The sequence below is a fragment of the Poeciliopsis prolifica genome, unplaced genomic scaffold (genome assembly GCF_027474105.1).
Source record: "Poeciliopsis prolifica strain line A6 unplaced genomic scaffold, Auburn_PproV2 SCAFFOLD032, whole genome shotgun sequence".
NCBI classification, from domain to species: domain Eukaryota; kingdom Metazoa; phylum Chordata; class Actinopteri; order Cyprinodontiformes; family Poeciliidae; genus Poeciliopsis; species Poeciliopsis prolifica.
The window spans coordinates 472914-545002 of NW_026562407.1; the positions used below are offsets into that span (position 1 = coordinate 472914).

A 72089-nucleotide genomic window follows, 5' to 3' on the forward strand; every position below is an offset into this window, starting at 1 on the left:
GTTGTCATGTCGGGTTCTCTGCCTGAGACTCTGTGGGGCGCGGGTTCACTGTGGGGTTTGCTGACATCAAACCAATCACATTTGGTTTACAACCTGGTCCTCCCATTTGATTTACAGCAATCCTCTTTGTAGGGGGAAACAGGACAACTAGCAGGACACATGATTTGTAGAAGACTACTTTGACTTTGTTGACCTTGCTGTGCCGGTCATTACTTTTGGGTTCCTCTCTGACATTTTTATATTGATTTTGATAGCGCTTTATTTAGTATTTCTCTTGCTGGGTTGTAGAGATGTGTTTTCTTTCCCTTACACAATGTGAATGTCTGTGGTATGTACTTCTGCCACAGAGGTTTGTTTTTTATTTAGGAATGTTTAATCTGGTTTTGCAATGATACTGGGCTGGTTGTCTATTGTCAGTGGATGTGATTTTGATTTAGTATGTTGATAATCTCCTGCTCGCTGCTGCTGCACATTTGGCTCTACCTGATTATAATTAGTCGTTTTATTTGGATTTTTCTGTAACAGAACTAACGTTGTTTGCATTTCTGTTTCAGAAAAAATGGGGAGAGCAGAGAATTCTCCAGTAAAACATGAGACTGAAATGAAAGAGCTGGAGGAAGCATTGCTTCTGCAGTGATCAAATGCAGGGACTGTTGATGCTCAGCCGTAAGTTTGTAAATGGTAAGTATTGAAATTGAACAGGTGGAACAGAACCACTTGGTAAAATCATCCAACATCAACAGAGGTTTCGCCAGCAGAACTATATATTTGGAAGGCAAGAAGAGCCATTTGTTAAGGATGAGCCGTCATGAGCTGACATCTAATTAAAGAGTATGTGCCATCCAGCCCACACATATACAAAAATATGCACATCAATAACTTATTTTTTGTAGCTTAAACGGAGACGGTTCATTGTGGTGCACACGCGGGTTTCTCGTTTCGGTTGGCATGCATTCTAATCTGTTTTCAGTTAAACATTTTCCCGGTTTTCTTTTGGAGTGTATTTTAATTACAAATGTATTTATTTTATTCTTATTATTATACTTTAAGAGTTTATTGGAGTTAGAAGTAAGTGCTTACTTGCTTAATTATTTATTTTTGTTGTTTGCTTGATTGGACTTTCTGGGGGCAGAGCCTGTAGCGGTAAAAGCAGGGCTCTGTTCCACATGGGAGGAGTCTGCACCTAGACTCTGGAGGTGCCACACTGGAGGTGATACATTTGGAGTTTGAAGGTGCTGCTGTGCTCTTTTCATTTTCACCTGCTTTGGACATTTGTTGTCATGATTTTGCACCTGCCATTTTTGATACACTGCACTGAAAGAAAATAAATGTCACGATAGTAATCTCTGGCACACTCGTGAAAAATGTCCCACTTTACTACACTTGTTGCATGTCATTTTAGCAGCAGGGCATGTAGGTTTGTTAGCAAGGTGGTTGAAAGATCCACAGCAGAAGCAGGAACGGTTACCAGCAGCTCTAGCTGAGGCAGGAGCAGGATCCGGCGGCTTCTTCTTCGTGTCCCAGCGGCGGCTTGGCTTTGGTTGCTTTTGCACGGCCCTCACTAGAGCGGAAGCGCTAGCAGGGGTAGCATCAGAAAGGACGTTAGAATCTCTTAATCCAGTTTCAATTTGCAACGCCACTGTAGTAGCTTTAGCAAGTGTTAAGTCCGGTTCGAGTAATAATCTGTCTCTTATGCGAGTATTAGCAACACGCTCGATCAGTTGATCACGTAGCATTTGTTCCTCCATGTTCCCAAAGCCAACTGTAGAAGCCAACTCCCGTAATGACGCTAAGAATTGGTTTACCGTCTCATCCGGTCTTTGCGCTCGTTGTCGAAACTTGTGACGTTCAGCAATGACGTTCACCTTCGGCACAAAATGTTTTCTTAGGGCAGCAATAGCGGCAGCAAACGTGTCTCCGGTATTCGGCAGGGTGTAGAAAAGCCTTTGTCCCTCTGTACCCAGAGCATGGAGCAGAACCGCGCGCTTTCTGGCATCAGGCCAGTCATCCCCCGATGCAGCTATCACCAACATGTAGTTGTCGAACATTTTTAGCCATGTTGGAAATGGTATCGCAGGTTCCCCTGGGCATGGCAGGAATGGAGCAGGTAAAGGCACAGAAATAGACATCCTCGTTGCCAATGTTGTGGTGTTGCTATACTCAAATAGTAGAAATAAGCAGCATGAGACGTAGTTCAGCTTCAGTTCTCTCTTTACTCTTTTTTTTCTTCTCATACAGCATATCTTAGTCACATACTTATTAAGAGCTCCCCCTCTATCACCCCCATGCAACAGCAGAACACAACACCTAAGTAATCCAGTCTTTTGAAATTCTATCAACAATTGTTTTTTTATGAAGCTGCATATATTTTTTGAAACTATTCATGCATTTAGAATGAGGGAGTAAATATATATCTTATTATCTCATAGTGAGGAAATTATGGTGGAACAGCAGCATCAAGACATGTAAGTTCACACAAAAATAAAAACAAACTATGAGAAACTGTGTGTATTAAAAAAACCTGAAGATCTGACTGAAATTTGTACTGACCTGTTTCAATGTGTCCTGTCGTTGTCAACAGTTCTCTGACTTGGTCCTCTCCTCCATCTTTATTGTTGAAAAGATGGATTCTCCATGAAAAACGGTCAACAATTTTGGGAAGCGGACTGTTGGTAGAGCCTAAAATAAATTGCTCTAGTGATGTATTTAACCTATCTCCTCCTGTGAAGAGCAGAAAACAATTTTCCATCCTCTGAGGCCCGAGGACTTTCTCTACAGCCTCTACAGCCTTTTCATCCTCTTGAGTGAAACGACCAACTTTGATCACCAGCAGGTAAAGAGGGAGTGGAGTCCGGCAAAAGATTCAGAAGAACTTTTGCAATCTGCTCCTGTGATGTTAATATGTCTCCAGTGTCTATCACTGAAATTTGTCTCCCAAACAGAGTTACAGGTTCCACACAAATATATTTGGTCACTGACTCAAAGTCTGTTTCAGCCTTAAACACTTCTTGTCTTAGAATGGTGTTTGCTGAAGAACTTTTCCCAACTCCAGTTTTTCCCAGAAGAACAATGTTAAGATGCTGATCCATGACAGAACAGCGATCTGTTGAGAAAATGCAAAAACACTTTAGTTTCTGATTGTTGTCTTTGGAGTTTACAGAACAATTTAAATGTAATGATATTGCAAAGCTCAATGAAAAAATAAAGATGTCAGTTTTATGCACAATGTTAAGTGACTCAAGGTAGAAAAAAAAATAATTTCAATCAACATTTAACTAAACTGATGAACTATAACACATCATATGATGAATACATTTCTCATTAAGGGGTCCAAGTTACAAGACTACGGTTATTTCATCATGTTACTACATAGATATCGATAGATAGAAGTCGATAGAGAAGGATAGATTGATAGATAGAAAGATTTTTTTGATTTTTTAAAAACTCATTTATTCACTCAGTGATGATACATAGGAACATCATCACAACTTCAAATTAGTACTTTCATAAATGAGAGTTCAGAATTATTTAGAGTAAACAAAACACCTTCATAATCCAAATATTCTAAAAAATATTTAGTTCATCCACTTTTAAATAATATTATATTCTAACATCAATCTTGTTCTAACCATACTCATTCATTTTTTGGTTATTCATAACCATACTCATTTTTTTCTTTCACTAAAAAAATCCAGAATATTCAAGCTCTTTAAATTGTGGCTTAACACACAACTTAAATTTTAGAAATCTGCTTTGTCAGGCGTTAAAATTCCATCAAACCATGCTTTTGTGAGTCTTTTGTCGTCTTCTGATAACATCCGCTTAAAAGTTGCCAACATAATGCCTACAGTTCCTAAAGAGTAAATTTCCAATCGTCGAGCCAAAGAAACAGCATCATCCATTTCAGTTCCAACAAGTTTCATGCAGATGTTTCAGCATCATTCCCCCCCTTCCCCTCTCCCCCTTCATCAACAGTTCAGAAATTATAGCCATATTGTCCCAAGCTGAACCCAAACGAGATCCCTTGAGGACGGTTCAAGTGATAACCGGTGTAAAGATGCGGATGTTCCAACTTTCTTCGTTTCCAAGTTTTTAACACACTAACATAAAACGATGGCAAACACTTTACACTATATTTTGAAAGGTCAACAATAAACAATGTTTTACCAAAACCTAAATTACCCATTTTGAAAAAAAAATCTTACTTGTCTCCACAGAACATTTTGATCACCATACAAAAAACTCTGTAAAAACTGTAATCTGAAGGCTGCTTTCCGACTCTCTACATGAATCAAACCTTGCCCTCCTTCTTCCTTTGATAAAAACAAAACACTCTGAGGGACCCAATGTAATCTGTCCCAAATGAAACTTAAAATTATAGTCTGTAATTTTACCAAAAGACCTGGTGGGGGTTCTAGATGCCACAAAGTTGAAGTTACCAAATTATTAATAATTAGTGTACAACCTCTGTAAGAAACTCGTGGTAAAAGCCAGTGCCATTTCTTTAATTTACCCTCCATCAGTTCAAGAAAGCCTTCCATTACTTCTATTTGATCCCCCAGATAAACACCCAAATATTTAAAACCATTTTTTGACCACTTTAATTCATTAGGTAATTTAGGTTCTTGCTTTGTCCACTTACCAACTAACAAAGCGTTTCTCTTTTTCCAGTTAACTTTGGATGAAAAGTTTTACCAAAATTCTCAATAATTTTAATTAAAGTAAAAACATCTGACTCTTTTGTGATTGCCACAATAATATCATCTGCATATGCAGAAAGTTTAAAAGGTAAAGAAACTTCATTTAATTTCAACCCCTGCAGCTTTTTCCTGATTTGATAAAACAAGGGTTCAATGCTCAATGAATACAACATTCATTGGTGAATACCTCTCTTTACATTAAAAGGTGTACTTAAACCACCATTGACCTTCAATACACTTTCAATATCACAATAAAGGGTTTTAATCATGGCAATGAACCCAGAGGAGAAACCAAAAGCCTTCAAACTATTCCATAAATACTGGTGCTCCACTCGATCAATGTCTTTTCTTGGTCTATAGAAAGTAGACCAAACTTTAAATCCAATAAAATAGAGACGTCCAAATAATCTCGAATTAAAGTTATGTTGTCTCTTATTGATCTGCCAGGGATGCAATAGGACTGATCAATATGTATAACTTGATCAATCACTTTTCTCAATCTGCACGCCAGAACCTTTGAGAAGATCTTATAGTCAGTGCACAAAAGACTGACTGGTCTCCAGTTCCTTATTTCATAAAGATCACCCTTTTTAGGAAGAAGAGTGAGCACAGCTCTTTGACAACTAAGAAAATGCAACTTGAAGGGAGCATTTTCATTGCCGACACGATCTGACCTTGACGTGACAATTCCTTCACCAACACTTCATCACTAATGAAAGGTGGCAAATTAGACAAGATGATCTTTTTGCAGTGCTTATTAAAGGGAAAACAGTAGTTTGCGTATTTCTCAAAACAATTCCCCCTCAATTAAGCTGTTCACCTTTTCAATTGAGTCCAAAAACAGATCCACTGCATTGTTCATTCTGGACGCTGCTTTCACACTTTCACACGCGACAAGTTCCCCAACAGCCAAACCGCACTCCTCAACCGAGAAATCCACGCAAACCGGTACCTTAATACCATGTCGACGTGAAAGGCTCCAACAGCATGCAACCCCATAACTTTTTCTTGCCATTGGCGCAGCCGGAAAAAAAAACACTATTAAAACACCAGTGAAAACAGAATGTGTTAAAGTGCAAAACAAGTGAAACACCACTGTGAAAACTAAAGTTTAAGCCTTTAGAAAACCTCACACTCGTCCTCTTTCCACTCCACACATGCAGCAGACGCTCACGCATGTGCACTCGACAGAGAGAGCATGATAGTCTTGTAACTCAGACCCCTTAGCGAGAAATGTATTTTATCATATGATAATGTGTTTATAGTTGATCAGTTTAATCACGATCAATAGGAATGTATGTGTACTTGAACTGAAAAGATCTTTTTAGTAACTAAACATGACATTTGTTGTGATTTGATGCTATATGAAAAACTGAATTTAATTTAATATTTTTTCATTACAGTTAAAGATGGGTCTTTCAATGACTCCTTGGCATTTTCTCCTCCTGCCTTGCAATCTGTTGTTACAATTTCTATATTTTAGATCTCTTCCGTGATGTTACGACGACTGCAGAGCTTTATTACTTACTGATTTCCACCAAACGATTAAGGCTCAAGATGTCTCCTGTCTGGATCTGAGCTGAACACACCCCATCTCTCAGCTTTCGTTTTCTCCTCCGTCTTTTAACATGACATAAAAAAAACACACATGTGAATGTTGAGAATAAAAATCTCCCAGGTAGATTTCATCTCTTCTGTTGCGTCCTGCAAACGGTCCACTTACCTCTTTATAGGATGAGATTAACTGAAATCACTGAAACACAGAATGTCTCGACAACAACTCTGACCTTTTCCTCTTTACATTTATCACAACTTGGTGTTATAAAAGTGGACTTCGGTCGCCAGGTAACGTCACCTGACGTCTTTCAAAATAAAATTCCTTGTTCAACCGACTTAAACACTTCTTAAAACGGAAACATTTTATCGATTCAATTTGTTATTATCCAATGTAAGACTGATTTCAGAAAAATAAAAGCAAATGTTTATTACCTGCAAAAATACCAAATAGGTCACCCTTCTCCCTAACGGGGTCGGGAGGTGCTGGTGCCTATCTTCAGCTGTGTTCCGGGCAACAGGCGGGGTTCACCCTGGACAGGTCGCCAGTCTGGGCAACACAAGACAAAACAGGACAAACAACCATACACACCTAAAGAGAATTTGGAAAGACCAATTAACCTGACAGTCGTGTTTTTGGACCATGGGAGGAAGCCAGAGAACCCAGAGAGAACCCACGCACGCCCAGGGAGAACATGCAAACTCCGTGCAGAAAGACCCCGAAACGGGAATTGAACACATGACCTTCTTGCTGCAAGGCAATAGTGCTACCAACTGTGCCACTGTGCAGCCCTAAATATATTTGTAGTTAGTCCAATTAAAGAAAAACAAATAGAAATAGAGGTGAAAGAAACATTTTACATTGTTAGATATTTACAGTTTGTGTTATATGATTAGCTAAGTTTGTACTCATTTAAAAATTAAAATAGTTTTTTTTATTGTCATTCTTTTTTTCTTTTTAATCGCTTTGTCCTGGTAGGGATAAAATGATTCTGTGTCCTTCTTCTGTCTCTTTACATGCACGTCAGTATGCTGCTTACATAGACATGACACATAATACAGTCACACAAACAAAATGAAATGGATTAATACTATAGAGTACATAGAGTATGAGAAGAATAAAACACAACTTGTGCTACAGCATTTGCCTCACTGGTTGCATCCATAATGTGTGCTGAGCGCTGTGACAGTGAATGTCACTGCATTTTTTTCTATTGATTTTGTAACATTTGATTGCTTTTAACATTAAATTTTGTTTTGAACTTTACAATCTCATTATTTCAGGGAAAAACTTTCAGGACCATAAAACATTTTTTTGGGAAAAAAAAGGTTTGTTTTTACAACACTACTCCACCATACCCAGGATTACCTATTGCTGTATGGCTGAACACACTTCCTGCAAGTTTTCTTATAAGTTTTTTTTATGTATTTATTTTTTTATTGTAAAAAACATAGTTATTTGGATGTTTCATGATCCAACCTTCTTTTTTAGTTGAGATTTAAAGGAAGTCAGCGTTTCTGCTGTTTTACAGTTTTCTGGAAGTTTGTTCCAAATTTTTGGTGCATAGATGCTGAAAGCTGCTTCTCCTCTCTTGGTTCTGGTTCTGCAAAGCAGAGAGGTCTGGAAGGTTGATACAACAACAGCATATCTTTAATGTATTGTGGTACTAAACCGTTCAGTGATTTGTAAACTAACAGTATATTAAAATCTATTCTTTGAGCTACAGGCAGCCAGTGGAGAGACTTTAAAACTGGTGTTATGTGCTCTATCCTCCTGGTTTTAGTGAGAACGCGAGCAGCAGCGTTCTGGATCAACTGCAGCTGTTTGATTGATTTGTTGGACAGGCCTGGAGAAAGTTTTGGAACATCCACACATTTATCTGCTCTAAGCATTTATTCAGTGATTGGATAGGTTCAGAGTCACCTGGTGACATCGTAATGTAGAGCTGAGTATCATTCGCATAGTTATGGTAGCTAATATTATTTCCTGTAATAACCTGAGTTTCTGTTGAACTAATTACAATGAATTATCCAGTTTCAGAGCTTTCAGGGAGGAAACAAGGCAGTGGTCTTTTTGAGGTTGGGCAGTTCAACAGCTTTTAACACCTGGAAACAATTTTAGCTTTATATATATATATATATATATATATATATATATATATATATATATATATATATATAGGTTGCACCATTAGGTTGCACTGTTTAACATTAAGATAATAAATTCACTTAATGGAAACGCCAATTTTTAAAAAACATTTTTGATGAAAATCTTTGGCACTAGAATGATGTGTTGCTGTAGATTATATTTTTAAGCTAAATGAACTTATTATGCCTTTTATTGTTGCTTTATACATTTACTTCTTTTATTCATCTGTATGTATATATGTACATATATATATATATATATTATGTTACTCTGTGTCTCTTTACACGCACGTCAGTATATATATATATATATATATATATATATATATATATATATATATATATATATATAAAGCTAAAAATATATATATATAAATAAATATATATATATATATATATATATATATATATAAATAAAGATTATGTTACTATAGGTCAGTGCTACTCAATTATTTTCTGTCATCCCCCCCCAGGAAGAAGAAAATATCCCGCACCTCCCGCACGACTATAAATAATATCAGTTGTCTGTAAAATTATTATAAGCACACCTCTGCATAACACTGTATTCTTATTAACGTATAAGACAATAAAAAAGAAAAGAAATATGGACCAACTTAATGATTCTTTAAATCAGAAAAGATTTAAAGTGCATCTGAAATTCAAAAATAAAACTAAATCCTTAATTAAACTACAAACATTTTTTGACTGACAATGTCAAAACATATGATACTGAAAAATAAATGACATAAAATCAATAAATAATGCATTCAAACTGATCACCGACATTAACACAGGAGCACAATATTTAAAGAAGCTTTAACCTGCAAAACAAAAATATATAAAATAATTTCGTGCTGATTTTTTTTTTAATCAAAGATGATGTCTGTATTAATGGCTACAATGAGATCGTTTCGCAATGCACCGCTTTTCGAAGTGGTGTTTGATGGATGTGCCACCTATATGATGCCAACAACTTTCACTGGTTTAATGAAATAGTAGTCACATAGCAGGATGATTGTTGGCAACATTCGGCATGTTTTCGCTGAAAAAACTCAATCGGCTTATCAGCGTGATTGGGGAGTAATATCTTTAAGTGACTCCTTAATTTATTTGGCTTCATGCTGTCTGCTGCCAAAATTTTTGGACACAGTAAGCGGTCTTTCTTCGTCTCCCACCGTAGTCGCAGTGAAGCCAAGTGCTACATAAGAAGCGTATTTTCCTCGTCTTAGCTTTCGGGAGACTTTCAATTGTCTCTTTATCTCCGTCTCTCTCCGCCTGTCTTCTCATCCCTGTTAAATATGTTGTCATGGTGTCACGTGAGGGTCTGCTACACTTTGTGTCTACACTTCATACTCATATTCTGCGCTGTGTCCAAAGCGGGCATGCTCAGTGCAAACAAAACCCCTACACCACCGACCAAATGCTCCCTGCGCACACTCTGCCAATGAGAGCGCCACTGCACATAATGTAGTGGAGGTGCAATTGCACGTTATTTTCGCAGGAAATGCACATTTTCATGATTACAATGAATTATCCAGTTTCAGAGCTGTAAGGGAAGAAACAAGGCAGTGGCCATTTTGAGGTTGGGCAGTTAAACAGCTTTTGTGTTTAACACCTGGGGAAGAATGATTGGTTTCAAAGGACAATGTCATATAACTTTGCATACAGGCTGTATAGGCATTTTACATCCAGTAGATTATTGGTTGCAAATGAGCTATGGTTAGATGGTTTGTTAATATTAAGTTAGTAAGATAGCAGTTAAAGCAACAAATTATAAAACCCTGATAATATTTCAACTAATTTGAGCTTTTACATTGTTTTTTTTTTTTTGTATTGCAGTATGTTTTTTTAGTAGTCACTATGGTTGTGCTGGCCAAGATGCTATAATTAATATTTTAGCTAGCTTCAGGTTTTTCCCTAGTTTTAGCTAATACATGGAATTTTCACTCTACATGGAGCATGTACATAGAAATAACCTGCTCAAAAAAATAAAGGAACACTCAAATAACACATCCTAGATCTGAATGAATAAAATACATATGAAAATAATTTCCACCTGTTGTCTAATCCATTTGCACAACAGCAGGTGATATTGATTGTCAATCAGTGTTGCTTTCTAAGTGGACAGTTTGATTTCACAGACGTTTGATTTACTTGGAGTTATATTGTGTTGTTTGAGTGTTCAGTTTATTTTTTTGAGCAGTATATATAAAGAATAAACGCCTGCTTTTGTCTATTGTCGTCGACAAGCTTTAGGGCAGTCGACTTCACTCAGTGTTATATGTTTGCAGTTGCAATGATGTATCAGCGCATTTAATCAATAATAATTTGCTAAATACTAATCAAATTTTATGATTTTTAAATATTTTTTGGTCTAAACTTTATTCAAACAGCTACATTGCAACATTTACAAGGAAAGGAGTTTTTAAATATATCATTTAGCAATATCAATACATATGTATAGAAATATACAAATACAAAACAATACAATCATAGAGAAGCAAAGAGAATTAAATAATGATTAGTACTGAATTATATGTATTAGGCTACACATATTTATATGCACATGCATAAAATTATTAATGTCTCTGGCAGATTTGAGTTTTAGAATATTTTCATTCAATCAAGAAGTTTGCTTCTGATAAAAAATGAGATAAGAAAAAAATATTAAAACTAAATAAATACATATTAGTTAAAGAGCATTTCAAAATAGCAGTAGTGACATGGTTGTGGCCATTGCAGATTTTCAGCTTTGAATAAAATGCATCATCATAGCATGTTATTAAATGGTTTAATGCTTGAAAAATCACTGATTAGGAAAATGATCTGGTTAAAATGTGGATCTTTTTACTTCCATAAGAGTATTTAGTTCCCTTGCTTCTTCACTCGTTAAAAAACAAGACACTAATATGCTGATATGCTCATAATCAGGGGTGCCACCAGGAATCTTGGGTCCCATGAAATAAATTAAATTTGGCCCCATCCTGTTACAGTTTTTGGAGTCTATCTGACCTATCAAAAGCGTCACAATTTTAAAGGCTTGCACCTGCCTTGATGTCATTGGTCCAATACTGATAACTAGCACAATATTTACTGCTCATGAATTTTACATCCAACAGTCAACATACAGTATGCAAGTTGCTTAAATGTTTCTATTAGTTTTAGATTACTGAAATGTCTCTTCCCACGAGCAATAGTCAACATAAAAAATGTACATAAAGCAATCCAGACTTCTTCAAGATGCAGTATATAACTTTAATAAAAAATATGCTTTCTCCATATTTGTTAAACGTGTCACCATGTTGTGCCAGTTTGTTATGAGACTTATAATCTGTGAAAACAATCAATCTCCTCCACCTTCTCCCTGAGCTGCTATTGCTAGCTAAAGTAATGTTCCGGCCAAAACAACCAATCAGATTAGCACATTTACCAGATTACTGGTAAATGTGCTAATGATGGGAAAACAACTTATCATTACAGGAAAATGTTTATCTGCTGTCATTGGTAGAAATGCTAACTAGACTGAGCATTCATAGCAGGCTGTGTTAGCTGCAGCATAGGGATGAGCAGCCACATGAGATTGTGATTGACAGTACTAAAATTATCTTGTCTCTGATTGGTTGTTTCTAGAGAGAATGGGAGAAGGCAGAAGAAATACATTTTTCACAGATTATTTGTGTACCATACTCTCACAATATAATGGCAGTTTGAACAAATATGTAAAAAAAAGAAAAAGCATTTATAGAAGTTACATACTGCAGCTTTAATTTCACTCAGGAGAGGTCGGGTCAGGAGGGATGCGGGTTAAAGCTGCTGCTGACTCACTCAGTTGTTGTTAAGTGTGATAAGAGGTACGGGGGCAAGTTAAATATATGAATATCTTAGTAATTTATTTCCTTAATTAATCAAATGTTAGTGAAATGGAGGCAAACTGTAGACCATAGCTAAGCTAACTGTGCTGAATGGTTGATAATCTCACACCTCTCTGAGAAAAACTGGGTTACAAATTGACACATTTGCCTTTTTCTCTCTCTGTCTCTATTTATTGAAAACCTACTTTGTTATTTTTCTTGGCAGCATAGTACCTGCCACAGTCGTCCGAGTCTTTTACTGACTGCTAAATGCCGTCACCATCAAGCTCCAAGCAGGATTGAACCATTTCATGCAGATCCTGAGGTGTTCAGGGCAAATGTCTGCTTTTTGGTCTGGGAGTGGTAATATTTAATTTTTAGAAAACACAGTATGATTGATTTTGTAATTGACCTTGCCCCATTTCCTTAAAAATCTGTATGAACAAAAAAACTTAATAAATAAATAAAAAGAAAATTGTGCAGGGCCTCTGTTGGTCAGGGGCCCTTGATATTATCATAACTTTCCCCCCTTATATGGCACACTTGCTCATAGGTGTCAAATTTAAGTAAAAATACTCTAAAATAAAGTTTCCAATTTTCTGTATACTTCACATTTGAAGTAGAAACAGCCATGAGATGTCAGAGAAGCAAATCAGAGGATTTGTATTTGTATATATGAACATGTGAGCCCTGTAAAAAGGCAGTAGATTATTACAGAATTTAATTCGTAATAATCTACAAATTGTAGTAAAAAACTTAATAGATGGATAGAAAACTTTATAAACCCTTTTGGGATATTCTGTTAGGAAAAAGTTGACTTCTCCATCTCCCAATAGTTCAAATGTTAAAATAAATATAAAAATCTTAGACTTGTTGACCGGCCAATTGACTGGCCTGCAAACAATATCTAGCCTTGTTGCTGTAATATACTGCAAAAGTGCAAAAATTGTGTGCATGAATGGTGAATGACTGTTAAATTGAGTGCTTTGGGGTCCTTTGGACTTGATAAGGCGCGATGCAAGTATAAAGTCATCTGTTTGTTTATAAGTTTACAATGGTTTGAACCAGTTAAACATTGCACCTTCAAGGTTCTGGAAAACATATCAAATCAATAAAAATGGGTGTGGAGGTCCACAGGTCTCTTTTTGATAATGTTTCGAGCTTTTATATGAGGAAAATAACGCTGGAAATTTACAGTGTGCTATAAAAACAGGTGTGCCTCCATTTAATTCAAATGTTGAGATTAACTTGTTCTGAAATAACTTATAGGTATGGAAATCTTAAGGTATGTAAACTTCTTAGTTTGAAAATATTAGATTTTTCTGGTGTTTAGCCAATAGAAATAATTGTGGTTGTCCTAACTGACCGAAAATAGTAGCAGTGTACTCTGAAAACATAATTGTGAGGAGGAGGAGTTTGGAGAAATGTCAGTTTCTAGAGAATCTGCAACAGAGGGTCAGAGAGGGAAGCAGATGCTTGGTGGAAGTTTTGGCAGGAGAAAAGTTTGATTGGAAGCTTTTCCTTGTCCTTTTTTAAACATTTTGTCCTTGGCAATGGCCTATCTAGCCCAGATACCTAAAACTGTACCTCAGCGCCCCTGAATAGTGTTGCCACCCATCCCATAAAATACGGAGTCGTCCCATATTTGGCCGTTAAATGTGCGTCCCGTATTGAACAGATACATAACTGTCCGATAGACACGGAACACTTAGTTTGACAATAATGGCAAAAATAAAACACAGGCAATATTAAGGTCAGCTACACTGTCGTGGCGGGAGCTGAAGGACCCCTGAACTCTACGGACCAACGCTGAACGTCACGGTTGCCTAGAGACGGACACTGCGTAGCCGCGGTGAGCTGCTATCAAACCCGCGTCTTTTTGAAACGTCCTCTACCCTACCCGATTCCATCTCTAGAAGAAAAAACGCTTTAAAAAATACAGACGTGAGTGAAAGTATTATCAGCTGAAAAATTCATTGAGGATGGATACTGTGAACATAGGACGATAAACCAATGTGTCCGTCATGTCGCTGCTTTGTAATAGACAGAATGGATCAGGAGAGGAACCGCAGACCCGTCAGAACCTAAAGAACCAGAAATCAGCGTCTCTTCGTCCTCTGATATGGTACAGAACATTTTGCTATGATTGATTCAGTTTCTTACTGTGACTTTAGTTTGATTATTATTATTGTTTAGGATGTTGAGTTTGGATATTTAATAAATAATAGCATTAGCCAAAATAAGTGGCCACTTAAAGAACAAATCATACTAATAGATTAACACTAAATACGTCAATATTTTCTACATTACATTACTTTCCATGTGTTTTATTCACAAATGTTGATATATTTTATGAATAGTTAGTTGTTCAGTGGTCATTTAATGTATTACTTCATTAATATTTTATTCATATTGTTTACCAGTTTGGATAACCTGACTTGCATATATATATATACACTACCGTTCAAAAGTTTGGGATCACCCAAACAATTTTGTGTTTTCCCTGAAAAGTCACACTTATTCACCACCATATGTTGTGAAATGAATAAAAAATAGAGTCAAGACAAGGTTAGAAATAATGATTTGTATTTGAAATAAGGTTAGAAATAATGATTTGTATTTGACAAGGTTAGAAATAATGATTTGTATTTGAAATAAATTTTTTTTTTACATCAAACTTTGCTTTCGTCAAAGAATCCTCCATTTGCAGCAAATACAGCATTGCAGACCTTTGGCATTCTAGCTGTTAATTTGTTGAGGTAATCAGGAGAAATTGCACCCCACGCTTCTAGAAGCAGCTCCCACAAGATGGATTGGTTGGATGGGCACTTCTTGCGTACCATATGGTCAAGCTGCTCCCACAACAGCTCAATGGAGTTCAGATCTGGTGACTGTGCTGGCCACTCCATTACCGATAGAATACCAGCTGCATGCTTCTGCTCTAAATAGTTCTTGCACAATTTGGAGGTGTGTTTAGGGTCATTGTCCTGTTGTAGGATGAAATTGGCTCCAATCAAGCGCTGTCCACTGGGTATGGCATGGCGTTGCAAAATGGAGTGATAGCCTTCCTTATTCAGAATTCCTTTTACCCTGTAAAATCTCCCACTTTATCAGCACCAAAGCTACCCCAGACCATCACATTACCTCCACCATGCTTAACAGATGGCGTCAGGCATTCTTCCAGCATCTTTTCATTTGTTCTGCGTCTCACAAACATTCTTCTTTTTGATCCAAACACCTCAAACTTGGATTCATCCGTCCACAACACTTTTTTCCAGTCTTCCTCTGTCCAATGTCTGTGTTCTTTTGCCCATCTTAATCGTTTTCTTTTATTGGCCAGTCTCAGATATGGCTTTTTCTTTGCCACTCTGCCCTGGAGCCCAGAATCCCACAGCCGCCTCTTCACTGTAGATGTTGACACTGGTGTTTAATGAAGATGCCAGTTGGCGACCTGTGAGGCGTCTGTTTCTCAAACTAGAGACTCTAAGGTGCTTATCTTCTTTCTTAGTTGTGCAATGCGGCCTCCCACTTCTTTTCTTCTCTGGTTAGAGCCTGTTTGTGCTGTCCTCTGAAGGGAGTAGTACACACCATTGTAGAAAATCTTCAATTTCTTAGCAATTTCTCGCATGGAATAGCCTTCATTTCTAAGAACAAGAATAGACTGTCGAGTTTCAGATGAAAGTTCGCTTTTTCTGGCCATTTTGAGCATTTAATTGACCCCACAAATGTGATGCTCCAGAAACTCAATCTGCTCAAAGGAAGGTCAGTTTTGTAGCTTCTGTAAGGAGCTAAACTGTTTTCAGATGTGTGAACATGATTGCACAAGGGTTTTCTAATCATCAATTAGCCTTCTGAGCCAATGAGCAAGCACATTGTACCATTAGAACGCAGTTGCTGGAAATGGGCCTCTATACACCTATGTAGATATTGCACCAAAAACCAGACATGTTTAGCTAGAATAGTCATTTACCACATTAGCAATGTATAGAGTGTATTTCTTTAAAGTTAGGACTAGTTTAAAGTTATCTTCATTGAAAAGTACAGTGCTTTTAATGACATTTCAATGTGTCCCCAAACTTTTAAACGGTAGTGTATATATATATATATATATATATATATATATATATATATATATATATATATATATATATATATATACCCGAGAGGGCGGGGTTCGAATCCAGTCTGGGTCCTTAGGCAAGACCCTTCAAGCTACGGCCTACCTCATACCATGAGAGATACTAAGTTGCGTAACATGCCGGCTCAGACGTCGCCCGGCCAAACAAGGTCTGCGTCAGGTGTTGGGGGACCAGAGCACCTTGATGACAAATGGGCTACTGGAACAAGACGGAAATGGGCGAGAGATGAAAATGTGGATCTGTTGGAATGCTACTACTCAAGTAACCCTAGTGAGAGAGGTTACATGCAAAGACTGGGGAAGGAATGGTTACTTCGACATCCCCAGTCAACACTAAGCGCTAAACAACTAGTAGCTCAGTGTTCCAACATCCGCAAACGGCAACTGCTATCACAACTTGAGATTGACGAGATACAACACAAATGCTACGGCAAAAGGGAGGAACCCGGATGTCAGAACTGTGGGGACTTAACTACAAGTCCCCACCCAGTGAGGGGATACACGGCCCCAATGAACGAGACAGCTGCTGACCTGAACGAGACAGCTGCTGACCTGAGAGAGAGAATCATGACCCGAATGACAACCAGGCCTCCTCGGCGCCAATTACAACGGCTGAGTGAAGTACCATCAGAAAGTCTCATTGAGAATGTGAATGCAGCATTGAGAACGATCCCTACCAACACCATAACAGAAACCAATGAGCTGATCTACAACTCAGCATCAGTGATCCTTGAGATACTTGGCTATAAGAGCAACCATGAGACCCAATACCCACCATGGAAAAGACGGTTAGAGGCTAAAATCAAGGTAACAAGGAGGGAAGTGAGCCAACTGTCAGAGCTCCACAAGGGTACAATGAAAAGACCAGTACCCAGAAAGTACAGGCAGATGCCCATACCTGAAGCACTTGAAACTGCCAAACAGAGGCTCCAAGCCTTGGCCAGCCGCCTAAAGAGATACACAAGGGAGAATGAATCCAGAAGGATTAACCGACTCTTCTCCACTCAACCAGCTAAGGTGTACTCTCAATGGCAGGGTAATAACAACAGAGCAGACCCACCAAGGCTGGAGACTGAACAATACTGGAAAGGCATATGGGAAAGGGAGGCGTCCCACAACAGCAATGCACAGTGGTTGATCTCTCTACGAGAGGACCACAGCAACCTCCCTGAGCAAGCCCCGGTAACCATCACTGTGACAGCACCAGGGCCTGACATGATCCATGCCTACTGGCTAAAGAAACTCACTGCTCTCCATGAGCGACTGGCAGGCCAAATGAACCAGCTGCTACAAAGTGGGACTCACCCTGAATGGTTAACTGAAGGGCGGACAATCCTAATCCAGAAGGATCCATCAAAGGGTCCAGTCCCACCCAACTACGACCAATAACCTGCCTCTCCACAACCTGGAAGCTCATGTCAGGCATCATAGCGGCCAAGATAAGCAAACACATGGATAAACACATGAGCACGGCACAGAAGGGTATCGGTGTAAATACCAGAGGAGCCAAACCCAACTCCTCGTAGACCGCACAGTTGCCCGAGACTGCAAAACCCGACACACCAACCTGTGCATGGCTTGGATCGATTACAAGAAAGCCTATGACTCAATGCCGCATACTTGGATCATTGAATGCCTAGAGATGTATAACATCAACAGGATTCTGAGAGCCTTCATTGCAAACTCGATGAAGCTGTGGAAAACCACGCTTGAAGCTAACTGCAAACCACTTGCACAAGTGTCCATCAAATGTGGCATATACCAAGGAGATGCTCTGTCCCCGCTACTGTTCTGCATAGGCTGAACCCCTCAGCCAAATTATCAACAAGACTGGCTACGGATACCGACTCAAAATGGGGCCAACATCAGTCACCTTCTATACATGGATGACATCAAGCTGTACGCCAAGAGTGAGCGAGACATCGACTCACTGATCCACACCACCAGGATCTACAGCACGGAGATTGGGATGTCATTCGGACTAGAGAAGTGTGGTCGGCTGATCACAAAGAGGGGGAAGGTGATCCGCACAGAAGGAGTCTCACTCCCACAAGGAACAAATAGCAGACATAGAGGACGGTTACAAGTACCTAGATATACCACAAGCAAATGGCAACCTCGATGAGGCCACAAAAGGAGCCACAGCTAAATACCTTCAACGAATAAGGCAAGTCCTGAGAAGCCAGCTCAATGGCAAGAACAAAATCCGTGCGATAAACAGCTATGCCTGCCAGTAATCAGATACCCTGCTGGAATAATCAGCTGGCCAAAGGAGGAGATAAAAGCCACAGATATTAAGACTAAAAAGCTACTAACCATGCATGGAGGGTTCCATCCCAAATCCAGCACCCTGAGACTGTACACGAGCCCCAAGGACGGAGGCAGTGGACTAGTGAGTGTGAGAACCACTGTCCAGGACGAAACAACTAAGATCCATAAAATAATCAGGGACAAAGCCTCAACAGACAATGTGCTCAGTGAATGTCTCAGACAACAGGGAACGGAGGTTGAGGTGCCAGAGATACCATCATGGGAGGACAAGCCCCTACATGGGATGTACCACCAGCAAATAACCCAAGTGGCTGATATCAGTAAATCCTACCAATGGCTGGAAAAAGCTGGACTCAAGGACAGCACAGAGGCCCATCCTGGCCGCCCAGGAACAGGCCCTAAACACCAGAGCAATACAGGCCCAGATCTACCACACCAGACAAGACCCAAGGTGTAGGTTGTGCAAGGAGGCCCCTGAAACAGTCCAGCACATAACAGCAGGGTGCAAGATACTGGCAGGGAAAGCGTACATGGAACGACACAACCAAGTGGCAGGCATAGTCTACAGAAACATCTGTGCAGAATATGGACTGGAAACCCCGAGATCAAAGTGGGAAACACCCCCAAAGGTGGTAGAGAACACCAGAGCTAAGATCCTGTGGGATTTCCAGATCCAGACAGACAGAATGGTAATGGCGAACCAACCAGGACATTGTCATAGTGGATAAACATCAGAGGAAAGCCGTTGTGGTAGATGTAGCAATACCTAGCGATTGCAACATCAGGAAAAAGGAGCACGAGAAACTGGAGAAATACCAGGGCCTCAGGGAAGAACTGGAGAGGGCCTGGAAGGTGAAGACCACAGTGGTGCCTGTGGTCATCGGGGCCCTCGGGGCAGTAACCCCCAAACTGGAGCAGTGGCTACAACAGATCCCAGGAACAACATCAGACATCTCAGTCCAGAAATGTGCAGTCCTTGGCACAGCAAAGATACTGCAGGACCCTCAAGCTCCCAGGCCTCTGGTAGAGGACCCGAGCTCAGAGGATAAGAACCACCCGCGGTGGGTGAGAAGGGAATTTTTTTTTTTTTTTTTATAGGAATAATATTCTATATATTATTTCTATTATATAGGAATAATATATAGAATATTATTCCTATATATATTCTATATATAGGAATAATATTCCTATTATATAGGAATATTATTCCTATATATAGAATATATATAGGAATAATATAGGAATATAATAGGAATATTATTCCTATTATATAATAATAATATTCTTATTATATAGGAATGTTATTCCTATATAACACATGTTGTTGATCCTGGGTCATTTTCTTCAGCACTGATTTCCTTAAGATAAAAATGTAAGATATTATATAGGAATTATATAGGAATATTATATGATATTTTTCAGTCATTGTAACTATTTAATGAATAGTTAACATGTTGTAACATGTTTTTATGATAACTATGCGCCAGCGCAGACACACACCTGCACATCTGTGCAAATGTGTGTTAGAATCATGGCAGCAAACCAGCAACAGGCCAAAGAACTTTGCACAAGTTTCCCCCAAACTAACCATGAATAGTGTACTACTGCTGTTGGATGTAGATGTTAAATAAATGATGACTTGCTAATGCAAATATATCACGTTAAGCTTGTTAACAAGTTTTGCCTATTAATTTAATCAATGTTCAAAAGTGGCTAATAGTGGTTACGTTTACTTGAGATAAAAAACAAAGGTACTTATAACAGTATTTTTACTGAACTGTACTTTTTACTTTTCCTACAAATTCAAAAAATACTATTAATCCCAAAAGGAAATTAAATGTTGTAGAAACTCATTAATTCAGATTCGTCAAAGAGTTTTTGTGATGGTTGTTGGCAGGAAAGAGTTTCTGCAATGATTTGTGCTGCACTAAATCTGAAGAAGCCTTTGACTGAAGATTTTAGATTTATAATCTATAATCAAGATGCTGCAAGGTTTTCAGCATCTTGCTACAAACCTTGAAGGATCTCAGCTTCCTCAAGAAGTCCAGTTTTCTCCGTTCCTTATTATAGACGCTTCACTATTGAATCTCAGTCCAGTCTGTCGTCAAGGCGAACACTGAGCTATTTATTTTCTACAACTCCCATCATGGAAATCTGACCTTCCTGAGATCAACAGTCATCTCCTTTGTTTTATTTACATTCAAGATGAGATGATTGTTCCCCTACCATGCCACAAAGCGGTCCACCACTTGAGTAATATGTTGCGGAAAGTGCCTCCACTGTAAGTGATAACAGCTCAGTGAGTGATGTGTGTGAGCCGTCCTCCGGTCAGCAGGGGGGGCGCTGCGTGCTGGAAGAACCTGCATGTGGTGGGGAGGAGCGAGGAGAGTGAGAGTGGAGACGACGATGGGAGCAGCGGCTAACAAGAACTCTGTACAGCTTTCAAATGTTTGCTGGCGCTATTAAAGTTGACTTCCAAGCACCCCTGTGCCACCTTGTGGTTCATGTTCGAGGCGTATGAGGGAGTTAACCCCGAAGTAACTTCGCTTCGGCCTGGAGGAAAAATCTCCCCTGTGTCTTCCGACTACGGTCAGGAGTCTGAGCAGGAACGGTTAACAAATATTATTATTGCTACTTTTACTTGCATAGATTGATTTTGCATTTAAAGAAATGCACTCCACAGATTGGAAACATTCCTAGATTTCTACAATGTACAACCTAAAGTTTATGCAAATTTGAGCATATTTGCTCAATATTTCATACATGTTGCTGTTTAAATTCTTGTTGTTCATTTTATAATAATAAACATGGTTATTTTATTTGAAAGGTGATATAAAAGTTTGTTTATGTATTTATGTTAAAGTAAATGCTAGTTTACACCTCCCGCCCCCATAATAAGCCAATCACCCCCTGCTGATCTCCTCTGGAGCCAGGCTGTAGGTTAGGCATCAACATTTCCAATTTTTAGGGTTAGCATTTTAATAAAGTTGTGTGTGCAGGATGACCTACAATCTCTTCTCAATACCAGGCAAAAATATATTTAGTTCAAAATGCATTTATAAATTATGTATTTTTTTGCTTACTTTGTGTTTTCCTTTCTTCCTCATGGTTTGGTTTTCCAGGGAGGTCACTGTTTTCTGTTGAGTAATTTGTGTCTGTTGTCTCTTGTAACGTTTCTTCCTCCCTGCACTTGATCACAATGTGGTTCTTCATTTCACCAACAGGAGTCGCCAGAGGCTGAGAAATTATTTTATGGCTGATCTTATACAGCACAGGTGTCCAACTCTGGCCTGCGGGCCAAATTTGGCCCGCAGTGTAATTATATTTGGCCCGCGAGGCAATTTCAAATCAATATTAGAGCCGCCCCACCGGTATTATACGGTGTCAATGCGGTGACGCCACATTCACCGGTTATAGAATCCATAATGCTCTGCTGTTTTTTGGCGTGTCAATCAGGACAGAGGCAGCAGTGGCGGAGCCAGAGGGGTGGCCGAGGTGGCACTTGCCACCCCCAACAGAGCCCTTGCCACCCCTACTGCCACCCCACTGGAAATGGTAATTTTAAAATATAATACTCGGCAAAGATTTGCCAGGAAAAGTGTAATTTCCGACTGTCCCTGAAGGCAGCCCGATGCCCGACGCTGTTCATTGGTTAAACTGACATGTGGTTCCTGCTTGATCCAAAACACACCCGTAGCTTTAGAGAACACGTCGAGGATTTCTGCAGGTATTTACAGCATTTTACCGCTCAGCGGTAACCGCTGTTACCTTCCTAATGAGAGGCGGCACTTGTCATACATTTCTAAAAAGAAAAAAAAATGGTTGTGCACTGCTGCGTACACTGTAAAAAGTGATGCACGGAGCTGTTCATTCAAGCTAATAACTACCATTGAATACATTGTAAAATAATTGACTTGATGGTGAAAGTAAATTTTTTTGCATTCTGAGGTGTTAATTTTGATTCAGACTGAATTACTCACACTTCTGAAGGAAAGAAAGCAAATATTTTGATTCCTCTCAAAACATACTGACAGGAAATGATGTAATAATGTGAATCTGAGTCACGTGAGAAGAAGTTGTGGAGAAGTGCTTGGAGAGCATCGTCCGTTTCGGCATGGGGAAGAAAGAATGATTAACGTCCTAGCATTTAATCGAAGAATAAGCTGCGGTAAGTACTAACCTAAGCTGATGTCTTAACAAGCCTACAGTTGTATTAATGCAAAACGGACGGAGTAATGTCACCTGGTTAGCAAGCTGAAGGTCCGCCTAAATATGGGTATCCCAGTAAACGCTTTCTTTTTTCGCCGGGTTAAATGTGGTGTCATTTCTGAACTTACACGTATTTCACGAGAAATACGTGTAAGCGATTGTCGTTACCAATCAATTACTTCCACCACGGTTCGCTTGGCTACACCGTGAACTTGACTAGCTCAGCATATTAAGCCATGTTAGCAATTAGTTCGTCTAGTGTGTTTATACCAACCATTTAAAAAAAGAAAAACATGTGCCACCTATGAGCATTAATGTGTAGTAGCTCATAGGAAATAATTTGTGCACCTGTCACTGCACCAAAGATACTTTGAGACTATAGGAACCAAAACAGGAGCCATCCAGTCTGTCTTCATATTTAAAGAGGGACTACCAGTGGCCTCTGGCAGATGTACTAGAATGGCTTTACATTTTCACTGCTTTGAATTAGTCTGCCATGGATTCAGTATTGACCAGGCGCACACTGTAAAAGCACTGTTTATGGTAGAGCTAGGAATTGAGTTGCTAGATTAGTCTACACATCGCATAATAACCATTTTGATTGTCCCTAAAGGGTGCTGATGCAGATTTCAGAAGGGAGTGTATCCTCAAAGCTCTCATCATCTACCTGGGAGAACGAGTTGAGGACCTTATAAAGGAATACATGGTATGTCCAGATATTTTCTGTCACAATGATGATTCAACTTTAAGCATCACAGGAGACCACCTATGCCATTATACAGTATATAGTGATCAATGAGGTGTGCCAGACTGCAGTTGTTCAGTTGCATATTTCGTATATTTTGCCTCAGGTCTCCCAGAAAGATCAAGCCGAGCAGGAGCTGGAGAGGACCATCATGGCAGACTTCGTCTTCAGAGAGAATTCAAGCCTTCTACAGCAGCCCCAAGACGTTGGGATTGTCATTGATGGTGTAGAAGTCCTCAATGAGTTGCCTTCTGTTGCAGCCGGAGTTGTAATGCTCTTTGGACTTTGCTATGCTCTTATCATGGAGTATCCACAGGGTTTCAGGTTCACCTTTGAGGCCCTTCAGAAGATCCTGATGGAACAAGATGACTTCCAAGATTCGCAAACTCAGTGGTGAACTCAAAACTGCACAGTAGTGTATATATATATATATATCTGGTTCTGGGGCTTTGCATCCCAGAACCAGAACCAAGAGAGGAGAAGCAGCTTTCAGCATCCATGCACCAAAACTTTGGAACAAAACTTCCAGACAACTGTAAAACAGTGGAAACCCTGACTTCTTTTAAATCGCAACTAAAAACACACCTGTTTAGAATTGTTTTTGAAATGTAATATGTAACAATGTATTGTCTATTATATGTTGCATGATTTTGTGTTCTTGTGTTTATGATGTAAAGCACTTTGAAATGCCTTGCTAAAATGTGCTATACAAATAAAATTTGATTGATTGATTTTGTGTGTGCTTAATGTGTGCATGTAGTTACCACTGGCTTCTATTTAAGAGGTAGACCACCTCAGCAGCACTTTGTTATACAGGCTCACGGTGTCACTTTCATGGACTGCTTTTGTTGGAATTTTACTCCTTTAATGTTGTTTAGAGATGCAACATTCCTTCATGTGTTTGAACAGTACAACAGTGGATGCTTTCCATCCATTTAATTTAGCTTGGTAAGCCATATTGTCTTTATTTCATTGCTCTGAGCAACAATGACATGTTTATATTTGTTTGTCTGAACATGCCACTTTTTTTCTCCTTTTTTACTTGTGAGGAATAAATGACTGAAAAAATGTTGCTGGAGTGTATTAAGTGTGATGTGAGTGATGCAAATAGTTTTTTTAAACCAAATTTATAAAATATAAAAAAAAGACTTTCATGGTGAAAATGAATTAACTCGTGCTAATGCCTGAATATTACTTTGGTGTAATATATATTTGGTATATATATTTGATTGGTTCAATGTAAATATTTTACTTTGGTTCCAAAACTGGAATGTAAATAATTTAACTTGGATAAAGGTGAAGAATTAATATTGGCTCAAGTACAATAATATGGTTTGAATCAAAATTAAAGAGCCATGTTGTACCAAACAACTTTATTTAAATTCTGTGAAGTCAAATATTTTAGATGCAACAAATGGACATCAAATTTTTTACTTTAAGCAAGGCCACACTTTTTCCAGTGTAGCAAGATATCAGACTGATGAAACTGTTATTTGGCAGCTGATTTAAATCCAAGATCATTTTTAAATAGACAGCAAATTTTATCAAGAAGTTATTTTTAGTAAATTCAGATAATATTTTAACAAAGAGTTCTGTAGACCCACAACAATATATTTTATTAAGCATGTCATAAACAAGATGTCCTATTTCTTTATTTATAGAATATAATTCATTTTAACAAAAAATGAGAAGCTTTTTATTTGTTTACAGAAGAAAAGAGAATCAGCTGCTATGACATTTAGTTGGAAATAAAAACATTTTACATAATTAGCACAACAACACATAACCAAAAGAAAAATAATTTGACATCAATCTTACTTCAATTAAATGTATTGTTTTCACACTAACTCATAGCAAATGTAATCTCAATACAAAAAAAATGATCCATTTAATATACAGAAATACATAATCAGTTCAACCACATCAGATTTAAAATTAAATAAATTCTAATTTGACCAATCAGCTGCATTCAGATTGATATTTCATTTGGTAAAACTTTTTCTATCTAAGGAAACTCAGTAAATTGATCCAGTGATTGACTTTGCAGCAATGACCCACTGAATGATGTCATGATAATGGAGAATTGATCACATTGAGTCGTTTAACAATGAATAATACATTTGTACTGAAACTCTCCAATTATCCATCTAATGTGGTAGCAAACATACAATCTTTCAACAAGAGTGTAAATATTTTCAGACAAGATATGTTGCAAATAAAAGTTAATAAAATAAAAGAATAACAAAATGCTAAAATTATAAATGATCAATGAAGAAAATAAGGAGCTGCAGTAAATTAAGGTGAAGCTGTTTATATTGGCTTTTGTTAAAGAGGTGAGTCTAACATGTGAATTGGGCCTTTCAAAAAAATGACAAAAAAATCTCTACATGCAAAAATTAATTGTGTTCTTAAAACTAAACATGAATTATAATTTCATTTGATGTTGAATGATTTCTTGAGGCTTTTTACTGCCTGTTCTTTTGTGATTTTCTTCCAAGCATCAGGAATGTTAGCAGGCTCTGCATCATATGCTTTAGCAAATTCCTTGTTGTATTTGTTCATCACATATTTCCAATAATCTGACGCCTCAAGGCTCACATCTGGACCAATATTCCAGTCTGGGAAAATCACCCTATATTCTTTGTAAGGAAGGGATTCATTCTTTGCGTCACTGTAGCGAAAACGTTTGTCACTGATAACAAGAGAAGAGCAGATGTCAGTTGTGAGTATTCTTGAGTCATCCCACTTGTACCCACCTAATCCATCTGGTCGATGCAAAGAAGCAAAGTGTTGAGTGTGTTTTTCTCCACCTGCATCACAGGGTATTTTGCAGAATGGACACTGTTTGCCACAACCAATCACTTTGTTAAAAAGTTCATTCTCTGGTTTCATGTGGAGACGTGAGAGTTTTGTTTCAAACTTGGTTGATTTGAACTTTTCTCTAAGATCTTTTGTCATTTCCTCCACACACATGTTGAGCCAGTGAGCAAACTGTTCCTGGTCAGATTTGTTCAGAACCATGAAGGCATCAAGAGCATCCTGGGAAATTACTAGTTTATCACCAAGTTCTTTGCAGATCTTGATAACAAATGTCTTCAGACTGTCAGTCTTTTCTGTTTTTGCCTTTTTAATGGCAGCATTTATGTGGTTGATGCAAAACTTAAGGTGTTTGTCCTCTAACTCACAAACTGTCTCCCCAGAGGAGAAATACTCCTTAATTCTATTAGATGTCCATGATTTTACGTAAAATTCATATGAACAAATGTAGCTCTTAAAGCTTTCAAAGTCACTTTTAGAAATCAGATCCAGTAAAATGTAATACTGGAAGGACATTCGTGTGCTGAACTCCTCTTTTGTCATCATTTTATGAACAATATCAAGACCAAGAGAACGACAGATGAAGTTTTCAACAGCAGGTTTCAGACATTGATTAGTGAATTCTTCAGCTTTTTTCTGGCATTGGTCTTTTTCTTGAAACACATCTTTGAAATCTGTGCAGAACCTTTCTTTGTTTTTCTGCAGACATTTATAAGGATCATTTTCTTGGATAAAATCTTCATGCATTTTCTGAAACTTTCTGGCTGCAGATCCACAGATGTGTTGTTTCAGACACACTTCAAACTCAATGTCTGTGTCAACATCAGCTTTGTTCAGCTTCTCATCAATGATGTGAAGAATCTCCTGGATGTAAGTATCATGATAATTGGTTTTTCTCTTGATTTGATCAGTAATACAGTCATTGCAAGCAGAGATGATGCTGTCAGCAATTTTTTGTCTTTCCTTTACTAGATTCTTCAAGGTAAAAAATCCTCTAACAGCAGTTTTGAGTTTTTCCTTCATACCTTTAGGTTTGTATGTAAAAGGCTCCAGTCCACAGTCTTGGAGGCTTTTCTTACTCAGCAGTTCACATGCATGGCTTCCCTTGGGTGAAAGATTTGTTCGTAACTGATGGGAAACATTGGTGAAGATATTTATTGTCTGTTGTTTGGACAAAGACAAACTGTTCAGTGTTTTAGTCCACATCTCATTAAAACTTTCATCAAGCTTTCTGTCAGTCATTTGAATTTTTTTCTCACGACATTCATCAATTAAATCACAAACTGCTTTCTCAATTGTTTCTCTATAAGTGGCCTTGATTTTGTCAAGTTCTTTCAATCCCTTCTTAATATCAGCAGCTGCTGTGATCTGGTTGAACATTGATCTTTCAGTTTCTCGTCGAAGACTCTTGATGCTGTTGGAGAAATCCTCTCTGTATCCTTCAACCAGATAAACATGACCTTCTGGCTGCTCAAAGTATTTCTTCAGGTTTTCAAGGATCTTTGTCTCCCACTTGATCAGCTCTGTGGTTGCTTCACTTTTCAACTCAGTGATGAATTCATTCATGTCAGATATTGCATATGTTGCAGTAAATGAACCAAAATTGGAAATCCTTGTCTCTGCATTGGTGACCATTTGTACATTTCCTTTTTGAACTCCCACTCCCATTGGTTGTACTGTGTGCAGAGCCTCATGTAAGCATCAGCCACCAGGCTGTTCCTGAAGCTGAAGATGAAGTTTTCATGTTTTACTGCGTTCCACAGGCTGGTTATCCACTCTCTGAACTCCAAGATGTCATTAGAAGTTGAGCCACACTTTCCCAGCTGTTTGGATGATGTTTTTCTTGAGTTCATAGACAGTCTCACTGTATCCTGCATTGACTGGAGCCATTGGTGGGTTTCCATTCCAGAGTCCAGGAATGTAGCAGTTCCCAGTGTCTGGATTATACATCACATCAGTGAAGCTCTTGTTTCCTCTTTCTTCTCCATTCTAGCTGCTGCCTGGGTCATCTCATCCAGCTGTTCTAACAGCAGCTTCCTGTCTCTCAGGTTCTTCTCATGGGCTGAAACATCAGAAACGTTCTGGTGAACAAACTGACATTGAGGCTTTTTGCCGACCTCCTTCATCCTGAGGAAAGCATGCACCACTATCTGCAGGATGTCCTTCATCTCTGTTAAATTCTCCATGGCAATATTGATAATGGTGATGTCACTCAGCCCAACAACAAGTGTTGCCAGCTCATTGTCGTGCTCATAGCTGTTGTCCAGCTGTGCTAGCTCTGGTGATTTTAAGCCTTCAGTGTCGATGATCATCATGAAGTCACAGTTGAGAACTTTCTTGAAGTCTTCATTGACTTTGATGAGCAGCATGAAGGCACCTCTAGTGCATCGACCACTGCTGACTGCAAACTGGACTCCAAACATGGTGTTAAGGAGAGTGGACTTCCCTGTGCTCTGAACTCCAAGAACTGTGACGACCCGTATCTTTGTTGTTTGGAGACACCAAGTCATTGAGCTGAGAGAGAACATCACTCACCCATCTGAGAGGAATGTTGGAAGCATCTCCATCTACAAGCTCAACAGGAAATCCATCCAGCAACAACTGAGCACAGAGTTTGGGCAGATGTTGCAGTTGTTGACGTGATGGATCTGTTTCTGGAAGATAAAGAGAAGCTTCATAGATCTGACCCATTTCACGGAAGAAGTGCTGAACTCCCAGTGAGCTGCTGGAAAGTTGTTGGTCAATTTCTTTGATTTCTTGTTTGTTTTTAGAGTCCGTGCACTTCTTTTTGTACATTTTCCTCAGGTTAGACAGTTTTATGCGAGACTGGTTATCAAGCTTTATTGTCATCCATTTCAGGAAGTAGCGCCTTTCTGTTTCTGTGCTGGATATGGCAGTAATGAAGCATTTCACTGCTCTGGACATCCCATAATCATTTTGCTTTTTCCTCAGTTTTTCTCTCTCGCTCTGAAGTTTACATTTGTAATGTTCAATGTTTTCAGAACCAACTTTTCCAAGACGAAATTCTTCCTTTTCCAACAAAGTCAATTCCTTCCATATTTGACCCTGCAACAGAAGTTGATTTTCTTTGTATTTTATTATATCTTTAATCTCAGCAGTGATTTCATCAGCTTTCATCTTTCCATCCTGACACTCTGGAGAATCTTCATCAACAGTGATTCCCATTTCATGTGCAACATCAGCCATCTGCTCTACAGACATCTTTTTCTGTGAGTTATTGACCACATCACTGACCATTTTTCTCAATTGTTTTAACAAAATCTGCACTATTTGTCTGTTTTGTCTTTCTTAAAATGTTGGTTTGAGTCAAGCCCAGACTGGTTACCACTTGCTTTAATGAATCAACTCTAAAGTTTTTGCTCTGTTGGTTTCCCACTAAGAAGATTTGAGCTTTGTGGTTTTTGTTCGTCAGCAGTTTGCAGTCAGAGTCCAGCTGGTCAAAGAAAACAAAAACTGCAGCAGATGTCTGACACAGAAAGGAGAATTGAGTTTCAAATGAAGCAATGTCTCCACGAAGGTTAGCTATAGCAACTGGTTCACTGAAGATGTCCAAGTTTTTGTTTCCACAGGGAAGGTACCAGGTCAGTTCAGTCAGTCCATTGGATATTCTTCTCTGAATGTTTCCACACTCCATGTCACGGTGAATAAAGGTATCATGGTATTGCTCAGAGTTACTCAGAAGTTTGTTTAGGATCTCAGATTTGGACAGAGCACTCACCCAGTCTCACAAATGAGATCACTGGAAGTTCAGAAAGAACTATTCTTTCTTCTATGAAGCCTTTTGATTCTGCAAGATTTGAAGGTCTGTACTTCTTAACAATGTCTCTCATGGCCACAGCATGAGGGTGCACTGCTGTGTATCACAGTTAGGAAGCAGCAGAGGAACAGAGAACTGACACATGGACATTTTTAGAGCCAGTTCTTGCTGAACAAACCCATCAGAACACAGAAAGAGAGCAGTGATTATATCCAGAGGGTTTAGAGAGTCATCCTCATTTGGACTGTCAGGAATATCAAAGTCAAACTCACCAGCTTCTAATTTATAATTACAGGTCTCAGAAGTTGATGTGCATTTTATTCTAGCTGTTACATTTCCCATTATAACTTTCTTTAAAAAATACCATGGAAGATCTGATTTACACTCTGGAGGCTCTTCATTGATGGTCTTCTCATTGATCTCCAGTATCTTCCCCAGTGACAGTTTCTCCTTGAAGAACGGCTCCATTCCCAGTTCCTCCAAAAGCCTCTCCAGGTTGGACTCTGGTTATAAAAAGAAAGCTTGTTATCTCATTTTAGTCAAAAACAATAAGTTTTTGAATTTATTTTCATGACTTTAAAATTGTAATGTTACTACTTGCTAAGTTTGAACAATAAGTCCAAAACCACAGATATTAGAGTGAATGCTACAAAGGTCAAGCAAAAGTATTCATAGTCCTTAAACTTTTTTTTATACATTTTGCCAAGTACAAAAATAAAATTCTCTATATCTCAGTAGGATTTTGTGTGACAGACCAACACAGATCATGCTCAGGGATTTTTAAACTAACTTGAACAAAGTATTAAATAGTATTGAAAATCATACTATTACGCAAAACAATTCTACGTTTTTCTCTAACTTTGGTCAAAGGTCCTTCTTTTTGAGCATTTTGCTTCACCCAGCGTTAGCTGCTTACCCACCATAACTTCAGGTACTAAAATCTGTCCATTTTATCTCTAGCATAGACCTGGTGAATTTGGCTAAATGTCCAAAGACCTTATTTCAACAAAAAAGATTAGACAAGACAGTAATTCATGTTTGCAGGTCATCGACATTAAAATTGACTGAGCTGTTTTGCAAAGAAGAAAGGAAAAACACATCCATCTCAGGAAGTGTATAGCTGGATGAGACAGCAAAGGATAGTTTTACGTAGTGTAGACAAACAGACAAACTGGGGAGGAGGCTGTTATAGCCACAGAAATGAGGAGAATAACACATTTATGTAAACCTGTTTTATTTATTCTCAGTAAATGCACTTCTTAGTTTTAATTAGAACATGTATTTAGTTAGTTTAGCTGCCCTTCTTCAATTAATCTGAGATTACACTCGAAACATAAAGTATATTAATTTCTGTGGAAAATCACTCAGAAGTGTTTCACTTTGTACTCTACTGGCCAAAATGATAAAAACATTTTCAACATGTCTAATATGAATGGATGTGTATATTCTGCCTTCTGGTTCCTTCACTGATTGATTGCAGTTGTTGTCCGACTTAAAGGTTTCAATACACATTTAAATGTGTTGAAACTTAAAGGTGTTTCAATAAAAGAGGCAAAGTGTAGAACCTGCAACATGTTCTACCCTTCGCTTTGTACATAAGATAAAAAAGAAGAGGGTTGATTAGTGAACCTTGGGGAACGCCCTGGGACAGACGGGCTATGGAGGAGGAGCAGCAACTGACATGGATTTTCTATATTTTGTAACTTTACCACCACAAGCTGTAGAGCATCTTTGGTTGTGATCTGGGAGTCTTCTGTTTTTCCCATTTAGAAACCAGTGCGACCAGACAGTAATGAGTAATTAAAGTGTTCCTGCATGTATTTATAGGAATTCAGCTTTTCAGTGAAGGCCTCAGGGGCTTGGTAGACACCATGAGTTTCTTTTTCATTTTCAACAACCACTTTCAGCTTCTTTTATGGTTGAGCAGCACCATGACCTTGAGTCAGACTTTTATGTTGTACAATTTTCCTTTTTGTGTTTGAGATGTTAAAGTAAATATTACATTGGGGGGTGCAGCCAGCAACAGCTTGTTTGCATTAAAGTGACAGTAACCCAACAGCTAATACAGATGAAGATAAAATGGGAAGCCAACAGGCAGAACCCCACAGGTAAAATCTTGTGACCTTAGAGTGAGTTCATAATAATGTAATAAATATGTAGCCCAATGATCAATCCAAACTTTATCGAAATGAAATAGGTTCCCTTTAATACTGTCCTTCAGCCTCTAATTAATGTAATAAGGTTAAATGTTTGGATTTACTTCAGTCACCTTTTCAGAACCAGATAATCAACACCAGCCTGTTAAATACCAGCCGTTTGTTCTACACTTTGCTTTGTACAGAGAATAAAAAGGAAAAAAAAAAAAGAACCTTGGGGAACACCATGGGATTGATGGGCTATGGAGAGGAGCAGTAGTTGATATGGATAAACTGTTGCCAGTTTGAGAGATAAAACAGAAACCAGAACAAAGCGGAGACTGTAATGTTCAAGTTGGACTTGACACTGGATGAGAGGATAGAGTGACTGATGGTGTCAAAAGCTGCAGTGAGGTCCAGAAGGATGATGATACTGAGCTAGTCAGAGTCATAGGAAAGGAAGAGACAGTTGATAACTTTGAAAAGAGCTGGTTTAGTGCTGTGCTTTGGGCAGGAACCACAATGCAATGATTAAAACAGGCTATTGGATTTTAAGGCTGGTCTGAAGTTGATCAATTATGACACGATTCAGAATGTTGGACAGAAAGAAAAGACTAATATAGGCCAGACTCTTATGAAGTTGAGAGAGTCGAGACCAGAATTTGGGTGGTGACCGCCAATTTGAGGGAGTGTGAAAGAGATCCAAAAAAAAGTGGACTTGATGATTCTTGTGATCTGAGGAGAGAATATGTGTCGTCAGCTTTAGATGAGGGGAAAGAGAGTAGGATCCAGGGAGCAGATGGGAGTGTTAATTCTGACAAAGTCAGTCAAAAAGAGGAAACTGGATTGAAATGTGAAAAATGCTCACATGAGCAGCAGCTCATGAGGAAATGTTGTTATTGAGTTTTAGAAGTTGGTTGTTGCAGCCACAATGGAAGAGATTGGAGTAATACACAGATATGGTGCAGAAAAAACTTCTGACTTTAATTTGATCTCCCTTCCCCAGTGACAGGACTAAATGCCCGGTTTGCTACATGACACCTGAGTCAGTCCCACTGCTGTGGGTCAGAATCAGATCCTGATATAAAGAAACAGTAACACGTCTCACTGCTCTGCATCTCATAGCCTCAGTACTGCCTACTCATTGTTCGCTCTGTGCCTCACCTTTACCCTAAGGTATTGTTACTACCAGGCAGTTCGCACTGTTGCTGACAGATCGGAAAAAATCCACCCTATAAAACTTTGGCCAACCAAAACAGGCTCAACACTCATGAAACAGAAAAGTCTCGTCTGCAGATCTGTCCTAGCTAGTGTCTCATAAATTAAATCCCCCTATTTTAATTGTAGTTCCCTATTGGTCTCTCACATCCAGCAGAGAGATGTGCGGTGTGAAGCGGCTCTAGCTCGGCCCAAGGTGATATGGGGCCATAGGCAGAATTTGATTTTGACACAAGAAGTGTTTAAAAATAGATTTAGTGAAGTCTATGAGAGGAAGCCCAGGTTAATTGGTCACCTTAAAATCAATAACTTATTATTTGCCTATTATTTGCTGTGATATGTTTGTGAACAAACCCATCTCAATCACAAATATTACAGATAGTGCAATATTGTGTTGTAGATAATTTTACAAAGTAACATTCATAATTAAATCCTAAATGTACAATCTTGAGTTTTAATTTATCTCTGCTGAAACTATGAAATTTAACAGCATTCTTTATTTCAATAAACAAATGCTAATGCTTTTAGATCTATGTCTGTGTTGCAATTCAATCATCAAAGAGGTCAAAGGTCACATGTGGGGTCAATCTTAGGACCCCTCTTATTTAATATTTATATTCTCCCACTAGCTCAGGTTATAACAGGAAATAATATTAGCTACCATGACTATGCGGATGATACTCAGCTCTACATTACGATGTCACCAGTGACCTTTGACCCCATCCTATCAAAATAAATGAAAAAACAGATAAATGTGTGGATGTGCCAAAACTTTCTCCAGCTGAACAAAAATAAAACTGAAGTCATTATTTTTGGACCTAAACAGGAACGATCTAGAGTCAATGCACAGCTTCAGTTATTACAACTAAAAACTAGCATCAGGCCCGAAACCTGGGAGTAGTGATGGACTCGGACTTGAACCTTGCAAGCCACATAAAGACGATTACAAAGTCGACCTTCTATCACCTGAAGAACATCTCCAGGATTAGAGGACTAATGTCTCAGCCAGATCTAGAGAAACTCATTCATGTGTTTATCTTTAGTTGCATTGATTATTGCAACAGCGTCTTCACAGGTCTGTCCAACAAATCAATCAAACAGCTGCAACTGATCCAGAATGCTGCTGCTCGCGTTCTCACTAGAACCAGGAAAATAGAGACATAACACCAGTTTTAAAGTCCCTCCACTGGCTCCCTGTAGCTCAAAGAATAGATTTTAAAATACTGTTGTTAGTTTACAAATCACTGAACGGTTCAGCACCACAATACATCAAAGATCTGCTGTTGTTGTTGTTCCCCAGAACCAGAACCAAGAGAGGAGAAACAGCTTTCAGCATCTATGCTCCAAAGATTTGGAACAAACTTCCAGAAAACTGTAATACAGCAGAAACCCTGACTTCCTTTAAATCTCAACTAAAAACACACCTGTTTAGAATTGTTTTTGAAATGTAATATGTAACAATGTATTGTCTATTCTATGCTGCATGACTTTGTGTTTTTGTGTTTATGATGTAAAGCACTTTGAAATGCCTTGTAGCTGAAAAGTGCTATACAAATAACATTTGATTTGATTTGATTTGACTTTTATGTCAGTTATTGGTCTATAATGCAAGAGCTTGTATAAAATAATAGCTTAAGTTTTATGTTATACTTTTCCAAATATATCCTTATTATAATAATATATAAGGAAATGTATCATTCATTTCATATTTTCTGGAAGCTTTTTGCCATTTACATGTTTATTGCGTTTGACTGATAATTCATGTGTGGTGTTATGATGCCCTCGAGTAGATTTCTGTGATACTGACCAAGATGCAGTATCACAGAAATCCTGGATTTCTGTGATACTGCATCACAGAAAGATGGCATGACCATGATGCAGGCCATCTTGGTCAATGAGTCACATCCACTCCATGACATTCTGGCCAGATACAGGTACACCTTCAGCCAGAGACTCATTTTGCCAAAGTGCACCACAGAACGCCACAGAAAGTCATTTCTGCCTTTGCCATCAGGCTTTAAAATGCCCAAGTCTGAGCTAATTGATACAATTTTTTTCTGCACTCTTTATAGGTTATTGATTGATTAATATATTGCTTGTGATTGCTTGCTATTTATTTATTTGTTTATATGTAGACATTTTGAACTTATCACTCTTAGGTATATATTTTACAAACTTTACATTTATTACCTAAGATGGAGTAGCTTTCAACAAATAAATTATTTCCCCTTCGGGAACAATAAAGTATATTCTATTCCAGGAGTTCCCAAAGTGTGGCAATGCCAATGCAGGAGGAGTGCGGGAAGCAGTATGGATGAATGAAAAAAGAAAAAACAGTTACGCAAAAATGTTTGACGGTAAAGATGGTTTGTAGTGTGTCTGTTGCAATCTAAAGTGTTACTTTTTAAATCCAGCAGATGTCACCATTGAGTGATACAGCAACACAGTTTCAACACAGTGTAGACACAGTTTGGGAAATGTGCCATACACCCAATGGGGTCTCATCTGCCCATCACTGCCCATCACTACTATTCCTTCAACTTTCTAAGCTGCACCTCCTGACTGAGGAAGATTCAATTGATGCAATCAAAAATTAACGCATGTTAGACACAGTCTCTTACAATTGTTAGATTGTATTTAATAAAATAGCAAGAATTTGCAAATAACCTTCTCTCTTAAGATCTGTTTAAAAGCTATAGTCTCAGATCTACACAAACCTCCAGAACTGTCAGCAGCAGTAAAACCAACATTATTCCAACTGGGGAAAACAGACTAAATTTGCTTTGCATTGTCCTCACATGATGACAATGATACATTATGATTATATTAAATATTAGATTCTTGATTAAAATAGATTGTTGCTATGTTGTTGTATGGTGTTTTAAGATCTTGATCTATTCGTATCTTTTTTTAACTTTGAGTCTCTGTCCCCTAAAGGCCTCTGTGTCATCCTGAATGTAATCTAATAAATAGGTCTACGTAAGTAATCCAGACTTTTGAAATTCTATCAACAACTTTTGTGAAATTGTTTTTTCTATGAAGCTGCATATTATTTTTGAAACTATTTCACGCATTTAGAATGAGGGAGTAAATAATATATATCTTGTTATCTCATAGTGAGGAAATTAAGGTGGAACTGCAGCATCAAGACATGTAAGTTCACACAAAAATAAAAACAAATTATGAGAAACTGTGTGTAAGTTCACACAAAAATAAAAAAAATTATGAGAAACTGTGTGTATTAAAAAAACTGAAGATCTGACTGAAATTTGTACTGACCTGTTTCAATGTGTTCTGTCTTTGTCAACAGTTCTCTGACTTGGTCATCTCCTCCATCTTTATTGTTGAAAAGATGGATTCTCCATGAAAAACGGTCAACAATTTTGGGAAGCTGACTGTTGGTAGAGCCTGAAATAAATTGCTCTAGTGATGTATTTAAACTATCTCCTCCTGTGAAGAGCAGGAAACAATTTTTCATCCTCCGAGGCCCGAGGACTTTCTCTACAGCCTCTACAGCCTTTTCATCCTCTTGAGTGAAACGACCAACTTTGATCACCAGCAGGTAAAGAGAGGGAGTGGAGTCCGGCAAAAGATTCAGAAGAACTTTTGCAATCTTCTCCTGTGATGTTAATATGTCTCCAGTGTCTATCACTGAAATTTGTCTCCCAAACAGAGTTACAGGTTCCACACAAATATATTTGGTCACTGACTGAAAGTCTGTTTCAGCCTTAACACTTCCCTTCCTAGAATGGTGTTTGCTGAAGAACTTTTCCCAACTCCAGTTTTTTCCCAGAAGAACAATGTTAAGATGCTGATCCATGACAGAACAGCGATCTGTTGAGAAAATGCAAAACACTTTAGTTTCTGCTCTTTGTCTTTGGAGTTTACAGAACAATTTAAATGTAATGATATTGCAAAGCTTAATGAAAAAATAAAGATGTCAGTTTTTATGCACAATGTTAAGTGACTCAAGGTAGAAAAAAAATAATTTCAATCAACATTTAACTAAACTGATGAACTATAAACACATAATTATATGATAAAATACAAGACTACGGTAATATATATATATATATATATATATATATATATATATATATATATATATATATATATATATATAAAAATTCCGTTCTCACCCACCGCGGGTGGTTCTTATCCTCTGAGCTCGGGTCCTCTACCAGAGGCCTGGGAGCTTGAGGGTCCTGGAATATCTTGGCTGTGCCAAGGACTGCACATTTCTGGACTGAGATGTCAGATGTTGTTCCTGGGATCTGTTGTAGCCACTGCTCCAGTTTGGGGGTTACTGCCCCGAGGGCCCCGATGACCACAGGCACCACTGTGGTCTTCACCTTCCAGGCCCTCTCCAGTTCTTCCCTGAGTCCCTGGTATTTCTCCAGTTTCTCATGCTCCTTTTTCCTGATGTTGCAATCACTTGGTATTGCTACATCTACCACAACGGCTTTCCTCTGATGTTTATCCACTACGACAATGTCTGGTTGGTTCGCCATTACCATTCTGTCTGTCTGGATCTGGAAGTCCCACAGGATCTTAGCTCTGGCGTTCTCCACCACCTTTGGGGGTGTTTCCCACTTTGATCTCGGGGTTTCCAGTCCATATTCTGCACAGATGTTTCTGTACACTATGCCTGCCACTTGGTTATGTCGCTCCATGTACGCTTTCCCTGCCAGTATCTTGCACCCTGCTGTGATGTGCTGGACTGTCTCAGGGGCCTCCTTGCACAACCTACATCTTGGGTCTTGTCTGGTGTGGTAGATCTGGGCCTCTATTGCTCTGGTGTTTAGGGCCTGTTCCTGGGCGGCCAGGATGAGGGCCTCTGTGCTGTCCTTGAGTCCAGCTTTTTCCAGCCATTGGTAGGATTTACTGATATCAGCCACTTGGGTTATTTGCTGGTGGTACATCCCATGTAGGGGCTTGTCCTCCCATGATGGTATCTCTGGCACCTCAACCTCCGTTCCCTGTTGTCTGAGACATTCACTGAGCACATTGTCTGTTGAGGCTTTGTCCCTGATGTATTTATGGATCTTAGTTGTTTCGTCCTGGATAGTGGTTCTCACACTCACTAGTCCTCTGCCTCCGTCCTTGCGGCTCGTGTACAGTCTCAGGGTGCTGGATTTGGGATGGAACCCTCCATGCATGGTTAGTAGCTTTCTAGTCTTAATATCTGTGGCTTTTATCTCCTCCTTTGGCCAGCTGATTATTCCAGCAGGGTATCTGATTACTGGCAGGGCATAGCTGTTTATCGCACGGATTTTGTTCTTGCCATTGAGCTGGCTTCTCAGGACTTGCCTTATTCGTTGGAGGTATTTAGCTGTGGCTCCTTTCCTTGTGGCCTCATCGAGGTTGCCATTTGCTTGTGGTATATCCAGGTACTTGTAACTGTCCTCTATGTCTGCTATTGTTCCTTGTGGGAGTGAGACTCCTTCTGTGCGGATCACCTTCCCCCTCTTTGTGATCAGCCGACCACACTTCTCTAGTCCGAATGACATCCCAATGTCAGTGCTGTAGATCCTGGTGGTGTGGATCAGTGAGTCGATGTCTCGCTCACTCTTGGCATACAGCTTGATGTCATCCATGTAGAGGAGGTGACTGATGTTGGCCCCATTTTTGAGTCGGTATCCGTAGCTAGTCTTGTTGATAATTTGGCTGAGGGGGTTCAGGCCTATGCAGAACAGTAGCGGGGACAGAGCATCTCCTTGGTATATGCCACATTTGATGGACACTTGTGCAAGTGGTTTGCAGTTGGCTTCAAGCGTGGTTTTCCACAGCTTCATCGAGTTTGCAGTGAAGGCTCTCAGAATCCTGTTGATGTTATACATCTAGGCATTCAATGATCCAAGTCTGCGGCATTGAGTCATAGGCTTTCTTGTAATCGATCCAAGCCATGCACAGGTTGGTGTGTCGGGTTTTGCAGTCTCGGGCAACTGTGCGGTCTACGAGGAGTTGGTGTTTGGCTCCTCTGGTATTTACACCGATACCCTTCTGTGCCGTGCTCATGTGTTTATCCATGTGTTTGCTTATCTTGGCCGCTATGATGCCTGACATGAGCTTCCAGGTTGTGGAGAGGCAGGTTATTGGTCGGTAGTTGGGTGGGACTGGACCCTTTGATGGATCCTTCTGGATTAGGATTGTCCGCCCTTCAGTTAACCATTCAGGGTGAGTCCCACTTTGTAGCAGCTGGTTCATTTGGGCTGCCAGTCGCTCATGGAGAGCAGTGAGTTTCTTTAGCCAGTAGGCATGGATCATGTCAGGCCCTGGTGCTGTCCAGTTTTTCATACCTGAGAGTCTTTCTTGGACACAGTGATGGTTACTGGGGCTTGCTCAGGGAGGTTGCTGTGGTCCTCTCGTAGAGAGATCAGCCACTGTGCATTGCTGTTGTGGGACCCCTCCCTTTCCCATATGCCTTTCCAGTATTGTTCAGTCTCCAGCCTTGGAGACTTGGAGACTATATATATATATATATATATATATATATATATATATATATATATATATGGTAATGGCGAACCAACCAGACATTGTCGTAGTGGATAAACATCAGAGGAAAGCCATTGTGGTAGATGTAGCAATACCAAGTGATTGCAACATCAGGAAAAAGGAGCACGAGAAACTGGAGAAATACCAGGGCCTCAGGGAAGAACTGGAGAGGGCCTGGAAGGTGAAGACCACAGTGGTGCCTGTGGTCATCGGGGCCCTCGGGGCAGTAACCCCCAAACTGGAGCAGTGGCTACAACAGATCCCAGGAACAACATCAGACATCTCAGTCCAGAAATGTGCAGTCCTGAAAAGATTTTTTTAGTAACTCAACATGACCTTTGTTGTGATTTGTTGCTATATAAAAAAGTGAATTGAATTTAATTGAGTATTTCTTTCATTACAGTTAAAGATGGGTCTTTCAGTGACTCTGTGGCATTTTCTCCTCCTGCCTTGCAGTCTGTTGTTTTAATTTTTATATTTTAGAGTTCTTCCCTGGTATTACGACGACTGCAGAGCTTTATTACTTACCGATTTCCACCAAACGATTAAGACTCAAAATGTCTCCTGTCTGGATCTGAGCTGAGCACACTCCATCTCTCAGCTTTCGTTTTCTCCTCCGTCTTTTAACCTGACATAAAAACATACAAGTGAATGTTGAGAATAAAAATCTCCCAGGTATATTTCATCCGTTCTGCTGCGTCCTGCAAACAGCCCACTTACCTCTTTATAGGATGAGAGGAACTGAAATCACTGAAACACAGAATGTCTCGACAACAACTGACCTTTTCCTCTTAACATTTATCACAACTTAGTGTTATAAAAGCGGACTTCAGTCATTGGGTAATGTCACCTGATGTCTTTCAAAATAAAATTCCTGGTTCAACTGACAAACACTTCTTAAAACGGAAACATTTTATCGATTCAATTTGTTATTATTCAATGTAAGACTGATTTCAGAAAAAAATACAAGCAAATGTATTACTTTTATATAACCTGCAAAAGTACAGAATAAATATGTAGGGAAATGTAGTTAAACAGGTAAATGATTCTGTTTTAGCATCATAAATTCAGAATGATAAATGAATGTTTTCAGTAATGTTTTCAAATGAATAGAGGTGACCACAACTTGCAAACTTGTCATTACTGTCCCTTTCTCGTGTCATAACGGTTAAACATCAACTGGGTTTCTGTTTGGTAATGTGCAACATGTTACACATCTTACAGATCTAAATAGTTTCCTGAATACTTTAAAAAATAAGACCAGTGAAACATGTCATAATCAAAACACCAGATACATCTGAAAAGAATTGTTTAAATTGTTTGGAAAAATAAGATTCAGATGCTTTCTGGAAAACTTTACTTAAGTAAAAGTAATTAATTCATGTTATCTCTCGGTCAGGATTATGATCATAAAACATGTTCTTTCTGGTTCTGTGACTTTTTGATAAGCATCTGTGGATCTTTGTATTCTGCCTCTCAACATTTATGAATACATTTTATGTTTTTCTGAGTTTTCTTACTTAATTTGTCATTCATTGATTTAAAAAAGATTCAAAAGGCAAAACAGAAGGTATGTGACTTGAAAAAGGGATTAAAATTATACAAAAAATAATTTTACTTAGTTTTCTTTTGCTGGGCTGTGACCTTTTATCTTAGAAGCACTGAAGATGTAAACAGTGTTCAGACTGTCTGGTCCTGAGACATTGTGTCAGGTTCTGTGTTTTTCTGTGTTTAATTCTGAGTTTCTGTGTCCTGAGTTCTCCTCGTTGTCCTGTCTTGATTGTTCCCAGGTGTGTCTTGTTCCCCTGATTACCCTCAGTGTATTTAGTCCCTCCTGTGTCCTTTGTTCCTCGTCGGGTCCTTGTCGTTGTCGTACTTTTGTTGTCAGATTGTCAGTCAGATTGTCGTTGTTGTTTTTTGTGCCGCCCTTAAGACCAGTTGCTACCGGTGTGAGCCCTGGCTTCTGCTCAGCCGTGCTGCCTGGCCGCGGACTCCGTTTATTGACTGTGTTTTTGTGGACTATTTTGTTATTAAATTACACCACCGTTCACTTACCTGGGTCTCCAGCGTGCTGCCTCACCACCTCCACCACCACACTCTATGACACATTGACAAATTAATTAAGACTAAATGTATAAACTGGATTAAGAAAATAAAAATCTCCATGAAAGAAGCTATTCTAAATGTGATTGTCTTTGTCTTGACAGTGTCATCCATAGAAATCTCATATTAATCTCAACATGAAACTTTTGTGATAACATTTCAATGTGAAAGGCACAAAAAAGCAGCTGGTTTTTGATGTCTCTTAAGTTACCACTAGAGGGCGCGATTGTGGTGCATTTTGAAGACCTATGACTACACAATACTGATCAGCCTATAAGAGAAACAGTTTTTGTTAATTAAATATTCACAACTACACTCTCCTTTTGGGTCCATCTCAACAACACACCATGACAGTTCCAATATTTTACATTTAAAAAAAATGCTTACCACTCTTTTCTGTTTAATTTTGGTTTATTCCACTTGTACTACAGATTAATCTGTGTTGCACAAAAGTATGTGTTCACATGTTTAAATAAGGCTTCCAACGACTGTAAAGTTGCGCTTCTTTAAAATAAAACACCATACTGTTGTGTTACACACGCCATGTTAGTCAAATATTAATTTACCTAAACTCATATAATTCTGATAGAGCTAAATGTGTACTGCTGTAACACCATAAAACACCTCACAAGTTTATAAAATACTGACATCACAGAGACAAAATGTTACTGAAAATCCAGACAAACAGAAAACTGTAAGAAAGTATAATAATGTTTTTGACATCAACTAAAATGTGTGAAATAATATGCATCTCAGATGTTTGTGTATTTAGCCACAAGAACTTTTCGTCCAGTAAACTCAAATATACACTTTTAAAAAATATTTTATACAAAATTCATAAAGACTTGAGATTAACCAAACCATTAGATAATGCAATATATGGAACACTACATCTAAAGTGATTATATTCAAATGACTTTCCTTCACTGCCAGTGACGGCTCCACAATTTTTTTTTCCTGCAGGTGCTATGATGGATCTTTTTTTTCCCCTACAGTCATCGACACACAAATCAGACTGACTTGCGTTTATTTGGATGATCAGATAGGCAGACGGATGAATTACAGGACAAACGGATGGACAGAGAGATGGATGGGTGAACAGATTTGTACATGGATGGAAGGATGATAAAAGGAGAAAAGCATGGATGGACAGATTGATATGCTAATAACTCAAAGCACAACGCTTTGAGTTATTAGCCAGATTACTTCCAGATAATATATTACATTATTTAGGTTAAAACAGCATTTATGACAAAGGGGATACTCAAGTATTGACCTTTTGCAAATGCATCTTTTAATCATTCAAAGTGCCAAGATGTACATTTGATGTGAGAATCTAGAGGGTTGAACTGATTCTAGTCTACATGACACGGTGGCATTGTTTCCATGGTGAAAGGCCTACCTTCTCCATAATGCGATATTTGATGTCTTTTTAATCATACTTACTTAAAGTATATGAACGTTAATCTTCTTATCTTGCATAAAGTGTTCGCTGCAAATCCACGGCACCAACTCACTGTCAATCAGTTGTCTGATTGACAACTGCTATCCATCGCTGCATCTTTCGTCGTTAAAATAAAATGGCAAACTTGGTTTTGACCCTTGTCTGTCTGTGCAGCCAACCGCGCAGCACCTTGTGACCATTTTACTGCAAAATCAACTAAATAAAAGTAATATTAGCCGACCACATGAATGTATTTTGACAGGCTTTATAGGAGCACATAGGTTTTGACATCCATCGTGATGGAGAGAGTGACGTCAGGTGGGAACAGTTATATTGTCATATTTGTTTTATTTTTTTTTTATTAATTTGTGTTTATTTAATTGCCACAGGGGTACAGGGCTTGATTTGACTATCAATAAGTGTCCTTATGACAAAAAAATTGTATGTATACTACCAGTTAACTTTGTGCTGACTAACATATGGTAGTCTGCTATGATAAACATTATCAATATTGTGTTGACAGTTAATCTATACACCGCATTCAAATTATTATACAAATTAGATTTAAGTGTCATAAAGATTACATTTTTTGTTGTGCTATTAAATTTCTAGATGGTATCAGGGCTCTTTGAGTCACTATAACTAATTTCAGAGAGCTGGGTTGATTAGTTTGTCTGGTCAGCTCAATTAAAGGAAATTTATTTAAGAAGGATGTTCCACATTATTAAGCAGGCCACAGGTTTCAAGCAATGGGAAAGTGAAAGGATCTTTCTGCTGACGGAAATCATCAGAAAGTGTAGTGCAGTATGACAAGATATGAAAACATTAGATACTTAACCAAAACTGAATTAACTTGTAATGTGAAGAGATTTGTGGCTGATTCAGAACAAAGATGGTTTGTGCAGATAAAGGCATAATGAAGAAGGTTTTTGTTAGACAAATTCATGGGATTAAGAGAGCAGCTGTTAAAATGCCCTTACAAAGCAGCAAACACTTATTTGAAGCTGCTGGTGCCTCTGAAACCTCAAGGTGGAGGATCCTCCAGAGGCTTGCAGTGCATGAACCTACTATTCGGCCCCTAACCAGAGATCACAAGCAGAAATGGTTGCAGTGGGTACAGCTGTACATGAAGATTAATTTGTTCACAGAGGACTGTTGTGCAACCCTGGATGGTGCTGATGGACGCAGTAGTGGACTGGTGGTGGATGGCCACCACATCCCAACACGGCTGTGACGTCACTAAGGAGGTGGTGGAGTCATTTTTTTTGGCCAAAATCATGGGGAGAGAGAGAGGTGGTTGGGTCCTTCAGAGTCCCTGAAGGTGTGAAAATGACTTCAGCAAAGTATAAGGACTTTCTGACTGATCACTTTCTTTCATCGTTCAAAAAAAAAGAGCCGTACCTTCAGTAGCAAAATCATCTTCATGCATGACAACAAATGCTGTAAGGAATACCACTGTGTCATTGGCTGCTATTGGTATAAAAGGGGAGAAACTCGTGAAATGTATAGTGACCATCATTTGCACTGACCATTTAAGAAAATCTTAGAAAATAACACTTGCATAATAATTTGGAACACAGTGTTTAAGGGACATACACTTTCTTACAAATTGCATCAGCCGATTGGTCAGTTGCTGACAAATGCCCTGGAATGATTGGGCCACATTATTGGTTTTCAGTGTCTAGCAGACATATTGTTTTATTAAGGACTCTATGAGATATCAGACTGATGAAACTGTTGTTTGGCACCTGACTTAAATCCAAGCAAATCCAAGATCATTTTTAAATATGCAACAAATATCATGAAGTTGTTCAACTAAATTCTGCACATCTTTACAGAGTGGGAATAAAGATTGCTGTAAATCCATGAGATATAATTTAATAAAACGTCACAAACAAGATGTCCTATTTTATTATTTTTTCTGCTTAAGGCATCATCACCAAAGATGATGCCTTAAGCAGATTTCCATTAATTTGCAGAAGAAAGCCGAGCATTTGCAGCTATGACATTTAGTTCATTTAGTTGAACAACAAAACATTTAAAATAATTAGCACAACAACACCACACATCAAGTGAGCTCAGAATTAGAGAGGGATCTGACAAGAAGCAAGCTATGTAAACACTTTGAAATGAGTTGAACTAAATTTTTCTGTTACATTTGATAATAAATCCTGAAGAAGAGGACCAAAATACAACAGAATGAAGTCAGACATATGGTGGAATACTTTGATGAAGAAGATCTAAAAGTTAAACTCAAACAGGAACAACAGAAGTATCAAATAATAAAAAAATAAACCACAGAGCTTAATCAGCTTTCTCAAACTCCAGTCTTCAAGAAATTTCTCTGCTTCAGCACACCTGGCTACAATATTAGCTTATAAGCAGAGCTCTGTAGAGCTCGATTGCATGCTAGTAAGGAAGTTTAGTCATTTATTTACAGTGTGTACGACAAAGGTCACATCTAAAAGTTGTAGGACCAACCCTCAAGGACTGAAGTTTGAGACAGCTGACTTAAATGAAGTGGAGATGTTGGTGGAAGTTTGGTGAAAATGAAACTAGATGAGCAAAATCAAAACAATGAAAGGAAGAGCTAAGGAGCTGAAGAGGAAGAGCAATACAAACAATACACACTATGGAATAATTAATAACATCAGATGATCATCAAGGTTATCAAGGAAACAGATTAATATCAGAGATAAACTGAACATAAGTTCTAAGTCTTATGTCACATTCCTTATGATTATGAAAAGATGACACAAAAGGAAAGAAAAAATACAAATTTAATGCAAACGATGCCATATCTGGCAATGACTGATTATATATATATATAATATATATATATATATATATATATATATATATATATATATATATATATATATATATATACAACAGAGGAAAGCCGTTGTGGTAGATGTAGCAATACCAAGTGATTGCAACATCAGGAAAAAGGAGCACGAGAAACTGGAGAAATACCAGGGCCTCAGGGAAGAACTGGAGAGGGCCTGGAAGGTGAAGACCACAGTGGTGCCTGTGGTCATCGGGGCCCTCGGGGCAGTAACCCCCAAACTGGAGCAGTGGCTACAACAGATCCCAGGAACAACATCAGACATCTCAGTCCAGAAATGTGCAGTCCTTGGCACAGCCAAGATACTGCAGGACCCTCAAGCTCCCAGGCCTCTGGTAGAGGACCCGAGCTCAAAGGATGATTATAAAAAAATTCCCTTCTCACCCACCGCGGGTGGTTTTTTCTCCAGTTTCTTGTGCTCCTTTTTCCTGATGTATTGCTACATCTACCACAACGGCTTTCCTCTGTTGTTTATCCACTACGACAATGTCTGGTTGGTTCGCCATTACCATTTTGTCTGTCTGGATCTGGAAGTCCCACAGGATCTTAGCTCTGGCGTTCTCCACCACCTTTGGGGGTGTTTCCCACTTTGATCTCAGGGTTTCCAGTCCATATTCTGCACAGATGTTTCTGTACACTATGCCTGCCACTTGGTTATGTCGTACCATGTACGCTTTCCCTGCCAGTATCTTGCACCCTGCTGTGATGTGCTGGACTGTCTCAGGGGCCTCCTTGCACAACCTACACCTTGGGTCTTGTCTGGTGTGGTAGATCTGGGCCTCTATTGCTCTGGTGTTTAGGGCCTGTTCCTGGGCGGCCAGGATGAGGGCCTCTGTGCTGTCCTTGAGTCCAGCTTTTTCCAGCCATTGGTAGGATTTACTGATATCAGCGACTTGGGTTATTTGCTGGTGGTACATCCCATGTAGGGGCTTGTCCTCCCATGATGGTATCTCTGGCACCTCAGCCTCCGTTCCCTGTTGTCTGAGACATTCACTGAGCACATTGTCTGTTGAGGCTTTGTCCCTGATGTATTTATGGATCTTACTTGTTTCGTCCTGGACAGTGGTTCTCATACTCACTAGTCCTCTGCCTCCGTCCTTGCGCCTCGTGTACAGTCTCAGGGTGCTGGATTTGGGATGGAACCCTCCATGCATGGTTAGTAGCTTTCTAGTCTTAATATCTGTGGCTTTTATCTCCTCCTTTGGCCAGCTAATTATTCCAGCAGGGTATCTGATTACTGGCAGGGCATAGCTGTTTATTGCACAGATTTTGTTCTTGCCATTGAGCTGGCTTCTCAGGACTTGCCTTATTCGTTAGAGGTATTTTGATGTCTCGCTCACTCTTGGCATACAGCTTGATGTCATCCATGTATAGAAGGTGACTGATGTTGGCCCCATTTTGAGTCGGTATTCGAAGCCAGTCTTGTTGATAATTTGGCTGAGGGGGTTCAAGCCTATGCAGAACAGTAGCGGGGACAGAGCATCTCCTTGGTATATGCCACATTTGATGGATACTTGTGCAAGTGGTTTGCAGTTGGCTTCAAGGGTGGTTTTCCACAGCCTCATCGAGTTTGCAATGAAGGCTCTCAGAATCCTGTTGATGTTATACATCTCTAGGCATTCAATGATCCAAGTATGTGGCATTGAGTCATAGGCTTTCTTGTAATCGATCCAAGCCATGAACAGGTTGGTGTGTCAGATTTTGCAGTCTCGGGCAACTGTGTGGTCTACGAGGAGTTGGTGTTTGGCTCCTCTGCTATTTACACTCTTCAGGGTGAGTCCCACTTTGTAGCAGCTGGTTCATTTGGCCTGCCAGTCGCTCATGGAGAGCAGTGAGTTTCTTTAGCCAGTAGGCATGTATCATGTCAGGCCCTGGTGCTGTCCAGTTTTTCATACCTGAGACTCTTTCTTGGACATCTGTCACAGTGATGGTCCTCTCGTAGAGAGATCAACCACAGTGGGCATCTGGCTGTGCTTTCTGGGTACTGGTCTTTTCATTGTACCTTTGTGGAGCTCTGACAGTTGGCTCACTTCCCTCCTTGTTACCTTGATTTTAGCCTCTAACCGTCTTTTCCATGGTGGGTATTGGGTCTCATGTTTGCTCTTATAGCCAAGTATCTCAAGGATCACTGATGCTGAGTTGTAGATCAGCTCATTGGTTTCTGTTATGGTGTTGGTAGGGATCGTTCTCAATTCTCAATTTACATTATCAATGAGACTTTCTGATGGTGCTTCACTCAGCCGTTGAAATTGGCGCCGAGGAGGTCTGGTTGTCATTTGGGTCATGATTCTCTCTCTCAGATCAGCAGCTGTCTCGTTCAGCTCTGATTCGCTAATTAGGGCCGTGTATCCCTCGGGATACAGGGGTGGAGACTTGTAGTCTCACAGTTCTGGTCAGGTGCTCTGGTTCCCCAACACCTGACGCAGACATTGTTACGCATCTCAGTATCTCTCATGGTATGAGGTAGGCAGTAGCTTGAAGGGTCTTGCCTAAGGACCCAGACCGGATTTGAACCCTGCCCTCTCGGGTGATATACAGATATATATATATATAATCTAATTTGACTCAAATTATAAGTCACTAAAGCAAAAGTTCAGATTGGTATTTCATTTGGTGAAACATTGTCTATGTAAGAAAACTAAGCAAAGTATATCCAGTGATTGACTTAGCAGCAATCACCCTTCTGAGCAGGGGCGTGCAGAGACCTTTGGAGGGGCAGGGGCTTAAAGTTAAAAAAGGGCACATTGAAAAAGATCTTAAAACACTGAACAACAACATAGCAACAACCCAGATTAATCCAGAAATTAATTGGATCCTTCTATATCATTGCCATCATGTGGGGACAACACAAAGCAAATGTATTATATTTTCCCCAACAGGTATAATGTTGCCGTTTCTGCTGCTGACAGTCCTGGAGGGCTGGGCTGATCTGAGACTATAGGTGTTAAACAGATCAGAGGGGTGAATGTGGCAGGTTATGAAGTTAGAAAATAAGCAAATGTGCTGCCATTTTAATAATTAAGCCCTAATAATATCTATTTAACTTCTAGAAACACTTGGCTGCAGACTGATTTATAGATCAAATAAACTCAAAGGGATTAACTCCATAATTTTTTTTTTTTTTGTTAGCGCCTCTGAAATCTAGAATTGTAAGACTGGGATCTCAAGGCAAAGAAATCTCAGTAACTGCTGGTAGGGGCCATTCAGGGGCCCCTAGGAATGGTTTATTTGTAACACAGACTATATATCTGAACCTATAGCGTCCATTTATAGAGAATGACAATTTTACATTTTATTTAATGCATTCAGCTGAGAAAAAAAGTACATTTAGGATTTAATTAAGAAATTTACTTGTAAAAGTTTAAAGAACCATCTTGATAGTTTGATTGTTGTGTTACCATGGCTACAATGTGGCGTATTCTTTGTGTTTAAATTGGGTTTGTTCACAAATACATCACAGCAAATAACCAGTAATCAGTGATTGATTTTAAACTCGGCTGATAAATATTTAAATATGTTAGCTGAGGTTCTTAGTGAGAAAGGTTTCGGGAGTTAGGGGCCGGGGGGATATGTCTAAGGCCCCATATTACCTTGGGCCGGCCCTGCATGAAGAGCCACTGCGATGCGCATCTCTAGAATCTACTTGAATCCCCCGGTGGTCCCAATGTCAATCCACTGATGCTTTGGGGACATTATGATTCATTTAGTTGTGGCACGTTAGGCTTTCTGCTGCGGTTCTAATTATTTCTACAGTATTTTCTCTGATGTTCATTTTCTGAACTCTAAATGTTCTGGCCCGAATCTTCCTTTAACACTTAGAGGTTCTGTAGTAACTTCTATTTGCTCCCGTCAGTAGTAGCTTTAACCCACCTGGCGGCAATGTTAAGGAGAAGCAGAGTAAACAGTCAGCAGGTGGTAGCAGGTGGTACCCGGTGTTACCGGGTGGTACCGAGTGGTACCGGGTGGTACCGAGTTGTACCGGGTGGCCGAGTTGTACCGGGTGCATGGTATCGGAGCTTTGAGGTGCGTCGCGATGCGCGGTGACCGTTGGGGTACAGACAGACATTCTTTCTATCTGTTGGTGGGACCGACCCAGTCTGCCTGTAGTGAACCGGGCATTTGGCAGCCTGATTAAGTTGAAGTCAGAAGTTTTTTCTGCAGCCGAAGCATTTTTAGGGTCGAGGAGGATTTTGTCCGCTATTGTAAGGACAATTATGAAAATATAAATAGAAACAGTTTTTTTGACGTCAATATCAGACCAACACTTCATACACTGGTTTATTTACAAACCAGTGTATGAAAAATATTCTTGCCCATGATTTGATAGTTCAGATTTGCCCCCTCCTCACCATAAACCCCGATGACTGAACAACATGGAGGCAGAGAAACTGAGTCATTATTAGACTGAGGGCAGCCAGATTTATTTTGCTGAATTATTATATTTAGATAAATACTATTGGAAAAAAAATCAAAAAGGGCACTAGGGGCATCAAAGGTAAAAGGGACAGAGGCTCAAGCCTCCCTCTGCAAGTGTCTGTAATGACAGTGGACAGTTGATTGAATCGAGTTGATAATGATGAACAACTAGATAACAATGAAAGTCTCAAATTATTCATCTCATATAGTGGCACATTTACACACATTTTGAAAAAGAGTATAAGTATCTTCACACAAAAATAAAAATGTTTATCAAGCTCTTCAAAACAAAAGTTAATGAAATTGAATGATAAAATTATAAATGGTCAATAATAACAAAAATAAGGAGTTATAGTAAATTAAGCTGAAGCAACTTCTATTGTCTTCAGTGTAAGGTTTGAGGTCAATGTGTAAAGTAGAGGGGCTTTAAAAAAAAAAGGCCAGAAAAAAAATACTCTACATGCAAAAACCAGTTATGTTAAAACAACTATTATAATTTCACTTGATGTTGAATGGTTTCTTGAGGCTTTTTACTGCCTGTTTTTTTGTGATTTTCTTCCAACCATCAGGAATGTCAGCAGGCTTTGCATCATATTCTTTAGCAAATTCCTGGTTGTATTTATTCATCACATATTTCCAATAATCTGACGTCTCAAGGCTCACATCTGCACCAATATTCCAGTCTGGGTAAATCGTTGTATATTTTTTGTAAGGATGCCATTCATTCTTTGTGTCACTGCAGCAAAAACATTTGTCACTAATAACAGCAGAAGAGCAGATGTCAGTCGAGAGTTTTCTAGACTCTTTATCCCTGCACTGACCTAATCCATTTGGTCGATGCAAAGAAGCAAAGTGTTGAGTGTGTTTTTCTCCACCTGCATCACAAGGTATTTTGCAGAATGGACACTGTTTGCCACAACCAATCACTCTGTTAAAAAGCTCATTCTCTGGTTTCATGTGGAGACGTGAGAGTTTTGTTTCAAACGTTATCTTTTCAAACTCTCCTCTAAGAGTTTCTTTCATTTCCTCCACACACATGTTGAGCCAGTGAGCAAACTGTTCTTGGTCGGCATTGTTCAGGACCATGAAGGCACCAAGAGCATCCTGGGAAATGACCAGTTTATCACCAAGTTCTTTGCAGATCTTGACAACAAATGTTTTCAGACTGTCAGTCTTTTCTGTTTCTGCCTTTTTAATGGCAGCATTTATGTGGTTGATGCAAAACTTAAGATGTTTGTCCTCTAACTCACAAACTGTCTCCCCAGAGGAGAAATACTCCTTAATTCTATTAGATGTCCATGATTTTACATAATTCTCATATGTGCACATGTACATCAGAAAGCTGTAGAAGTCACTTTTTGAAATCAAGTCCAATAAAAAATAAAACTGGAAGGAGATTCGTGTGCTGAACTCCTCTTTTGTCATCATTTTATCAACAATATCAAGACCAAGAGAAGAATAGATGAAGTTTTCAACAGCAGGTTTCAGACACTGATTAGTGAATTCTTCAGCTTTCCTCTGGCATTGGTCTCTTTCTTGAAACACATCTTTGAAATCTGTGCAGAACCTTTCTTTGTTTTTCTGCAGACATTTATAAGGATCATTTTCTTGGATAAAATCTTCATGCATTTTCTGAAACTTTCTGGCTGCAGATCACAGATGTGTTGTTTCAGAGACACTTCAAACTCAATGTCTGTGTCAACATCAGCTTTGTTCAGCCTCTCATCAATGAAGTGAAGAATCTCCTGGATGTAAGTATCATGATAATTGGTTTTTCTCTTGACTTTATCACAAATACAATCATTGCAAACAGATAAAATGCTGTCAGCAAGTTTTTGTCTTCTCTTTATTAGATCCATCCTTTTATTTGATACATTGGGGGTATATGTAAAAGTCTCCAGTCCACAGTCTTTGAGGCTTTTTTCATTCAGATGTTCACTCGCACAGCTTAGCTTGGCAGACAGATTTGTTTGTAACTGATTGGAAACACTGGTGTAGATATTTGAAGTCTGTTGTTTAGAGAAAGTCAAACTGTTCAGTGTTTTAGTCCACATCTTATTAAAACTTTCATCAAGCTCTCTGTCAGTCATTTGAATTTTTTTGTCACGGCATTTATCAATTAAATCACAAACTGCTTTCTCAATTTTTTCAGTATAAGTGGCCCTGATTTTGTCGAGTTCTTTCAATCCCTTCTTAATATCAGCAGCTGCTGTGATCTGGTTGAACACTGATCTTTCAGTTTCTTGTCGAAGACTCTTGATGCTGTTGGAGAAATCCTCTCTGTATCCTTCAACCAGATAAACATGACCTTCTGGCTGCTCAAAGTATTTCTTCAGGTTTTCAAGGATCTTTGTCTCCCACTTGATCAGCTCTGTGATTGCTTCACTTTTCAACTCAATGATGAATTCATTCATGTCAGATATTGCATATGTTCCAGTAAATGAACCAAATTAGAAATTCTTGTCTCTGCATTGGTGACCCATTTGTTCATTTCCTTTTTGAACTCCCACTCCCATTGGTTGTACTGTGTGCAGAGCCTCATGTAAGCATCAGCCACCAGGCTGTTTCTGAAGCTGAAGATGAAGTTTTCATGTTTTACTGCGTTCCACAGGCTGGTTATCCACTCTGAACTCCAAGATGTCATTAGAAGTTGAGCCACACTTTCCCAGCTGTTGGATGATGTTTTTCTTGAGTTCATAGACAGTCTCACTGTATCCTGCATTGACTGGAGCCATTGGTGGGTTTCCATTCCAGAGTCCCATGAATGTAGCAGTTCCCAGTGTCTGGATTATACTCCATCACATCAGTGAAGCTCTTGTTTTCCTTTTCTTCTCCTAGCTGCTGCCTGGGTCATCTCATCCAGCTGTTCTAACAGCAGCTTCCTGTCTCTCAGGTTCTTCTCATGGGCTGAAACATCAGAAACGTTCTGGTGAACAAACTGACATTGAGGCTTTTTGCCGCCCCTCCCCACATCTGAGGAAAGCATTGATAATGGTGATGTCACTCAGCCCAACAACAGTGTTGCCAGCTCATTGTCGTGTCCAGCTGTTGTCCAGCTGTGCTAGCTCTGGTGACTTTAAGCCTTCAGTGTCGATGATCATCATGAAGTCACAGTTGAGAACTTTCTTGAAGTCTTCATTGACTTTGATGAGCAGCATGAAGGCACCTCTAGTGCATCTGCTGACTGCAAACTGGACTCCAAACATGGTGTTAAGGAGAGTGGACTTCCCTGTGCTCTGAACTCCAAGAACTGTGACGACCCGTATCTTGTTGTTTGGAGACACCAAGTCATTGAGCTGAGAGAGAACATCACTCACCCATCTGAGAGGAATGTTGGAAGCATCTCCATCTACAAGCTCAATAGGAAATCCATCCAGCAACAACTGAGCACAGAGTTTGGGCAGATGTTGCAGTTGTTGACGTGATGGATCTGTTTTTGGAAGAGAAAGAGAAGCTTCATAGATCTGACCCATTTCACGGAAGAAGTGCTCAACTCCCAGTGAGCTGCTGGAAAGTTGTTGGTCAATATTTTTTATCTCTTCTTTGTTCTCAGGATCTTTGCATTTTTCCTTGTAAAGCTCCCTGAGGCCAGAAAGTTTTATTCGAGACAAATTATCGAGGTTCATTCTCATCCATTTCAGAAAGTAACATCTTTCTTTCTGTTGGCTGGATATTGCACTAATGAAGCAGGTCATTGCTTTGGACTTTGCAGAATCATTTTGCTTTTTCCTCAGTTTTTCTCTCTCGCTCTGAAGTTTACATTTGTAATTTTCAATGTTTTCTGAACCAACTTTTCCAAGACGAAATTCTTCCTTTTCCAACAAAGTCAGTTCCTTCCATATTTGACCCTGCAACAGAAGTTGATTTTCTTTGTATTTTATTATATCTTTAATCTCAGCAGTGATTTCATCAGCTTTCTTCTTTCCATCCTGACACTCTGGAGAATCTTCATCAACAGTGATTCCCATTTCATGTGCAACATCAGCCATCTGCTCTACAGAGATTTTCTTCTGTGAGTTATTGACCACATCACTGACCATTTTTCTCAATTGTTTAACAAAATCTGCACTATTTGTCTGTTTTGTCTTTATTAGAATGTTGGTTTGAGTCAAGCCCAGACTGGTTACCACTTGCTTTAATGAATCAACTCTAAAGTTTTTGCTCTTTTGGTTTCCTACTAAGAAGATTTGGGCTTTGTGGGTTTTGTTCATCAGCAGTTTGCAGTCAGAGTCCAGCTGGTCAAAGAAAACAAAAACTGCAGCAGATGTCTGACAAAAAGGAGAATTGAGTTTCAAATGAAGCAATGTCTCCACGAAGGTTAGCTATAGCAACTGGTTCACTGAAGATGTCCAAGTTTTTGTTTCCACAGGGAAGGTACCAGGTCAGTTCAGTCAGTCCATTGGATATTCTTCTCTCAATGTTTCCACACTCCATGTCACGGTGAACAAAGGTATCATGGTATTGCTCAGAGTTACTCAGAAGTTTGTTGAGGATCTCAGATTTGGACAGAGCACTCACCCAGTCTCACAAATGAGATCATTGGAAGTTCAGAAAGAACTATTCTTTCTTCCATGAAGCCTTTTGATTCTGCAAGATTTGAAGGTCTGTACTTCTTAACAATGTCTGCATGAGGGTGCACTGCTGTGTACCACAGTTAGGAAGCAGCAGAGGAACAGAGAACTGACACATGGACATTTTTAGAGCCAGTTCTTGCTGAACAAACCCATCAGAACACAGAAAGAGAGCAGTGATTATATCCAGGGTTTAGAGAGTTATCCTTTGGACTGTCAAGAATATCAAAGTCAAACTCACCAGCTTCTAATTTTAATTACAGGTCTCAGAAGTTGATGTGCATTTTATCTTTCTAGCTGTTACATTCCCATTATAACTTTCTTTAAAAAATACCATGGAGGATCTGATTTCCACTTTTGAGGCTCATCATTGATCTTCTCATTGATCTCCAGTATCTTCCCCAGTGACAGTTTCTCCTTGAAGAACGGCTCCATTCCCAGTTCCTCCAAAAGCCTCTCCAGGTTGGACACTGGTTATAAAAAGAAAGCTTGTTATCTCATTTTAGTCAAAAACAATAAGTTTGAATTTATTTTCATGACTTTAAAATTGTAATGTTACTACTTGCTAAGTTTTAACAATAAGTCCAAAACCACAGATATATTAGAGTGAATGCTACAAAGGTCAAGCAAAAGTATTCATAGTCCTTAAACTTTTTTTTATACATTTTACCAAGTACAAAAATAAAATTCTATATCTCAGTAGGATTTTATGTGACAGAACAACACAGATCATGCTCAGGGATTTGTTGGAGAATATGAGTGAACATACAACAAAGACTAGATTCCCATTGTTTCACCACTGATGGGAGGGGCGAAAGTGGTCAGGTACAGTGTGGGATGGGTGGTGGCTGAGGGAGGTTGCAGAAGTCGGTTCCTTGGGACGTGGAATGTTACTTCTTTGGTTGGGAAGAACTCTGAGCTGGTATGTGAGGCTGAGCGGTTCTGGCTAGAAACAGTGTTCTCACCTCAATGCTTCAGGTACGTTTGAGGTGAGCCATGAGTTGAGAGCCTCATGGCAGAGCTGGCTCTTGAACCAGTCTCCTTGAGAGAGATTGGACATACTTCTATTCTCGAGTTGCTCATCTTGGTTCCTTTATGTTGGGGTTTACTGCACTGGATGAGAGGGTATTCTCCCTTTACCTACATGTGGGGGGATGGGTTCTGACTGTGATGATGTGCTGAACAGCAGTTCAGATTACCCACCCTTTTCGGAGTCCTTGGAGGGGGTACTGGAGAGTGTCCCTCTTGGGTACTCCCTTGTTTCTGCTAGGGGACTTTGGAGGAATTTTTCTGACATAATTCAAGAGCAAGAGTTTCAGTCTGAAACCAAGATTTCATGTCTTTTGTTCTCAAAACTTTTTATACTTTTCATTTCGAAGGGAGGACTTCATGTATTTCTTCTCAAAACGTCTCCTCACGCTAACACTTTGTGTCTGGTGAGAATCTCTGCTTGCTTTTGAAAACGACTTTTGGCACAGTCGCCTGGCAACATCTCAGTCAATAGAATGAAAATGTAATGGGTACGTTTGTATCTTCTAGCGTGTGTGCCCGTGTGGCTACTTTGGATTGTAGCAAACTGCACTACCCACTCAATGTAGGACGAAATAATGACGTCAGCCTTCTGAACTGCGGTACACTACACATCTGCCAGCAGTGTGCTAGGAGATGTGTAGCTGACAGCTACTGATCTTACGCAGGACTTTGTAACGATATGATTATGCATATATTTTTATGTATAGACAGAATTAATGATAAACAATAAAGACATGGTATTCTGATTCAGAAATGTAATTATATTAGTTGTGTTACCACCCCCATGCCACTAGAGGGGTATCAGGCCCGAAAAGATGCAACTAAGGAGCAGATTTAGAAGTACACAGACAGCTACGGAATTTGTTACAAGCTGCGCTGAAGTTCAAGAAGAGCAAATACATGCTGACAGTGAAAATCCTTCCAAAAAAGAAAGATATAGCAAAGATTTCAAAAGAAAATAAAAACAGGAGACCACGGATAATATTGGAAATAGCGCTCCCTTCACTTCCAGAGTGCAATGGTCCTATTTACAAATAAGGCATGAGACTGACAGTGGTGCTTCCCCACCTCTTTCTGTTTGCTGCAGTAAGGTCCATCTTGCAGAAGGCACTATGTTGCGAACGGAAACTTTCTAAATCAAATATATTTTGCAACTGTAGTGAAATTATTAGGGGGGGCAAATGCACCTGTCTCCAATATTGGGGAGGACACGTTCCCACAAGGAGCTACGGGAGTCTGGACTGGGACAGTCAGACATATTAGATACCCCACGACGAGAAAGCTCTTAACAAAATGTGAGACAATAAAGCACCAGGATTAGATGGATATCCCCTAAATTTCATCAACATTGGAACAGTTGAAACGTCAAGGCGTTTTGGTTTGTTTTTATTCTCCCTGTTTGGTTACTTAATTTCTATTTATGTTAATAGTTCAGTTAGAAAAAATTTAAAAAAAGACTACAATTCATGTTTGCAGATAATCTGAAGTGACTGAAAGTGTTTTGCAAAGAAGAAAGGAAAAACACATCCATCTCAGGAAGTGTATAGCTGGAGGAGACACACAGCAAAGGGTAGTTCTACAAAGTGTTGACAAAGAGACAGACCAGGTAGGAGGCTTTAATAGCCACACAAAAATAAGGAGAAAGATTAGTTTGTCTAAGCACATTTTACTTATCCTCAGCAAATACACTGAGAAAACACTTCTTAGTTTTAATTTGAACATGTATTTTACTGACCTTCATCGTTTGTACCACTTGTTGATTGTCATTATCAGATTCACCACGTGTTGGATCAGGGTTCTTTTCTACCTTTGGTTCATCATCAGTGCTGGGTTTCTTAATCAGAATCACAAAATAATATTTTAGTTTCACATACAGGTGGATTGATCATCATGTTATTCTCTATATAATTCAGATGTTTACAATGTTCCTGTGTACCTTATTTGTGGTAGAGGAATCTTCAGCCTCACACTTTTGGTTTCTGTCTCTCTCTGAAAGAAAAATTTGAAAAAAATATTATTTCATAATGTTACCTCCACAAACCTAGGTATTAATACCATTGGTTTATAATATGAGTTGGGAACACATATAAATGAACCTTTTCTGGTACATTTATAGTTCCTCATGTCAAGAGCCCTGGCAGCACATAGGGGGAACCACACTGTGAAAAGCCCTGAACTAATGAGTAAATACATTTTACCTGCATATAATTTAAAATGCACCCAAGATTTATGTAAGGGTCTCAGTGGTTTTTAGAGAACATGAGTGAAGCTAACCACACGTTTAATATCTTACAAAAAACATGCAGGTTGTTATGCGGAAATCAAATGACAGCCATGGCTGAACCACAGAGACATGCCGTTTCCACCTTAAGAAATAGGCTGAACAAGAAAGCACTGATCAGAGAAACAGCCAAAAGGCTCATGGTAACATATATGCTGATGCCTAGTTAAAATCCAGACCTTCTTTCGTCTGAGAATATTAGCCAAGTCTTCATCAGTCCTATTAACAGATGATCTATGTTCGATCTGACTGAGGTTGAGAACCAAGTGAAAACATGTCTGTCTCTAAAAGGGTGAAGCTGGTAGAAAGTTAATGTAAAATGTAGTTCTACAAAGTGTAGACCAAGGGCTCAGTGACAGCAACAACAGAGCTGAGAAAACACTTCTTACTTTTAATTTGAACATGTATTTTACTGACCTTCATCGTTTGTACCAGATTGTTGATTGTCATTATCAGATTCACCACGTGTTGGATCAGGGTTCTTTTCTACCTTTGGTTCATCATCAGTGCTGGGTTTCTTAATCAGAATCACAAATTAATATTTTAGTTTCACATACAGGTGGATTGATCATCATGTTATTTTCTATATAATTCAGATGTTTACAATGTTCCTGTGTACCTCCTTTGTGGTAGAGGAATCTTCAGCCTCACACTTTTGGTTTCTGTCTCTCTGAAAGAAAAATTTGAAAAAGCTTTTGACTTTAATTTGCATCTGGAAACTCTTGACTCATGTAGAACTTCAGTATGAATATGATGGGTTTATATTATGAGTTGGGAACACTGCAGTGGTTCCTGTTTAAACTCCAGTGCAACCATAAACTAATGCAGGAGTTTTCAAAACAGCCTCTATGGCTCAATACTAATGAATCAGAAAAATCTCATCTGCAGGTCTGTACTAGTTAGTGACTAATAAATTAAATGTCCCTATTTTAATTTTAATTCTCTATTGGTCTCTCACATCTAGCAGAGAGAAGTGTAGTGTACTGACCTGTTCCACTGTGTCCTGTCTTTGTCAACAGTTCTCTGACTTGGTCCTCTCCTCCATATTTATTGTTGAAAAGATGGATTCTCCATGAAAAACGGTCAACAATTTTGGGAAGCTGACTGTTGGTAGAGCCTAAAATTAATTGCTTTAGTGACGTCTTTAAACTATCTCCTCCTGTGAAGAGCAGGAAACAATTTTTCATCCTCTGAGGCCCGAGGACTTTCTCTACAGCCTCTACAGCCTTTTCATCCTCTTGAGTGAACGACCAACTTTGATCACCAGCAGGTAAAGAGAGGGAGTGGAGTCCGGCAAAAGATTCAGAAGAACTTTTGCAATCTGCTCCTGTGATGTTAATATGTCTCCAGTGTCTATCACTGAAATTTGTCTCCCAGAGTGAGTCTCGGAGACGAACTTTACTTCTCTCCGAGATAAAGTTTTCACAGAGATATATCTAACCACTGACTCAAAGTCTGTTTCAGCCTTAAACACTTCTTGTCTTAGAATGGTGTTTGCTGAAGAACTTTTCCCAACTCCAGTTTTTCCCAGAAGAACAATGTTAAGATGCTGATCCATGACAGAACAGCGATCTGTTGAGAAAATGCAAAACACTTTAGTTTCTGCTTGTTGTCTTTGGAGTTTACAGAACAATTTAAATGTAATGATATTGCAAAGCTCAATGAAAAATAAAGATGTCAGTTTATGCACAATGTTAAGTGACTCAAGGTAGAAAAAAAAATAATTTCAATCAACATTTAACTAAACTGATGAACTATAAACACATCATATGATGAATACATTTCTCACTGAGGGATCTATATATATATATATATATATATATATATATATATATATATATATATATATATATATACGTATATAATTTGGGGGCAGTAACCCCCAAACTGGAGCAGTGGCTACAATATATATATATATATATATATATATATATATATATATTTATATAGCTGACTGGATAGCTCAATACATAAGGCATCAGTATATCACCCGAGAGGGCAGGGTTCGAATCCAGTCTGGGTCCTTAGGCAAGACCCTTCAAGCTACTGCCTACCTCATACCATGAGAGATACTAAGTTGCATAACATGCCGGCTCAGACGTCCCGGCCAAACAAGGTCTGCGTCAGGTGTTGGGGAACCAGAGCACCTTGATGACAAATGGGCTACTGGAACAAGACGGAAATGGGCGAGAGATGAAAATGTGGATCTGTTGGAATGCTACTACTCAAGTAACCCTAGTGAGAGAGGTTACATGCAAAGACTGGGGGTAACTAAGCGCTAAACAACTAGCTCAGTGTTCCAACATCCGCAAACGGCAACTGCTATCACAACTTGAGATTGACGAGATACAACACAAATGCTACGGCAAAAGGGAGGAACCCGGATGTCATGACTGTCGGGACTTAACTACAACTCCCCACACAGTGAGGGCTACACGGCCCCAATGAGCGACACAGAGCTGAACGAGACAGCTGCTGACCTGAGAGAGAGAATCATGACCCGAATGACAACCAGGCCTCCCGGCGCCAATTACAACGGCTGAGTGAAGTACCATCTGAAAGTCTCATTGAGAATGTGAATGCAACATTGAGAACGATCCCTACCAACACCATAACAGAAACCAATGAGCTGATCTACAACTCAGCATCAGTGATCCTTGAGATACTTGGCTATAAGAGCAACCATGAGACCCAATACCCACCGTGGGAAAACGGTTAGAGGCTAAAATCAAGGTTACAAGGAGGGAAGTGAGCCAACTGTCAGAGCTCCACAAGGGTGCAAGACCAGTACCCAGAAAGTACAGTCAGATGCCCATACCTGAAGCACTTGAAACTGCCAAACAGAGGCTCCAAGCCTTGTCCAGCCGCCTAAAGAGATACACAAGGGAGAATGAATCCAGAAGGATTAACCGGCTCTTCTCCACTCAACCAGCTAAGGTGTACTCTCAATGGCAGGGTAATAACAACAGAGCAGACCCACCAAGGCTGGAGACTGAACAATACTGGAAAGGCATATGGGAAAGGGAGGCGTCCCACAACAGCAATGCACAGTGGCTGATCTCTCTACGAGAGGACCACAGCAACCTCCCTGAGCAAGCCCCGGTAACCATCACTGCGACAGATGTTCAAGAAAGAGTCTCAGGCATGAATATTATATATAACTATTCATAACTATATATATATGAAAAACTGGACAGCACCAGGGCCTGACATGATCCATGCCTACTGGCTAAAGAAACTCACTGCTCTCCATGAGCGACTGGCAGCCCAAATGAACCAGCTGCTACAAAGTGGGACTCACCCTGAATGGTTAACTGAAGGGCGGACAATCCTAATCCAGAAGGATACATCAAAGGGTCCAGTCCCACCCAACTACCGACCAATAACCTGCCTCTCCACAACCTGGAAGCTCATGTCAGGCATCATAGCGGCCAAGATAAGCAAACACATGGATAAACACATGAGCACAGCACAGAAGGGTATCGGTGTAAATACCAGAGGAGCCAAACACCAACTCCTCGTAGACCGCACAGTTGCCCGAGACTGCAAAACCCGACACACCAACCTGTGCATGGCTTGGATCGATTACAAGAAAGCCTATGACTCAATGCCGCATACTTGGATCATTGAATGCCTAGAGATGTATAACATCAACAGGATTCTGAGAGCCTTCATTGCAAACTTGATGAAGCTGTGGAAAACCACGCTTGAAGCCAACTGCAAACCACTTGCACAAGTGTCCATCAAATGTGGCATATACCAAGGAGATGCTCTGTCCCCGCTACTGTTCTGCATAGGCCTGAACCCCTCAGCCAAATTATCAACAAGACTGGCTACGGATACCGACTCAAAAATGGGGCCAACATCAGTCACCTCCTCTACATGGATGACATCAAGCTGTATGCCAAGAGTGAGCGAGACATCGACTCACTGATCCACACCACCAGGATCTACAGCACTGACATTGGGATGTCATTCGGACTAGAGAAGTGTGGTCGGCTGATCACAAAGAGGGGGAAGGTGATCCGCAGAAGGAGTCTCACTCCCACAAGGAACAATAGCAGACATAGAGGACAGTTACAAGTACCTAGATATACCACAAGCAAATGGTAACCTCGATGAGGCCACAAGGAAAGGAGCCACAGCTAAATACCTCCAACGAATAAGGCAAGTCCTGAGAAGCCAGCTCAATGGCAAGAACAAAATCCGTGCGATAAACAGCTATGCCCTGCCAGTAATCAGATACCCTGCTGGAATAATCAGCTGGCCAAAGGAGGAGATAAAAGCCACAGATATTAAGACTAGAAAGCTACTAACCATGCATGGAGGGTTCCATCCCAAATCCAGCACCCTGAGACTGTACACGAGCCGCAAGGACGGAGGCAGAGGACTAGTGAGTGTGAGAACCACTGTCCAGGACGAAACACTAAGATCCATAAATACATCAGGGACAAAGCCTCAACAGACAATGTGCTCAGTGAATGTCTCAGACAACAGGGAACGGAGGTTGAGGTGCCAGAGATACCATCATGGGAGGACAAGCCCCTACATGGGATGTACCACCAGCAAATAACCCAAGTGGCTGATATCAGTAAATCCTACCAATGGCTGGAAAAAGCTGGACTCAAGAACAGCACAGAGGCCCTCATCCTGGCCGCCCAGGAACAGGCCCTAAACACCAGAGCAATAGAGGCCCAGATCTACCACACCAGACAAGACCCAAGGTGTAGGTTGTGCAAGGAGGCCCCTGAGACAGTCCAGCACATCACAGCAGGGTGCAAGATACTGGCAGGGAAAGCGTACATGGAACGACATAACCAAGTGGCAGGCATAGTGTACAGAAACATCTGTGCAGAATATGGACTGGAAACCCCGAGATCAAAGTGGGAAACACCCCAAAGGTGGTGGAGAACGCCAGAGCTAAGATCCTGTGGGACTTCCAGATCCAGACAGACAAAATGGTAATGGCGAACCAACCAGACATTGTCGTAGTGGAAAACAACAGAGGAAAGCCGTTGTGGTAGATGTAGCAATACCAAGTGATTGCAACATCAGGAAAAAGGAGCACGAGAAACTGGAGAAATACCAGGGCCTCAGGGAAGAACTGGAGAGGGCCTGGAAGGTAAAGACCACAGTGGTGCCTGTGGTCATCGGGGCCCTCGGGGCAGTAACCCCCAAACTGGAGCAGTGGCTACAACAGATCCCAGGAACAACATCAGACATCTCAGTCCAGAAATGTGCAGTCCTTGGCACAGCCAAGATACTGCAGGACCCTCAAGCTCCCAGGCCTCTGGTAGAGGACCCGAGCTCAGAGGATAAGAACCACCCGCGGTGGGTGAGAAGGGAATTTATATATATATATATATATATATATATATATATATATATATATATATATATATATATATATATATATTATTTATTACTTAGAACTTACTTACTGATTTCCACCAAACGATTAAGGCTCAAGATGTCTCCTGTCTGGATCTGAGCTGAACACTCCATCTCTCAGCTTTCGTTTTCTCATCCGTCTTTTAACCTGACATAAAAAAACATACATGTGAATGTTGAGAATAAAAATCTCCCAGGAAGATTTGATCCGTTCTGTTGCGTTCTGCAAACAGCCCACTTACCTCTTTATAGGATGAGAGGAACTGAAATCACTGAAACACAGAATGTCTCGACAACAACTCGGACCTTTTCCTCTTTAAAGTTATCACAACTTGGTGTTATAAAAGTGGACTTAGGACGTCAGGTAACGTCACCTGATGAACGAGATTAAAATTTCTCGTTCAACTTTTAATCGATTCAGTTTGTTACTGTCTAAAGTAATTAAGACTGAAAATAATAACAATAAAACTAAAATCAAATGTTTTCACTTCTATTTGACCAGCAAAAATGTTTTGTGAATAAATTTATTTGGAGTTAATTAAAGTAAAATAAATAGAGATAGAGGTGAAAGAATCATTGTACATACTAAGGTACAAATTTATAGTTCATAAATGTTATAATTTCCTGAGGGAGTCTTCCCAAGGGATCAATAAAGTCAAGTCTAAGTCTAAGTCTCTAAGTCTATGATTAGTTAAGTTTGTATTCACTTGGAGAGAAAAATTGTTCTTTTATTGACCTTTATTTTATTTTGACGGTGTATCACCGGAAATGGCCAAACCTTGATCAGGTGTCGCTGATTTCTGAGCAGTAAATGACTGAAATAAAACTTCGGACCTTGCTGCTGCTGCTGCTGCGATGGGGACAGCAGAGAGAAAGGTGAGTTTGAGAATTTTTTACGTGTTTTTATTGTTGTGATTGGTTTAGAATAACTTCTGAATAGTCATAAGACGCGTTCAGATTATGGAATAACTTTAAAAAGGATTTAATCGTCTTTTTGGTTCCTGAGTCTAAGTTCTGTTGTCATTCCTGATAAATGTGTCGGTTTGAGCCGTATGTGAGACGGAGTTCGGTTACAGTACAAAACAGGCATTGAAATTTATAAATAGCCCCTTGCAGGGAGGAGTGACCTTGGTGTGTTGCCTATTGGGAATTTGAAAATATTATCTATTATTATTAAATTAATTGCACTACCGTCTCTGTCTCCAGGCCCCGCAAAGAGACTTGTCCGCAGAATGAGCAAAGAAGAACCTCCAACAGGTTTGGTCTCAGCTGTGGTTGCAGTTTCAGTTTTGATGTTTTTTTTTTCAAATACTTTAAAATTACATTTTATATTATTATTATTTTCTTAGTTGCTGTGAATGAATTTTGTCTTTATTGAAGGATATTCAGCACAATGACAAAACTAAACTAAATACTGGTATTGAAAATTAAACTAAGGAATTAGATAAAATAATGTAAAATGTATTATATACATGGGAAAAATAAAAAGATGTATTAATGTGTAATTTTGTTATGTTGTTGCATTTTACTCAGTTATGTCATCAATTTTAACAGAGTGTCATATATTTCTGAAATCATGGTGGGGACTCACAATGTGGGAAAAAAATTAAATATGTAAGCTATTTTATCAAAATATTTAGTGCACAGCATTTTGTTGAAGTTGTGACACAGACACACCAGCAATTTAGTCTCTTGAAACATACCTGAAATTGTCTTCCCTGTTCATTGAACTATGTTGAAATATTTCTTAAATTCCAACATCATACATATTTATTTGTGCACAAACCATTAATGCATCTGATTTAATATTGTTTACATGCTGTTCCAAATTACCATGTACTTTACGATTCTAGAGAGGGAATCTGTTGCCATCGCAGACACAAAAATACATTCTTTGAAAATCCTGAGTTATGTAAATTACATTTTCAGTAACACAAAAATAAAAAGTCGGTGAGAACAGATAACTTGAGCTTAAGTTTTATTTGAGGGATTAATTTATTCTTTATGTTATTGAAAGAATAAATCGTGCAAGAAAGGCTGGTTTCCAGGGATGACTTTCATGTTTGCTGCTGGACCATATCAGTCCTTCAACCAAGCAACAAGGCTGACAGATTGGGAGAAAAATGTTGTTGACACTTTCATGCTAATATTTGCTTACCTGTAGCTTTGCAATACAATTCTCAAGGTAAGAGAAAATTCTTTTCTCAATTATATGACCCCCATTATGTAGTTACATTCAGCCAACTACATAAACACTTAAGAAATTATTAATGTCGCTGGCAGATTTCAGTTTGAGAATATTTTCAACCAAGAATAGGAAATGAGACGAATTTTCTGTTGACCTATGATAGAGTAGCAACTTGTCCAGGTTGTACTCCACCTGTCCTCAAATGGCAATAGGAGAAAAGTACAACTCAAGAAAGATTCAGTAAATCCAGGCTTGTTTGATGACTTCATTTGTCATAAAACATTAGTGAACAAAAAGAACGTCATGAAGACCAAACAATAAGGCAGGCAGATTGGGAGAAAGATAATGGAAAGATTAAAGCACACCTCAAGATTTATCATTTCAAGTCGTCAACCTAAACTGACAGGATGGAGAGAAGCAGCCAAGAGACTCACCTTAACTGTAGAGGATCTGTAGAGATGGCCAAAAGAAGAAATGTTTGCAGTTTGTTCAAAGTCATAGAGAAGAAAAGGCAAACATGTGGAAGAAGGTGTTCTGGAGGCATAATATAAAATTTAACTTTTTTGCCTATATTGAAAACTGTATGAAGGAGAAAACTATCATACATACTTTGAGGAAAATCTATGTCTCGTAAAGAGTTGGGACTGAAATGGATGTTGTCACAATCCAGACCTAAATTTAAATGAGAATCGTTGAAGTTCTATAAAGTACGGAGGAAGAGATGAATAGAAATACATACCATACTTTTCAATTCTTTACTTTTCAATACTTTTCATTCTTTGTTGGTTCAGTTTCAGATGCTCCAGACTTCAGACTAGTTCTTGTTGGAAAAACGGTGCAGGAAAGAGCTCCAGTGTAACACCATATTAGGAAGAGAAGCCTTCAGAGCACCAACCAACCACTCCTCAGGTAACAATGAAATATAGAACCTGGACAATAGTTTAATTGCATGTCATTCACTTCCATATTGTTAATTTTGCCTATAAATTTGTATTTTCCATCTACAGAGACCGCTGAATGCTCCAACAACGAGAAATGGTCTCAGCAGGATGGTTTCTGTTGTCGACACTCCTGGTCTCTTTGACACCAAACAGTCTGAGGAAATAGTGAAGAGAGAAATCTCAAAATGCATCAACATGACGGCACCAGGCCCACATGCCATTCTACTGGTTATCAGATTTGGACGTTTCACAGCAGAGGAAAGAGAGGCTGTGATGAAGGTGGAGAAAATCTTTGGAGAGGAGGCCTGGAAGTACACCCTGATCCTCTTCACCCATGGAGATGAGGTTCAGTCAGACTTGATCAGAAGTTAAAGAATGCTGGACCTGAATTGAAGAAATCTTAAAGAAAGCTGGGAACAGATACCATTTGTTCAACAACCTCCAAGTTAGTGATCGTCGACAAGTTCTGACTCTGCTGCAGAAGATCCAGAAGATGGTAGATGACAATGGAGGACAGTTCTACTCAAATGACACCTATGAAGAAACCATGAAGATGTTGGATGACAGAGAATTAAAAATCAAACAGTACTATGAGAACAAACTGGAGGAGAAAATAAAAGCTGTTAAGGCAGAGTATGAGAAACTGCTGAGAGAAGCTGAAGAGGAACATGACCAGTTGGAGCTCGAGTTGGAGGAATTGAAACGATATTACTATTCCTTAGGGAGCAAAGTTCGCCACGTTTTAGAGCACATGACCAAAGGTGATGACTATGGCAAACTGTGCAAGCAGTATCAGGAAACACTGAAACTGAACTGAAGAACACAAGGCACACTTTTTGAGAATCTTGTTTAGACACATTTATTTTGTTTATTGATTCAGTTCTCTAACTTTCTATTATAAAACAGATTATGTGAATTTCTTTGCAATCTGATTAATAAAACTGATTATTCAACCAATATTGTCACAAGGTCTAGTGATTTTATTTATTTTGCACAAAAATACTTTAATCTCTGAGGTAAAAAAGGTCTGTCCTCTTCCTGGAAGGTGTGCTGGCTCTGCATTCCAATGGGTTTGCGTACAAGTGAACATTGGACCTTCAAGCTTCTGGAAAACAATAAAAAATGGGTGTAGAGGTTCACAGTTCTTTCTGATATCTTGGTTCATAAAGTTTATAGCTTTTATATAAGAAAAATAAAGCTGGAAATTTACAGTCTGCTGTAAAGTACAGGTGTGCTTCTATTTAACTCAAATGTGATTAACTTGTTAAATTATTTACTAGTATGATGATCTTAAGGCAGACATGTCTAAAGTCCGGCCCGGGGGCCAAATGCGGCCCGTGGTCAATTTTCATCCGGCCCGCAGCCTCCGTCATAGAATCAATAACGCCTGGCCCGCGTATAATACATTGGGCAGCAGCGCTGTTACTTGCGTGTTCTAAGTGCTGACATCTAGAGGCTCAAATAGGAACAGCAAATTAGTATGTGAGGCCCCCCAATTTTCTAAAATGGCGGCAATTAGCAAAAGGAGGAAAGTTGACTGCGAGGGCCGACGGTTCAAGGATGGGTGGAAATTGGACTATTTCTTCATTGAAATACGTAACAACTGTGTTTGCCTCATTTGTAAAGAGACAGTGGCTGTTTTTAAAGAGTTCAATGTGAAGTGACATTATCAAACAAAACATGCTGAGGCACATGACAAGATCACAGGTAATGAACGCAGCGAGAAACTGAAACACCTTGAAGCTAGCTTAATCTCACAGCAGCAATATTTTACAAAAGCTCGAGAGTCAAACGAGAATGCTACAAAGGCTAGTTACGAGGTAGCAGCGCTGATCGCAAAGCATTGCAAACCTTTCACCGTTTCACTAGTGCGCAGCATCCTGTCCCTGGGTCGCCAAGTGAGAGAGAGGTGTGCTAATCAACATTTATAGTTACTGTCATATTTTAAATGAGCCCTGCACTTGTTGATATGACAATTTCTCTGTTATTGTGTTTAAAAATTCTGTAAATATTAAACTCCCATTTTGAGATTTTTTTTTTATGTTTCAAATGTAATTTGTACCCAAGAGTACAATTACTTCTCTTCAACTGTTACAAAAAAAGTTAGTGTTAAAAAAGTGAAGTTAAATGAATATTTAATTTCAATTTTCAATGTCAATTGAATTTTGATATGTATGTTTCAAATGAACCAAAACATATGCTTAAGATGGCTGAAATTAAAATAAAAAAGCAAATGTGAAACACACAACAGCTCGCTGAAATGTATTTAAATTAATTGCTGTTATATGTAAAGAATGTCCGCCCCCCCCCCCCTATATTTTTAACACACCAAATCTGGCCCCCTTTGCAAAAAGTTTGGATACCCCTGTCTTAAGGTATATAAACTTCTTAGTTTGGAAAAAGTCTTAGATTTTTTTGGTGTTTAACCAATAGAGTTAATTGTGGTTCTCCTAACTGTGTCATGTTCTGGGTTTTTTTAGCTCCTTTGTGGAGGTTTTGTTTGTGCAGGCAACTTTTCTACCACTAGAGGGAGCCATATCCATTCTGTCGGAGGGCGCGGATGACGTCATCCCACACCTGAGGCGAATTGAGCTCATCAACGAGATGTTCAAGAGAAGCAGGCTGCCAGTCCTTCGGCGCCTGAGTGTTTGCCAGCCACGGTACCTCTGAGCCCTAGAAGCTTGCTTCTGTTAATCTGCTCTTTGTGAGAATCTTCCTTGTTGCTTTTCTTACCTTCAGGTGTTTCCTCCTGGCTCCTTGTGTTCCCGTCCATCCTCGTGATGCCGTGGAATGTACCCACAGGTTGCCCGAGCCCCAGACTCACCTTATCCGTGCACCAACCAGCTCCTCCAGAATTTCCACAACTGGCAGTCGCTCCGCTCCTCTAGAACCGCCGATCTTAGCCTACCTGTCCGCCCTCCGACGTGCTCCCGTTGCCTCCTGGATTCCTGCCGCCAGACATCACTCTACCTGGAACCACAGAGAACTGAAGCCCCGGACATTACAGTACTCTCTCACCTCTCAAACCAGCCGTTCACAAGTAAGATCTGTTCCTTCACTCACAACGCAATAATTTCCCATGAACCTGAACTCACCACCAACTCTGCCTCTTTAGTGAACCGTTTGTTTCCTGACGCTACCTTCCTCCCTGGACCCGACCCGAGCCTCCAGTACCCACCACCAGTGTTTTCAATAAAATTCATTCTTAACTCACATTTACTCCTGAATTGTGTTCTGCATATGGGCTAGACTAATTACCCCCATCATGACAAACTGCCCTAAAATGGAGTTTAGGCAAAAATTCAACCTGGGAAACTCGATCCAACTGACATTCATCTCGCAATCGCCACGTCCTACCTCAAACAATCAGGGCTGGAGCAACTCTCCGCTTCGAGCCTATCATCATCCAGGACCGTCTTCAAAAGCCAAGCTATTGGAGGGTCGACCCGCTCGTCGGTGCGCACAACCCACCTCCCTCCCCCTCTTCTCCACCTCCTCCGTCCTGACGGATGTCATCCAGGATCCTTCCGCACCCAAATCCACCACCGGTTTTCGGCCCTGGGGAAGACTGTCCGAGCTGATGTCCTGCCCGCGGAGATCCGCGACTCACAGTCTTCAGCCGGGCCGAGCGCCAGAGAATCTGTATCATTAAATTTCTAACTGCTATTCTCTTCTCTGTTCTCTCTCCAGATTTAGTAGTAGCAGTGTAGTCTGAAAAGATAAATGTGAGGAGGTGGAGTTTGGAGAAGGTTATGGCAAAATGTCAGCATCTACAGAATCTGCAACAGAGGGTCAGAGGGAAGCAGATGCTTTGTGGAAGTTTTGGTAGGAGGAAAATATAATTGGAAAGCTTTTTATTTTCCTTTTTTAACCATTTTGTCCTTGGCTACTAATTGGCCTTCATTGGTAGATGTAAAGAATAAAAACACAGAGACTCATTAACCTTTTTTTTACTTGAAGGTTGTAGAAGAAAAATCCTGATTTATTAGATCAACATATTGTCCACAGCCATTAATAAAGTTGAAATAATGAAAATGCAAATACCTTGTCTGCTATTGCATCACAAATTCAGAATGATAAATGAATGTTTTCAGTCCCTTTCCCGTGTCATAATGGTTAAACATCAACATTGCAGTATAATGGGTAACCAATGGTGGTGCTTCTTCCATCTACTTGTACACTGATTCTTCTTGCTTATTATGGTAATTCTATGATGTTCCAGACAAATTTTATGTTTTGTTTTCAAATAGTGGGCCCGTGTCCCTACAGGACAGGTGAGGTGTAAAGGGGGTCGTGAGAAGCAGGACTTTATAATTCATATTCATGCTGAACTGCTGAAGAACAAGCTTCCGGTCACTAGGTGGCAGCAGTGTTCAAGACAGTAGAAATAGCTGCACAGCACAACAGCTGAGGATGCAAAGCCAAATGTTTTGAGTTAATGTCTTCAGTCATAGAGGAGAAGTTTGACAAAACGGCAGCAGAGGACAGTAAATCAAGTATGACTGAGGTTATTGGTCAGGATAAGATTTAATTATTTTCTCCAAACTCAAGAATAAAGTCATAAGGGGACCACTCTCCTCCAGACAGCTTCCTCATGGCTCCTCCTGGTGGAAAAAAACGCTCCCTACAAGTCCAAAAACTCCAGCATCCTTTCACTGTTAATACAAAATGTTATGATGCACTTTGCATCTCGTCTGACAAGCTGAAATATAAACTTGATGTGTGAGTGTAGCGTCTTGGGCTGAAAGAAAAGCAAGATCTACCCCAAAAACCCTGTTTTGATTTTGAACTTATTTGCAACATTGACGATAT

The 72089-nt window shown here is 39.5% G+C and overlaps 3 pseudogenes; 1 reads left to right on the forward strand and 2 right to left on the reverse strand.

The window, feature by feature from the left end:
- Nucleotides 1–26049: 26049 nt before the first annotated feature.
- On the reverse strand, nt 26050–50463 carry LOC129373177 (up-regulator of cell proliferation-like; annotated as a pseudogene).
- A 2820-nt stretch (nt 50464–53283) lies between these two features.
- LOC129373178 (up-regulator of cell proliferation-like) lies at nt 53284–56741 on the reverse strand (annotated as a pseudogene).
- Nucleotides 56742–65380: 8639 nt separating this feature from the next.
- LOC129373179 (GTPase IMAP family member 7-like) lies at nt 65381–68094 on the forward strand (annotated as a pseudogene).
- The last annotated feature ends 3995 nt before the right edge of the window (nt 68095–72089 follow it).